The 71,100-nt window shown below is 40.4% G+C and overlaps 1 protein-coding gene across 1 annotated transcript; it reads left to right on the forward strand.

Annotated features, from left to right (window-relative positions):
* The first annotated feature begins 29,524 nt into the window (after positions 1 to 29,524).
* Positions 29,525 to 44,703, forward strand: psmd10 (proteasome 26S subunit, non-ATPase 10). Its single transcript, XM_036523188.1, has 5 exons — positions 29,525 to 29,651; positions 30,069 to 30,167; positions 30,896 to 31,042; positions 31,265 to 31,431; positions 44,028 to 44,703. The coding sequence occupies exons 1-5, from the start codon at positions 29,538 to 29,540 to the stop codon at positions 44,179 to 44,181; spliced, it is 681 nt and encodes a 226-aa protein (XP_036379081.1). The 5' UTR covers positions 29,525 to 29,537; the 3' UTR covers positions 44,182 to 44,703.
* The last annotated feature ends 26,397 nt before the right edge of the window (positions 44,704 to 71,100 follow it).

The raw sequence follows: 71,100 nt of genomic DNA on the forward strand, positions 1-71,100 counted from the left end.
AAATATATCTGTAATGTCAAATGTTTCTACATATAGGCCATAGGGTGCTAGGGACCAACAAATCAAATTTTAAGGATAAAAGATTAATACTCGCAGTAACATTTTCCCTGAGAAAAACACAAAGTTCAAGGGTAAGTAAAATTTGGTTATCAAAGTTGTGAAGACCATCTTTCCACTCTTGGTACCTATACACCATGTTGCCCTGTGGACATGTCCTATGGTATGTTGAAATGTCTGTAAAAAAAAAATCACATTTATTTCAACACAGAATATCAGCTATCATTTCTCATGATTGCTCATTATGTTAGTCATACTTCTAGGACTTACTGTCAATCAGGCCCATTATGCTGACAATCCGAGCTATCTTGGTAACTAGTACAGCTTCTTTAAGTGCTGGATGTCCAGTGCATAACTGGCACTTCGTCTCAAGAGGAAAGAACTGCTTTGGGTATTCCATTTTCATTCTTGGTGATGTAACTTCTTTTGGCAGTGCCTCTGGAATTTTATTCTCTTTGAAAATGTACCGCACACTTCGCTCCACACCAGTGGTGTCCAGAAGACTGGAAACCTCTGAGCTTGGCATGGTGGGCACCTTTGACATGAACAGCTTTCTTTGTGTTTGGAAAAGATGCCACTTGGAGATATTTATGTGAGGACAAGATGTTCGTGGCTTTGTGCAGAGACAATGCCAGGTGTTCCTTTGAGTGTTATAAGTCACCATTATCCTCCCAAGACGGCTAAAGCTGTGTATGTCAGGCTCATGAATGGACAAGCATATTTGTGATGGAGGCCCACCAAAGTCCACAGGCACACAAAGAGGAGCATGCGCTGCACAGGCAGCCTTTTGCCTCTTCACACATATTGCTGCCTTTGCCTCTCCAAAAAAATTTAAGTTGATCATTTCCCTCAGGATGTCTTCTCTGAGAAATGTCTCTGCAACCGTCTCTCTACAGTAGTCTACAGAGCGAATGTGAGCACATAAACTATAGTTTACCCCACTCCGCCGAGCCAACAACTGATATTGCACACATTCCTCTAGCTCACACCTAACCTGATGAATTTTTCCCCATGTTTTTCTCTGGATATGGACTGGCATTTCAAAGTCCAGACTTGATACAGTTTTGGATTCTCTTTAATTGTAATGACGAGCTTAGTTGGGTCGAATGGCCTGTTCTCGTTATAATATGTACTTATGTTCTTATGAATCATCACAATATGTACTTGGTCATCAAGCAGTGATCAGTAGTTCTAGTTCAGTTCAGCTCTAATGCACTTGCAAATAATACCCTTCTCCTTCCCACAAGTAAGTGTGTGATGTGACATGAACACTAGACTAGAACGCTAGACTTCCTCGCTCACTTCCTGAGCACAGCTCATTTCTGCAGGAGACATGTTAGTTGACCAGCCAACATGACTTATTTTGACTTTTGACTGCATTTTGACCACATTTTTCTGGAACAGAGATAATGTGTGTGTGTGTTTTTTTTTTTATTATTTCTTTATTTTTCATTTTTCAGGGGGAAAATACATGGCATAGGCACACGCATACATGTAAGGGTGTAATACATTTATATATATATATATATATATATATATATATATATATATATATAAATAAAACTGTAACCCAAGGTTCAGAGTAGCCCACTTGTATAATATGTTATCCACTCATCCATAGATACTGTACCTTACACCTCCAAAACTTAAGGCCTAATTAGCCATACAAAAAGTAAACTGTCTCTTTATTTTACATTTTCACCAGAAACGTATGGCCCATGCAGTCCTGTCTGCTCATTCACAATGTCAATCCAGTTATTCCTCACTGGAGAATTAGGTAGAAGCCATTGCCTTGTTAAACTTTTTTTTACTTGCAGCTAACAAAATTCCCAATAAATACTTATCATCCTTTCCCAAGCCAGGATCTAAATTGCCAAAATACATTACATCAAATTTAAATGGTAAATCAGCTCTGAATATATCTTTAAGTGACTCATGTATATCTGTCCAGAAGGGCCTTATTTTAGGACAATCCCAAAATATATGCCAGTGGTTGGCTTCTTGGGTTCCACACAATCTCCAACATTTAGAATTTTCCCCACTGTGATGTACTCTTTGACTCAGAGTAGTGAAGAACCTGATAATATTCTTCCAGCAAACCCTCCATACATATGAGTTAATACTTTTCCACTGAAATTCACAAATTTTAAACCAGTCTTCATTTGAAAATGTCCACATTACCCTCTTTCACCCATCTGTCTTTAATATATATATTGTAGAATGCCCCTTCTTTTCCATGAACCCCTTTTACAATCTAGATACAATACCCCTACTAGGTTCTGATCGATAGGCCCCAATAAATATTTTCAGCACTGCATCATTAATAGTCTCTGAGTCTACATCCTTAATAGTGTGTTCATAAAAATCACAGAGTTGGAGGTACCTATAAAGTGCTAATAAAACACGCGCTGTGAATCCAACCCATCCTGTCTGCCTGTGATTCCTGCGAGAGCGGGAACGAGGGGTTACAGCTGCACACAGAAATTATTGGCAATAACATTTGTATATTTATTTCTTCTCTATATTATTTAGGCTTACAAAGAAAAAAACACAGTATAACAAACACTCCTGCTTACATACTCCCGCTCGATTTACCAAATTTAGACCAATTTGACAGATAACACCCCAAATCTCATCAGTCCTAACTTCTTTATAGTTTAGTAAAGCTCTGCAGATCTAAGGTCACATAGTTTGTAATGTAGGATAGTAGGGTACACATTAATGTTGCTTTTAAGAATCATTCCTTGGTACCATAGAACACAATTCTTTCTGTTAATATTGCTCCATTAGATCATTATTTGCTTCTACATTCATTTTAGTATAATACTGAAATTATAATTATGTAGAAATTATGTTTCTTTTGAGGATAATTGTGAAGCACCTGTGTGGTTGTATTTTTATTTTAGTGCTGTTATTAACCTTGATGTCTACTGAGTGTATTTAATATATCGTAATATTGGCCTTGTGAGTCATTAGGGACCTGAGTGTTTGCCAAATAAACAAACAGCATAGAAAGATAGGTCACTGGCATTGTATTTTAGTCAGGAGCAATATAGAAGTGCTATATGTAATTCAAAATCTTTACGTTAACAGGTAGGAAAAAAAAACAAGATTTTCCAGAGATTTAAGAAAAGTTTCCCTTTTAGGGGGAAAGATAGCAACAGTTACATAGCAGGTTCTCTGATCAACAAACTGATTAAGAAACTGTCAATGAGCCCATATGCATATAATATGTGAATAGAGCTATGACACTGCTGAAATGTGGCGTAGATGCTCTGTAGGACACGCTAGTGTCTGTGTTACATGTTCAGGGGTTATGATCTTCAGATATATAAGCCTGTGACTCCAGCAAAATGTCTTCCATTTGAATAACCCTTGGACAAAGAGACAAAGAGTCTTTATACCTTCAGTTCAGTGCTGTGATGAACGGTTTTTGAGGTATAAGCCTAATTATTTGTGGACTGCAGCCACCACTCTAAGTCACGTCACCACATTGCCTTGTCTCAGGCTGCACAGCAGCGTCAGACAAAGAGGGAGGGGGGATTAGCCATAAGACAAACAGATACAAAAGCTTTGGACACTTGCTCACACACATACATGCAAATGTGCACATATATGTACAGTTAGAGAGATAAGAAGGCAGACAGCAACTCCAACAGTGATATTAAGAGTAGTAGTAATGCACACACATACATAATGCAAACATGCAACCACGCACTGCATTTTCTTCAGGAAATGCACAGAAATGTAGTTGTCATTAGTGCCAAACTTGTAACTATCTAAAAAACAGAAGTACCAGCGATAATAGAAAGGGAAAAACATATTGAAAGATACATACATAAGGGAAAAACTAACACATAAGCTTAGAATACAGTGATGAATTTGTTGGTGGATGAACTTCCCTCTTAGAAACTGAGAACTGGTAACCCTGTAACCATTTAAATTTGTATGAAGTGTACTGGGTTGAAAAAAAATTATACATTTATGTATAATTATTACTTTCTTGCATCTTGTAATACATCTATAGAACCGGGTCCAAACAATGGTCCTTGGGTGTTATAGGATACATCAGGGGCGTCGAAAGTCCAGCCCATGGGCCAAATGCGGCCTGGGGACAGATTTTGAAAGGCCGTGGCCTCTCTCTCAAAGTATACTGCAAGTGGCCCGCCATGGTGCCAGCACTACAGTACAATATTAGGCTATGTGGTAAAGACATGAAATGTGCTGTTCAAGTGGCCCACCACATGATGGCAGCACTAACTACAGTTTGTAGACCTGCAAAATATTGAAGAAGAAATTAAACTTGTCCCTTAATAACAAACTGATTGGTTGATCAGTCAGTAGCCTACCAGTCATTTGCTATGGCTGCAAAGAAGCGCAAAGTTGATAGCGAGGACCACCACTTTCAAGACAGATGGAAAACAGAGTACTTTTTCACTGAAAGCTGAAATAATTGTGCCTGTCTCATTTTCCAAGAGACTGTCACTGTAGAAAAGGGCCACATGTTTCTGTTTCTGTCTTTGTCTTTGTTTGCGCACAACCCCCACCTCTCACAGGCACTTGTTTACAACTCAGTTGAAACCTGCCCAAACCGGTCCTGCTGCTCCCCTTATCAGCAGGACCCCCACAGGTAACCTGAGGCACAGGCGCACCCCCAAGGACGGCCCCCAGGTCACCATTTGCCCTTGGACCTGCCCGTATCCTTTGGCCACCAATCAGGGCCTCAATAGGGCCAAGGATACGGGACAATATAAAGGTGGTGGTGACCTCCCCTGCCCCCTCAGTTTCAGTGGTCCTTTGAGCCGGATTGGTGCTGTTGCAGTGGAAATGTCAGGTGCACCGGGTTCAGCTCCCCCATCCGTAAGCCGTTCTCACCGTGAGACCCGTCGCCCAGCCCACCACAAGAGCTACGAGGTCCAGTATGTGGGGAAAAGCACCCACAGACCCGCGGATGTCCACGCCAGTGAGCAGGAGGGACAGGCAGAGATGACCCCCCTCAGGACGCCAGAGAGGATTCCCCCAGTTCAGCAGAGCCCATCATCCATGACCCCACAGAGTCGTGATAAAGTGGTGTAGCAACTCCTGGACACCATGAGGCGGCAGAGTGAGCTCGTGGAGGATGCCGTGAGGCGACAGAGCGAGCTCATGGGGGACACCGTGAGGCAACAGAGCGAGCTCATGGAGCGCATGCTGCAGTGCTCTGCCGCCTCCACTCCCTTCAGTGCCAGGTCCTCACGCCGGAGCTCAAGGCAGCCATCACCCCAGACGGCCTGCACCCACCCTGTGCAGTCAGGAACACACCCAGCCCTCGTCCAGGAGCTGACAGAGCACCTCCATCGGATGCAGCTGCCACCATCCCCCCCGACGCCGCCACCAGCCAGCCACTCCTCGACGTCCATCTCCAGTGCCCTGTACCACCTGCCGCCTGGGCAGGAGGGCACTCTGACAGACAGTGCCACACCCAGCCAAGTGTTGCCATGGCAACCAGCTCCTCCACAGCAGCACCCCCTGCTGCCACTGCAGGTGCACCCAACCCACCAGGGGGAGCACCCACAGGGCCAGCTCCCTCAGCTGCCCTACAGCCTGCCTCAGCCTCAGCCAAGTTTTCCCCCTGCCATGCAGGCTGTAACTCCAGACCAGAACCCAGTCCTCCTGCAGCCCACTCAGTATCTGCCGCAGGGACCAGTAATGGGAGTGCCTTCATACCTGACGCCCTACCCACAGCCGGTTGCCACCCTTCCCTCCCATTGGCCGATGCAGCACCCTGGAGCAGTGACAATGGCTCCACCACAGACAGCAGGAACAGTGTCCCCTGCTGTGCGAAGACGGTCCTACAGGAGGGTGTAAGGTCCAACCTTCCCGGACCTGACCAAGGAGGATGAGACCGAGTACACCATGCTCCAGATGGCCCTTGACAACCTGCTCGATCCAGAAGAGACCGAGCAGTACAAGTACCACATTCTCCTGGACCATCTGAAGGTCGACCAGGCCTAGCAGCTGGCACTCGCATTCTCCAAGGCCCCAGACCCTTTCACGAGGGCAGTGAAGGTGCTGGATGACCGATACGGGAAACCATGCCAGCTGGCATCCCAGGGGATAAGGCTATCATAGCCTTACCTCCAATCCGGCCAGGGGATGGGCAGGCCTTCGGTGACTTCGCCCTCCGCATCCACGCCCTGGTGGGACTCCTTCAGACTCTGGGGGGGCAGGGCCAAGCTGAGCTAGCCTGCGGCTCACACGTGGAGCGCCTCCTGGAGAAGCTCCCATCTCAGCAGTTCAGCAGGTTCAAAAGGTACATCAGCCGACTCAGGCCCGAGTCCATGATTTACACCCTGCTGGACTTTGCAACCTGGCTCCAGCTAGAGGCCCGCTGCCAGCCAAGGAGAGAGCGCCCCCCAGCTGGACAGAAGGAGCAGCGGCCTGCACCAGAGCCCACCAGGCGGAGGGCCAACATCCTGCACGGAGCCAACCAGGCCACCAGCACCGCAGCCCCAAAGTCATCGCCAGCAGCACCACCTGCTGGGAACCCCGGGGGGAGGAAAAATGCGTATTTTGTTTTGTCCGGACCAAAGAGGACCTACTGGGTACGGAATGCCTTCACCGCTGACCACCTGGCCTTGTCGGAGCATTCCTATCCAGTGGCAAAGCTGCAGAAGAGGTATGCACACCTCAGAGGCCTCCCGATGCAGACCCTCAACTGGGTGTGCCCCCTGCTGCTGATCGGGGCGGATTACAACCACCTGATCACCCCCATCGTGCCAGTGCGTCTGGGCCCACCAGGGGGCCCAGCGGCAATCAAGACACGGTTGGGCTGGACTCTCCAAGGGCCGGCACAGCGCCTTCAGCGCCGCACCTCTCCCCCCAAATGTCTGCTGACCTCAGTCAGCAAACTCAGAGAGGACACCACCCACAGCAAGCCCTGGTTGGGGTTGGCTGAACTCAGCCGACAGGGTCAGCATGCTGCATTACCCTACCAAAGAGCAAATAAGGGACCCGCGAGACAAGGTGGAGCAGAATTGGAGGATGCTGCAAAGCAGCAGGAACCCAGCTTCTGTGGGCTAGTGTCAAGGAACACAAACCCCTCCCTCCTAGAAGGCAGCCCAGTCAGTGGCTCCCAAGAGCTACCGGAAGGGACTGCACTGTCCCTTCACGGAGGCAGCTGATCAGGCCAGTGAGCCCTCAGCCACCAAGCACCCAAAGGCAGAGGCCCAGCTACTCAAGAGAGTTCAGCGAGGCAGCTGTCCGGAAGAGCTCACTGGGTTGGAAGCAGGCAAGCCAGTGCCCTTCAGCAGCCACTTGACAACCCTGTCACCCAGGTTGGGTGGCTTCAGCCTTGTACGTAAGTCCTGGACTCCAGGCCAGGAAGGGGGTCCAGTCAACGGGACCAACACAGCAGCGTGAAATGGAAGCGGCGGCGAGCTAAGCCAGTGGTCCTAAAAGGCGATGGACCTCCCCCCTGCTTGCCTACAACCCTCCGACTCAACCAACATGGCCTGCCCTCCACCGTGTGAGAGGACGTGTTGTCGCCATTGGAGCTGGTAGAGACGGATAGGTTCGGAATGCAAAAGTACAGGTCGAGGACCAGACCTACACCCTGACAACACAACCGGGCGCCCTTAATGTGTATGATGTGGCCCCTTGTAATGAACAAATTTCCACAAGAAATTTGGGGGCGGCTGTAGAAAAGGGCCACACGTTTCTGTTTGTCTTTGTCTTTGTTTGTGCATAACCCCCACCTCTCACAGGCACTTGTTTACAACTCAGTTGAAACCTGCCCAAACCGGTCCTGCTGCTCTCCTTATCAGCAGGACTCCCACCGGTAACCTGAGGCACAGGCGCACCCCCAAGGACGGCCCCAGGTCACCATTTGCCCTCGGACCTGCCCGTATCCTTTGGCCACCAATCAGGGCCTCAATAGGGCCAAGGATACGGGACAATATAAAGGTGGTGGTGACCTTCCCCACCTCAGTACTGCAACAATACTTGGGAGGTGAAGAACTGGGGAGACCAAGCCTTTGGAGGCCAAGCATTGTGCTGTTGTTGTGTGCGTCTGTGCCAAAGAAACCACACACACATACAACACAAACTTTCACATCCACCCATTCTAAATCCCCAATAAACAACTGAACCCGGAACCTGACTCCTGTGTCCTGACCGACACCCCACTGTGACAGCAAATTAGCCTGAACCTAGTTACGGGTGAAACTGCCCCCTCAGTTTCAGTCACTGTTATGAAAGAATTCAATGTGAAGAGACTAAGCATAGCTTGTACCAGAAACTGCCCACCTGTGAAAGGACTAACAAAGTGAAGCAACTGGAAGCTGCCATTTGTCCTGAGAAAAAGCAGTTTTCCAATGTTTGCCTGGTTCGAAATACAATACCATGACACGGAGAATAGAAGAATTATCTCAGACATTGTGAGACAAGTGAGAGAGAAGGGGGCACGGTTTGACTTTTTTTCACTAGCTTGCGATGAGAACACTGACCAAACCAATACAGCTCAGCTACTTATTTTTTTGAGGGGAGTTTACTTAAGAATTACTTGACCTTCAGAGGGGGGAGGATTTGTTTACATTTACATTTATTTATTTAGCAGATGTTTTTATCCAAAGCGACTTACAAAAGTGCATACAGTAAGTATAGCGACAGTACGGGGACAGGATGTGTACAGTTCCACAATGAGACAGTTCTCAGCTGAGAGCAAGGTCTGTTTGAGGACACAGTACTATCAGATTTGTACAATTACTGCATATAGGGCAACTAATACGATACACCTTCAAACAGCAAACTTCAACAACTTCAAATGGCTCAATGAGCATCAGGGTAAAGGCGACAACAAGAAACAATTTAAAAAGCACAGCAATTTACGACAGCACTGATTTGGGGGGGGGGGGGGGGGAGGGGGGGGGGGGCGCAATTGTGTGCCAGGTCAGTCCAGGTAGAGTCTGAAGAGGTGCGTCTTCAGGCCCCATCTGAAGGAATGGGGTGAAGGAGCTGTCCGTAGCAGGACAGGGAGTTCGTTCCACCACTGGGGAGCGATGTAGATGTAGGTTTCAGTCCATGTCTAAAGTAGTCAATAACAAAAATGCCATGGACGAAAATGAGCGGAACTGCTAGTGATGGTGCGCCTTCTATGCTAGGTGAAAGGAGTAGATTAGCTGCGCTGATACAGAACAGAGAACGTGAGCATGGGGGCGATGCCATTAACATTCACTGCATCATTCAACAACAAGTGCTGTGCGTGAAATTTCTTAAATTTGAGCACGTTGTGAAGCCAGTGGTTAAAACCATTAACCTCATTCATGCAAAAGCGCTGTACCACCACCACTTCCAGCAGTTCCTCCTCGATATGGAGGCAGAATATGGAGATGTGATCTACCACAATGACGTCAGGTGGCTCAGCCAGGAGTCTGCGTTGCAACGTTTCTTTTCTCTCAGGGAGGAGATAGCGCAGTTTTTGGAGAAAATAGGACAGAAAATGAAAGAAGTTAAGAACTGTCAGATCCTGGCTGTTTGGCAGATTTTGCATTTTGACTGACATCACAAAGCATTTGAAAGTGCTAAACACCAGCCTGGAAGGCAAAGACGCGGTGATCAGTCAACTGCGTGTGCACGGAAAGTCCTTCGCTACGAAACTCATGCTGTTCAAGAAACATCTGTCACAAAGCGAGCCCAATACCTCACGTTTCCCAACACTGCAAGGGGTCTAGACTGGTGGACTAGTAGAAACATATGCAACAATGCAACAATGCAATAAAATGCAAATTAATTATTTAAAAATCATACACTGTGATTTTCTGGAGTTTTGTTTTAGATTCCGTCACTCACAGTTTAAGAGTACCTATGATAAAAATTACAGACCTCTACATGCTTTGTAAGTGGGAAAACCTGCAAAATTGGCAGTGTATCAAATACTTGTTCTCCCCACTGTATGTGATTGGAAAAAATCATTGTGTTACTCATAAGATTAAAATGAATAATACATAAATAAACCAAATACATGATAAGTCTACAAATAATACATACAATTACCTTATTAAACACCTGCAACAGTAGGCCTAGCCTGCAAACACATCTATAGTTAGTGAATCATCAGCCAAATTTATTTGTATTTTGAAATGTGTTGTATTGCAATGATGTCTTATTAGGCCTGTTTTATGTTCATATTTCATTTATACCAGTCCAGAATTAACTTTGCTTAAAACTAAAGGCACTAAAAACAAATAAAATGTCTTAAAGACTTGTTTAAGTATAGTAGGCACCTACATACACTACTATAAATTAACGGATTTGAATAAAACCTAATTGATTTGTATTTTGAAGATTTTACATAATGAATATTTTGAATATAATACAATATAAATAACATTTAAAATGTGTTGTTTTCATTGCTATCTTACTGTTTCATAACTCATTAAAAACTGCACAATGCATTTTGAATTTTACTAAGAAATCAGTGTAAAAAGATGTGCAGGCAAGGCTTACTATGTTATTGATTACAGCCCATTTAATTGTTGATTTATTATTACACTGAAAATAAAAGCTTTTAGAATGCATATGTAAACTTAAAAACAAGGAGCTGCCCCTCAGGTATCTTCACAAGATCTAATCTGGCCCCCGTTGAAAAAAGTCTGGACACCCCTGGGATACATTGTCCACATTGTTGGTTATCTTCTGTAGTTCTTGGATGTTGATGTTGCTTGGAATCCTATTGATGAAATTTTCCAAGCCTTTTTTGATGAGTACTAGAGCTTCTATAACCACTGGGTAATCTCTGTGGACATTCCCCACATCCTTTAGATCTAAATTTCAAGATCCTTGTTAGGGGCCAAGCACCAAAGGTGCAAGCCACCTATTGTAATTGTTAGAATTTTTCAGTGTTATTATTATTATTATACTTTCGGTCATATGAGTCTATAGCAGCCCATATATTGTACTGTAATCCAGCTCTCTCGCCCTATCTAGTCTGTATCTTCCCCACTACCCGGCTTTGGTGAGCACACTATCTCTCTATAGGGCATACTAATCAGTTTCTGGAACTCTAACAATTCAGGATTACTGTGGAGTCCAGCTAGTTGGGCCTTGAGATCAAGAATCTTGTTCTCCAAGTGTTCAACAAGTCGGCAACGGTGGCAGATGAACTCATCCTGGAGGTCTCCCTCCAGAAATCCGATCATCCGGCAAATCTTGCACAGTTTTGGCCACATTTTTTTCCCCTAACTCAACATGCTTACCCTAAATAAAGATTTACTGCTGAGACAGAATTACCAGCTAAAAAGTGCTAAAAGCACTGAGGTGACTCAGAACAGCCAAAGACAGAAATTAAACACAAGAAATGTCACTTAGCCTGGACACAATAAACTACGCTTACAGTTCAGCAAAAGCAGGTGCGCTAACACAACCAGAATCAGGATATCCTAAAAGCAAATGCAGAAAATGGTAAAAACAAAGTAAACAAGCAAACTGGCTGGCTAGCTAAACTACCCGACTAGCTAGCTAAAGTATGCTACCTAGAGCTAGCTCGTTGTCCAATGCTTCGATGGAGGAAAAAAGTGGAAAATTCCCTCTCTGTCCCCTAATGGCCACAAAAGATTCAACTTTAGAAGCAGACCAGACCTACCCTTATTTAATAGCTAGGTGAAAGAAAAACTAAGAAACGGAGAAAACGGATTTGCCTCAAATTATTTTTTGTCAGATATTATTTAAAGCTAACGATACTATGATTGCCTGGTGCAGAGCTGCTGTTGGTGTTTTTTCTAAGGCAAATTTTGTATGATGTAACATTGATGTAAACCAAATGTAGACTGATACCATTCAAACAAAATTTGCAATTCAATGAAGAAGAAAGTGCTGAAAATGAACCTGAAATCCAGAGTACATGACGAAACGATTGGTTGTGCATTTAATGTGTCGTGACACCACTGTGTTCCTTTTTACACTCTGCATATATTTTAGTATTTGCAATTCAGACTAATTTAACAAAGTATTATTTCAAAGCTGCCTAGCTGTATATGTATATGTATCGCTTGTATATATATATCGCTTGTGTATGGTGGGCTGTACATTTTATGTCACATGAGCTGTCCTAGCCATCATTGCTTTTTCAGATAGGCCTCCATTCTTTTGTCAGAAATATGAAACTTGAACAGCCTGAGTCAGGTACTAATTCACATACAAAACACCATGCCTTGCCTGATGGTAAATATGCGTTCGTTTGTCCCATTTGACTGAGTCAAACCGGGTGGCATCTCATCTCATTTTTTTAAGAAACCATAGAATGCACATGGATAGTTAATTATAGTGCATTTTCATCTTGATTTAAGGGGTGAGATGTCTGTCCTATGTGAGGCTTGTAACCAAAAAAGGTAGTACTATTTTATTTAGTTGTACAGACAAGAAAGGTCAGGGTTTTGGAGAGAAACAGGAAGGTTGCATTCCAATCACATATGCAAAGTCAGTTGTTTTGTGGAATCTCACTTGTGTGCTAGCAGAGCAGAAATAAAACAGTACCAACATTTATATATTCCTTACACATTCTTTATATAGCCATGTTTACTCATAAATAGTAACTTCCACTTGATTTTATTCACAATATATATAATAATATGGGACATGTGTCTTTTCTCTTGATATAACTCCAAAATGAAGTTTGGCTAAAATCTGAAGTTTGGCTGAAAACCCATGTGATGGGTTTATGACGTATAGCCGATAAAGACCGCAAAAAAGACAGGGTGAAAGGAATGATCACGCTGTAATTTGTTTTCACTAATAATATGTTTGCTCCATCCCCTCTAAAATGTATTAGTACAATTGTACAATTACAATCTATGATTGTAATGCTCATTTAAATATTTCAGTGTAAACAAGATCAGCATTGCAGAGGAGTAAGGACCCCGCAATACGTATTTGGTGCATGGCCTACCAGTTTGTGGACATGCCCCGGCCCTATACCAATCCCTACCCCAGCTATAGGTCAAATAGTGCTGCTGCCTTGCAGCTCAACCCAGTCAAGGTCAAAGGCTAGGGGACTAGCCCCGACAGAAAAGGGTAGCTGAAGGGGTTGCGCCCTGTTTCACACAGCAAATCGACAAGATATGAAGTCACAGCGAAGCAGCACCAGGGTTAAAGCCACTGACTTGTCCAAGCCGACTAAGTCACCTTTGGCTTTAGCCAGTGAGAATGATGGGCTGGTTCTCAGGCCTTCAGGACAGTCTGGTCCTGATGTTGACAAGAAAGGTTTGGAGAAATTGAATGAATTTAATTCATCCACCGCAACCTCCCTTTTACGGTAAGCACTTTCAACAACCACACTTTGCTAACGATCCCTAAGCTGTCTGAGATGGCACATCTCACAGAACACCACCAGTAGTATATATCCTACACTTCCTGTCAAAATGATTTATGGCCCCCATCTTTGCCGGCTTGATTGACAGGTCGGTTTGATTGACAGGTCAGCTGTTTGCTATCTATCTACATTTACGAGCGTCCTTGTACTGATTGACGTGTGTGTGTGTGTCACGGTTTAGATTTATGATTTAAGATTTTATTACAAAAGAAAAAAGAAAAAGAATGTGATTGTAGGGGTAGCTGTGGGAATGGTCAACGAAAACCTGTCCTGATGGCTATAAAATGTGTTTGACCGGGGATTTGTATTCTGTTATTCTGTGCGTTTTCGTTGTGCGACTAAGTCTAACTAGTTAGCTGTTTAAAAATGTCTGCATCTACAGGAACAAAGAGTGTTGAGAAGGTACCTCTCACTACTATTTCCGCCGATATTATGGACGACAAAATGACTTTGCGCCAAAAAGGAGGAAATCTGGTGTGTCCCGGTTTAGATTTACGACTCATGGGTTTTATTACAAAAAGAAAAAAAGAAAAAAAGGTGTAATTGTAGGCGACGTGTTGTCCCGGGGATGTCGCGTCATGTGTTGACCTGTCCTGATGGCTATAAATGCGTTTGACCAGGGGGGTGGTATAAAGTCGGCCGTGAATCCACGGAGGTCAACATTTTGTTTATCGAGTCAGCCGTTTGACGAAGAGACTCTTGAGAAGACTACAATGGATCCCTTTACTCTGAGTAAGTTGGTTTATTTGTGCCTACAGAATTTTGCTTTTAGATTTTTACATGTTGCGTTACCGTCGTTTCTTGAGTGATATTGTTGCTTTGTTTTGTTTAACGGGTATTTATTTGGTCTAGGTACCGCAGAACGCGAGAGTATCAAAGCCATCAGCGAGATTCAAGGACTCTCGCAGCTTGGTTAGTGTCTATAAATAAAACCTATTTATTTGTCTCTATGAAAAAAAATAAAAATTTTGACCATTGCTATCATTTCCATTAATTAAATGTTGTCATTACACCCTTTTAGTGTCAGGCGATATTCTTACAATGACAGCGTCGTATGGGCATAGCGCATCTGAGCAACCTATTAGTAAAAACATTATATATAGCTACAGTTCTCTTACCTTTTTTCAAGAATGGCCATTTCGGTAATAAACTATATTAATAACACTGTTGAATACCTTCTGTAGCGGCTTTGCAAGATCTGGTCTGAACCATTGTGTCAATCACACCGCTGTGGTTTGAGTCGCCGCGGTGGAGCGGTTCAAGAAACTTTCCATACAATTTGTTGGAAAGCCCTACGTTTGTCGGCGGTGGAGCGTGCGACGAGAGCTCTAAACGTAAAGACCGCGAGGACGACGCTACAGATGTAGAGGTCTGTGTTGGGACAAAACGTTAAAATTCGTGGGAGGATAATGTCATTGGTAAGAACACATTTAATCTAATTTCTAAACACATTTAATCTTACCCTGTTTTAGTGACAAACTGTTTGAAAAAGAAAAAATCTAGCTCAGTAGCACGGCTAACAACAATGTTTATTACACCGAATTGCAGACCTTTATACGACAGCGGATACGGCGCTAGGAGATCAGCGCTTGTCTGAGGGGGAAGAACCGTCAATCCAAACTGCAGACTCAAATTTGGATTACGTCCGAGACTGGACGTTCTCGCAAATTAAAGATTGGGACGACGCTGACCCCGGAGATGTGGAAACGACCTCAAGGGATAACACTGATATAGTGGTACCTACTGACGTGGGGAGTCGGTCTACAGAAAGTCCATCGCGGGTTAAAAACTTTCAAGACGTTGTGGATGATTTCGAAGCCGGTATATGCAGCAACCAGGAACACAACGAACAATGTCTACCGCGGAGGTATGGGCGCATGTGTTTGGGCATAATCGAGGATTGTAATACAATTATTTGTGAACTCTGACAGTTGTCGGAACGATTTGACAGACACGCATGTGCTTTTGAGAGGCACTGTCAGACTGTTGAAAAGTTAGCGGGAAATGTTGTTGGGGTAAAGGACGTGTTGCAGATGTTGGTTAATGCCAATGAGAAATGGGAACGTAGATATGAGGAACTGACTAGAACATTGAACATCCAGGCGAGGGTTATCCAGGAGGTTTTCACCTTGTGTAAAGTGGACTGGGGTGCCTTGTCAAATGTGTTAGTACGACTTTCAAACATTTCCCGTAGCTGATGTTTGCAATGCTGATCTCTTTTCACCAACTAGTGTTAATATAGGTGTGTTTGTTTTTATTTTCTTCTATGAAATCATTTTGTCAGACGCAATTAATTTCATTAAATAGCCTAAGTAAAAGTACAGTGGCCGAGACGGCTCAATGCACTGCAACTTCGGGAAACGCATGCAAATAGACACAACACCAGCAAATTAAAAAAAAAAAAAAACATCTTCATCAATTTGACAACACATGCACTGCAAATACTCACAACACGAGCAAATAATGAAACACATTTACACAAACTAGTGTCATGCTAAATTGGAAAGAAAACTATCTACAATGGTTCACAATTAGCCATTTTCATCAATTTTTACTTGTAGGCATTTTGTTAAAGTCAATACAACTGGCAATTATTGACAATATGTATATATCATTAATTAACACACGGAATCATGCACAAATAAGATATTTGATTGAAGCACTGTCATCAGAGATTACCATTCTGTAGAAGGGGTACCAAATTATGAATGTTATTGCCACAGGACCCACAAAAACATCCAATATGGCCAGTGAGTTGGACTCCACAATACGGACATGACATGACCTAGAGAAGAGGAACAATGTAACTGAAAAGAGTTGCAAAAAGATATTAACATGTAACTAAACAGACGAATGCCTATAACTTGGCTAGAAAACGCAAGTTTAAAAGAAGCCACACGTTGTTTAACTTGCTTGTCCTCTGTTAACGCGCAGTTCTGAAAGTAACTATTACCATTACTGCCAGCTAACAAAGTTAGCACAACGTTTCACAATCATTTGAATTTGCTAATAAGCTAAGGCACTATGCGATAGTGATGGGACGTTTGACACAGAGGTACTGAAGCTCGCTTCACTTTCGCAAAGCATACTGGTTTGATACAGTGTGTTGAATTTAATTGCCATTTCCACGTGACTGATGATGTCCGAAGCTTCGTACATCACTGAACGATTCGAAGTTTTGGCACTATCCCATACCCCATTAGCTATAAAAACAATGGAGAGAGAACCGGCAGGTTTTCGGTGTTTCATAGTGAGCCGAGATAAATTGATACGTAAAATATGGAGATGACAAGTGGAAAGCGTCGATCGCAAGTGTGGGAACATTTCGACCTGTTATCCATTAATTGTAATGTTCAGACATTGTAGCCACAATCATATTATTAACTGACATGATATTACATACCTGAAGAGACCACTGTCAAGGTCGTTTAATGAATACTTTGGGATTTTTCCTTTCCCTTCTTGCCCCTCAAAGAGCCTGTTTGCTATTCCAGAAACCATCTCTAAAACACAGTTTAACAAGACATTCGAATACCTAACAACTGAATTTGCAGAAATGAGCAATTGTTATTACTAATAATATGACATTGCTGCATTGTTTAAACTCAATTGAATTCATAGTTCCTACCTGTCAGGAACTCAACACACAGGGCCCCAGTGTCAATCCCAGACTCACCAAGAAAGGTAATTTTAAAGGGATCGATAGGGGAGCTTCTCTTTTGTTGTTTCCACAGCATTATACCCCGTTCCACCAACTGGTCTCGTGCAACACATATGCTGAACTCTTTTGTGTGGTCAATTTGTGCAGCAAGCCAACGTAGAACATCCTCTTCGTTGTTCAGAAATTTAAATGAGTTATCAGAAACTGTGCTGGCTGCAGTGTTAAGTTCAAGACTGCTGTCAGACCTATGGATATTATGAAAACTTTATCCTTGTGTTTGGGGTAAACCTAAATTACAATACATTTAATCAACGCAAGAACAATGTGTAAAGTATCTATGAAAAAAGGGGCACCTTCCTCTACAGTAACTGGCATGCAGGGGTAACTCAGTAGATGGGAACTTTTCATGGCATATAGGGCATTCTGCATTGTCGACCTAAAAGCATTTTACAAACAGTTGCTAAATTTGTTTCAATGATATGTCAGATCCTATAGATGTCAGATATGGAATCCCTGATAACCTTACCTCTTCATGCTCAGACAAACTTAACGTAATTTTGCATGGGCCTACATGGAGAGCAAGCACTTGCAGTGGAAATGCCTTATGGCAAGTTTTGCAAGCTGCTTTCGCATCTTTTCAACTTCTTTTGCATCGGGAGGTAGAGGGTTGATGTCGAGTTCAGCAGTGGAACTATGTACAGGGTGACTTTACCAGTAAGTGAGGCAATCTTAATTTGTGCCCCTGTATAGCCCTCATAATCTGGAGAGATAAGAATCAATCGTCTTTTTCCATTACCACCTAAAATAGAAACAGGTAGAAATAAGGTTCTCTGCCATTAAAAGCATTGCAGCTTAGTATATGGATGTGTGAGCATGTGAAAGAGGAGAATAAGTGTGTTAAACAATCTCAGTGTTATTATAAAAATGCATTGTTAAGCACAGCATACACCACCTGATGCCTTATGAAGCAGCCATCCACCTGTTAATGCCTCCAGTTTTGGAAGTGCTGGAAATTGGAATTTGGAAATCTAGAGCAAACAAAAAGCATCACTACACTGCTTTTTTAAATTAATTTTCATGAACACAAATAAAAAACAGTGTGATATATAGTACATGTTACTCTTTACTACCTCAATAGTATACTTGTAATATGACTGTACCTCACCTCCTCTGAAGGGGAAGGGGTGTAATCTGAACTTGAATTCAGCAAGCAGAAGTTGCACAAATAAGGTTTCACTAATTTGGTCATCTTGCATATTTTTGAGGCACTTGGAAAACGTCTTTTTCCAGCCATGTGTTGCCTCTGGAAGAGAGCTGGAAAAGACCTGAAAGAGAAGATGAGTCATTGTGCATGATAATAAGAAATACACAAGAAAATGCACAAACACTTCCTAATTATATTTTCTGTTTTCACCAGTATTCCAACATTTCTCCTGAATTATGAACTTTACTGAACTTATTTTATTTTGAAACAATAACTTGATATGTATAAAGGCACTAACTTTCAACTATAATAGTTGAATACTAACTGACTCTGACCCTATCCGTGACCAATTTGTTGTGGTGTTTGGCCTTGGTGCACAGTTGCCGTCTGTTGCTGTACTACTGGTCTGTGTCCCTGGCCCATTCCCTGTGGTGTTTGGCTCTGCTGTAGATTTTGCTGAAGTGCAGACACCAGGGTCTGCGCAGCAGACAGTATCTCAGAATATCCATTCTGGTGAACAGCAAAGAAGGTCAATTTAGAACTTGCATCGATGACAACACAACAAATAACCATTAATAAACAGTAATGGTAGTATTTGATCATTTTATTCTATAACCATACCACACTAAACTATGCAGTCAGCGATCACATGATCGTATCTTAATCTAGACATCTATCACACTCCATGGAAGGCTATGGAATCAAAGACCATGTTGTTTCCCCGAAATAACTGCCTGGAGCGCGTTACCAACATGGCCGCCGAGTGCCGAGACTTGCCTAGGACTTTGCATAGGCCTACTACTGATTATTCGGATGCAATGAAAGTCCATATGGTTAAAACCAGTGATTGATTCCACAGCCTTCCACTGAACAGAAAAAAACAAGACGCAAAAAGTCAATGCATACTGCAGTATAAAGGTAATTTAACCTATTTGACTTATATGAGCTAGCAAGATGGTTAAGTGACCTGGCAAAACTAGCGCCGACCCAAATGCATAATGGTAAAGAAACATATCCTACTTGCGTTACATACTTTGTTGATTTTTCTTATTACTGAAGCAGTTCATCTTGTGAACCTAATATCTGCTGGTTATATTGTGTGCCAAATTGAGAATATATGATAAAGAAGGGACAGACATATACACAACTTACCTGCCCTTGCTGGTTCGCCATTACTACGAAAGGCAAGTCTGGCGCACTGATGCTGATGTAAAGTGCTGTGTCATTCAGTAGCCAATGAGCTACTAGATCCCGTCCCCAGCATCCGGCAATGTGTCCTGCCTCCCCCCGCTGTCAAATTGATGCCAAAACTCAAGTGAGAATCTTTTTAGAACTGAAAGCGAGAGAGAGAAAAGCGTAACAGAGAAAGACCATTCAAAAAGCGAAAGTGGTTAACGGATCTAGAAAACATAACATCACAAGGCTCTCGTTTACAGAGTTTGATTTCTTGGTTATGGATTCTGGGTTTTGCTTCTCTCATTCTGGGTTTTGGTTCTCAGATTCTGGGTTTTGCTTCTCAGATTTTGGATTTTGCTTCTAAATATATCTGGCGTTGTTTTGACGCTATAATCCCCAGTTGTAATTGTGAAGAAATCTGATGGGGAGCCACGCTTTTGTGTTGATTATCGGAGGCTGAACGGCATCACAATCAAAGATTCCTTACTGCTTCCTCGGATCGACGAGATGCTTGACTTTCTGTCTAGAGGGAGGTTCATTTCAACATTTGACCTGTCGAGAGGTTATTGGTAGGTTGCAGTGGCTCAGGCATCTTGCCCCAAGACAGCGTTCTTCTCACGCTGTGGGCTATATCAGTTTAAGGTCCTTCCCTTTAGCCTCTGCAATGCACCAGCCATATTTCAGAGGCTTATGCGGTCTGTTCTAGCAGGCCTAGTACATAAGATCTGCGCAGTCTACCTAGATGACATCATGGTTGTCTCACCGTGTTTTGACAAACACCTGAGGGACCTTCTTGCAGTGTTTATTTGCCTATGCGATGCTGGCCTCCAAGTCAAGCTTGACAAGTGCCAGTTTCTCAGTGAGGAGTTGCTTTACCTTGGCTACATGGTGTCACCAGATGCTCTGTGCCCCAACCCAGAAAAGGTCAGGGCCATCGCAGAGTACCCTGTCCTCAGCTGTGTCACTGAAGTGTGTCAGTTTTTATGCCTGGCTGGATATTACAGGAGATTTATAAGTGGTTTTTCCAGCATTGCAGAGCCTTTCAATCTCACTGACTTGTGAAGATGCAGACTTTCTGTGGGACAAGCCCTGCCAGAGAGCAATGGATGAGTTGAAGATGAGGCTTACCTCTTCCCCTGTTCTAGTTTTCCCAGATTTCAACAGACTTTTCTTCCTCCATGCTGACATGTGTAATACTGGTCTTGGAGCGGCCTTGATGCAGCGTGACTGTGAAGGTAGAGAAATGGCCATTGCTTTTGCTAGCCGAACACTACACAGGGCAAAGCGGAAATATTCAACCTCTAAGAAGGAATGCTTTGCAGTGGCGTGGGCTTTAGAGCATTTCCGACCCTGTGTGGAAGGGTCCCACTTTACTGTCTTTTCTGACCACAACAGCCTTCAATGATGAAAAAAATGGAAAAAAATGTTAGTGAGAATTTTGATGATTTTGATCAATGATGATGATCCCCAGTCAAAGTTCTACGGTCATGACGGCTGCTGTTTTATCGGGACCTCAAAGGCTGGTGCCGGCTGCATCCACTGAAAAGTCTCCACTTGTACATACCAGCTCCCAGCTCAACTTCGTCCCTCACTCTTAGCTTATTCTTAGCCTATTCTTACTCTTAGCCACTCAATACCGGGCCATTTAGGAATTTCCAAGACACTCCACCACTTACAGACACATGTATTCTGGCCTGAAATGAGAAGGGATGTAAAAGCCTATGTGATGTCATGCATGGAGTGCCAGCTTGTTAAGCCCAGCCAGCAGAAGCCATCTCTTAGTGCCCATCATCGCCACACACCCATGGGAGTACAAGGTCCCTTGCCACGCACTTCACATGGTAATGCCCACATTTTTGTTTTTGTAGACTACGTCACAAAGTGGGTTGAAATAAGCACAGTTTGGGAGGCTACAGCAGCCATTGCTGCAGAGGTGTCCATGAAGGATATCATGGCTCGTCATGGCACCCCAAAGTACTTAATTTCAGACAGAGGCACCCCCTTTATTAGTGAAGTGTTTGATTCTCTGGTGCGCAAGCTTGGAGCTGAACACTGGCTTACGACAGCATACCATCCGCAAACCAATATGACAGAGAGAGTGAACTGCACCCTGAAGACTGCCATTCGAGCATTTGTTGGCAGTCTGCACAGATCATGGGATAAGTACATCTTTCATTTGCACTCCGTACAGCACCCCATGCTTGCACTGGTGACACCCTTGCCTTTTTGCTTTATGGTGGGGACCTGCATACCCCTCTTGACTTGTCTCTGAATACAGATGAGGTCCCATGTAGCATGCAAGAATACAGTGATGATTTGGTGAGGGTCCTTAGTGATGCCCATGACCATGCAAGGGCGTGCCTTTCTAAGAGTCATGCCTCGCAAAAGGAGAAGTACAACTGCCGCCGCCAGTTTGTCTCCTTTAAAGTGAATAATCTGCTGAGGGTGCGCAACTACCCGCACTCTGACAGTGTGTTGGGCTTTGCAGCAAAGTTAGTGCCAGTCTTCAGTGGTCCATTCCGTGTGGTGCAACAGTTGTCAGAGGTGAACTACCGGCTGGTGTCTGTGGATGATGGAAGAGATGCGGGAGTGCTTCATGTGGCCAACATTTGTCCCTTTTTCACATGGGAGTCAGCTACAACCAATAACCCCAAGCCTTCAGCCTCCGTCGATGCCCCCTTCTCTCCTCAGGACACAGAGCAATTCCCCAGTACAGCCCAACCTGCAGATGCAACCGCCATGCCTGTTCTCCCATTTTCAATTATGGAGGATGAGAATGTTCCAGGGACACAGAGTGACAGTCTGCCTGAATTCGAGGCTACCCCCTTTGATGCTGAGGTACCCACTCTCCTAGGTCCCCAGGACTCTGGATGCTTGCCTCAAAACCCCTTGGAAGATGGTTTCATGCCCGAGCCTGAGGACGCTGTATCACAAAGCCCAAGTGGAGACTTGCAAGTAACGGTACACCGAGATCCATTAGGAGATGACTCTCTTACCCCTACCCCGGGTGAACCCTGTCTCTATAACCTATGGCTGAGGAAAATTCCCAGGATTACTACACAATGGGCTTCCACTCACTGGACTGACCCATTCCATTCTGAGCGGCTTGACTTTAATGCCAGACGTTACGTTATGCTGATACAGACATGGTGACATTCTACTGGAAGAAAATTTTGCTGTTCTTTGTTTTTTTTTGTCATATCAACTTATGTTAGGTCTTTTTTTATTGAGGAAATATTTGCAAATGTTTTCTGTTAAAAAAAAAATGGGGAAAATTTTCTGGTTCTATGTTGTAGGCTGTGACAACGTGCTCTTGGGTGCTCTCTGGTAGGTAGGACAGTGTGGGCATGTATGCATTCGTTGACTTAGTCACTGTAGGTGTCGCTCATATCATGCTCCCCTTTTATATGTAATGAGTTATTATGATAGGGCACATCTCCATGTATGGTATCTGTGTGTGCGCTGTTTGTTTTTTTTTCTTTTATGGAATGTTGTTTATGGCATTTGTATAGGAGGTATTTCCATGTATGGATTATGTTGAACCTCCTCTGCCTGCCCATTCCATTATGTGTGCTTGGTACTACTTGGCCATGTATGGTGAGTTAAATGTATTGGAGCACTTAAGTTAGCTTCATCATAGTAGCCCGTTTCTCCATTTAACACTAATGGTGTCATTTCCTTCTGCTGGAAAAAAATGTTGATGAGAATTTTCTTTAAAATAAATGCATCCCTTATTGAAGCAGAAAAGGAGACAGCCAGGAAATAAGAGTAACCAATGGATGAATTTTATTTTGGGTATTTAGCATAATGTATTGAATGTGTTAAACTCTGTAACAAAAAGTAACTGTAACAAAGTGCCAAGTTAATTGCAACACAACTCATGAGCCACAGAAATATAAGCTCATTCCACTTATGTCAGCTGCATGTACGTGAAAGAAAATGTAGAAAATAGGTAATACCTATACACTTTACCTCCACACACCAGAAAGAAAAGTATGCCTTTGAGGATTGAAAGATCTGTCTGTTTTGTACCAGTATTAGTTTTTGGGAATCTGTTTTATTGTTATTGTTAATATCATTGTCATTATGGCTGTGTTTTTGTCTTTGTTTATTTTAGTGGCAAAATTTGGAATCCAAGCTGGGATCTTGTAGCCATCCTGGGTTTTGTTGTTTACTTTTTATCCCTCTTTCTCTCAAACTCACATACACTCACACTCTCTCTCTCTCTCACACACACACACACACTCACACACACACACACACACACACACACACACACACACACACACACACACACACACACAGACATTCATCAACACCATCTTTCTTGTTCTCTTTTGTCTCTTTCAAAGCTTTTCAATCACACACTTCCTGTTTCACTGTCTTCTCTTTCCTGAAGCTGAACATCTAGTTTTAAAGTATTTTATTAATAAAAATAGAGATTTTTTTCTTTATATTAAATTTTTAGCTGATGAATTTAGCTTGATCTCTGTCCTGTCTTTTTTGTAAATTATTAGGAAAATAAATCTACATTTACAAAGGCATATAATAACTATTTTGGGCAGCAGTGTAGCATAGTGGTTAAGGAGCAGGACTCTTACCTGAAAGGTTGCTGGTTTAATCCCCACTGGGACACTGCTGCTGTACCCTTGGGCAAGGTACTTAACCCACAATTGCCTCAGTAAATATCCAGCTGTATGAATGAATAACATTGTAAGTCGGCTTGGATAAGGGCGTCTGATAAATGCCAATAATGTGATGTAATATTTTGCACATTAGGCCCGAAAAGGAGGTTCAAAGTCTGGAGTTCTTATGCATCTTATGTTCAGTATATTTCCATAGCTAGACTGTACTGTAACTGTACCTGTAACTTTGCGCTGGCATGCTTGAGTGTGTTTTGCTTATGAGAATTCTTCTTATGCCATATGCTAATTTGGGACTAATTTTTGGGAGGAATTTTGGCTAATTTTGTTACTTGTCAATAAAGAACATGTGCAGTGTTGTTTAGAGGAAAACAATATGGTTCATGATACTACCTGACACTGCCTTTCAATCATTATTGTTTCATTTAAATTACAATGTTTTGTGACCAAATGAACAGAAAATTTAATTATTTCAAATAACTTCACTCATAACCCTCTGATTCTTTGATAGGTTAATAAAACTCAAAAGGTATAAGTTCTGTTCTTTCCCACAGGTTACACTGAACAATGTCAGTCCAATCTCATGGGCAGTGTTGGGCTTTCTATTTTGTTGCAATTCCGTAACTGGCGTGACACTATTGCTTAGCTTGATTTGCACAGCATTTTTTGCCTATGAAAATGAAATAATGATACACTTATATAATGTATATTCATTTTCTAATTCTTTATTTCTAGTTATCAATTTGTGTCATTTGTAAACTATGGTAAATATGTAAAAAAAAAACACTTTGTATTGAATGAATAGGCTACCCCTCTGCTGTAAATAAAATTCACTTGGTTCAAATCTCTGAGAATAGATGTTGCACAGGTTGATATTTCACTTAGTATATTATACTAAAAATAACAATGCAATTTTGTAAGCACTGTTCTTATTCTTGTTCTTATTATATAGCTGACGGAACATCACACCGTGAGAAAAAGATTATGATATGTGTTTGTGTATTTGCCTGTGCCATGTTAATCTGAAAAGTTCAAACTGTCTTATGTAATTAAAAACATTCATTGCCTTCATAAGGCCATTACTCATCTGTACCCAGAAAAGGCCTAACAGCACATTTAAATCTTTATGTGCAATCTATAGATAGAATACAGTGTTGTAAGCACTTAGCTAAACCTAGCAAAAAATAAATCAAGCCCAGTAATGCATTAATGATTGAGAAATTCTCACCACTGCTTTGCATTGTAGTAACTGATTAGTGCCCTTTTTTGAGCTTACTTTGTCAACATTTGGTATGAAATTAAACAAAATTATTTATGTTGTAATTTGTGTTGTTTGTGTTATTGTCTTGCTTATTGATTTATTTGTTAGATGTCCAGGGGGGAGTGGGGGCACTACAGCTTAAAGGCTTGGAAGAATCTCTCAGGGAGATTGTTGGAAGGAGAAAGACTTGTGTTTGTTGTATGTCTAGGGCCCAAGACATAGCCTATAGCTAGTTCTTGTTTTGTTTTAGTCAGACCTTCAGCAGTTGCTCCCCACAACGACCAGCAGGCGTCATCGTGACAGCCTGTCTGGGTTTTTTTGCCTGCTGCTTCCCTGGACTTCCACCAGAGTTCCCGTCTTCCTGTTTGGGCTTTATCTAATCTAGTTGATCAGTTTCACTTTTGTTTTATTAGGCTGGTCACAGTGTACTATATAAGCCCTGCTTGTTCATTGGTTCCTTGTTCTGTCTGGAACTGTTATACCCTTGTGCGCTCAGCCTGGTTTTTGTAAGCCTTTAATAAATGCTACATTGTTTTTCTATAACTCATCTGTGCGCTCTGACTGCCATGCCAAAGAGCCTGGCTCTTTGATGTTGTGGTCAAGCTGCAGGTTTGGTATCCCATAGACCCAGGTTCAAGGCCTGGTGGGGTAGTTGCTCTCGTCCTTCGCTACAAGCTCAATAGGTCTGTGTCATACATACTGTAGAATGTGTGGTCCCTGCACTTTGTTTTGACCCTCACAAGGAAGAAAATCTCAGGGGTAGGGGATTGTCATTGATCAGAGAACATTTAGTCCTACCTGTGCAGGTTGCTGAAAACATAAAAGTTACCTGTAGTCTTTAAATGCTAATGCATTATTTGGATGAAAGACAATAGCACATGGGTAAGCAGACCAGTTCTCTTGAAACATGAGGTGCTGTCTGACAAAATATCAAAATGTTATACATTTTATTAAGGTGCCCCAGCCTTTTAACCCTTAACTGCCCACTAGACACCATGCACCAATTGATATTGGGATAAGAAACTACATAATTTTTGTGCTCTCCCACCCCCAGTCCTTAATTGGCATACTCGAAGGGAGAGACACTGAAATAACTCAATTGCATCAAACTGGTGCATACTAGATCACTAAGAACACTACAATACTGTAGCACTCTTTTGCTCTATTCTAAACTGGTTGTACAATTACATAATAAGGGGACAGTTCTTTGTCAGTTCATTTACATTTACATTTATTCATTTAGCAGATGCTTTTGGTCAGTCATCCGAATACTTTTGTCCATATAGTGTATATCAAATACAGTCACTGGGACAAAAACTACTATACTACCACTATGCTACCTAGGCAAAAACATGCTACAAATACAAGATCAGAGATAGTGGTACAAGTATAAACCAAGAATCTAAGATTTACAAAGTCAAATGGCAAGGGTGTCAGTCCAGGTAGAGTCTGAAGAGGTGTGCCTTCAGCCCACGTCTGAAGGGTTGGAGTAAAGGAGTTGCTCTCATTCCACCACTGGGGGGCAATGACGGAAAAGCGAAATTACGAGAAGCGTGGGCCTTTTGTTCTGTTGGTAGGAGGAGCGAGGCGTCCAGATGTAGCAGAGCAAAGTTGTCGAGTAGGTGCATAGGGTCGGATGAGGTCCTGGAAGTAGGTCGGGGCAGTCTTTTTTTGCAGCAGTACAGGCGACTGTATAAAAAACGTATTACTCATGGTCGTTCCCAGTGTGCGAAATACCCGGTGGCAATCGGGGGGCCCCACCTACCCATACCTGCCAACAGCTGCCAACATTTAGGTTTCAAAATTCGGGAGGTTTTTTTTTTTGGGGGGGGGGGGGGGGGGGGGGTGGTGGTGGTTGTGGATAGTAAATAAATAAGTAAATAAATAATTGTATGTAGTGTGATTGTGTTTCATAGACGATCTGGCAACTTGGGTAACGTCAGACAAACACACAAAACTTCATTGCAATGAAAAGCAAATACATTATTTTGTGTTTATTTCTCATACAAAGTGGGTTGTAATATCAGCCCTATGTTGGAGACAATGCAGAAATTTGCTGTGATTTCAAAACCAGATTACTTGATAACTAGTATCATCGGAAAGAGTAAGTTCTGCTGTTTATTTTGATTTGCGGTACGTTAGGGATAGGGACTTCGTGACTTATTCAACTGAGAAGCAGGAGTGTGAAAATGGGTGAAGAAATTAGTAAAGATATTACTTTGCAGAAGTTTGATCTGTCTTCATAACATGATTACTTTGGTATGTACAAATATGTGACTAGCATCATTACAAAGCTCCGGTTCTGCTCTTTCTTGTGATCCATATCTATGCAATGAGGAGTTCATGAGTAATTCAAACAAGCGTAATGGGTGTGGAGATAGATGCAGAGTTGTATGCAGATTGTAACTATGATTAAATTTGATGTAAATTCAAAATTATTTTTCTCAACAACACTGCGTCGCATAGACAAGCAACTAGCATCGTTAGCGATGAATCCTTCTTGAGCAATTCAACCGAGAAGGGATGTGAATTTGGACGCAGGCTGCATCTGTCAGGCTTTAAGGGTTAAAAGGCATTTTTACTGACAATTGCAAGTAACAAATAATTTTATAAAGATTTTTCCAGAGACCCCCCCAAAATTTTGCTGTTGAGGCTTTCAGGGGGTCTCAAGTGTCAATTAAGGGGTCTTGGACCCCCCGAGACCCCCTGCATTTCGCACCCTGGTTGTTCCACAAGGATCTATTCTTGATCCTATTTTTTTCATTGTACTGCTACAGGAATTTTAACCAAAACCAGACAGAGAGACCATATTACTCCTGTTCTGGCTACATGTCCCTGGCTCCCAGTGTCTTTTAGAATTGATTTTGAGGTTCTTTTATTTTTTGTAAAGCTACTTAATATCCCAAAGGTCAAGCATAGAAAAAATGGTAAGTCAGCTTTCTGTTTTCATGCACTGTAACTATGGAGCACATTGCCTCAAGAAATCAGCCATTGTGACTCAATGTGCAGTTTTAAAAGGAAGCTTGTAACATAAACATAACAAAAATATATATTTTTTACCTTGGCATTTTATTAGAACTTTGTTATTTTATAATTTTTTATTATTCTTCATGTTATCTTCATTTTTAACCATCCTTATATTATTTTAATTATTTCAGCATGTTTTAATTTTTTTTTTACTAGGCCATTGCTGCACTATTTGCAAATGGATGATCCCCACTCACAGCTTTCCTGAGGCCACCTTGTCATTCCCCAGTGGCATAGTTAGGTCCGATCATTCGGGGCCATAGCTCCGAATATTTTAAGCCTAGCCCCGAATATTTTCGCCCTTAAAAAGGAGGTGTTTATGGCAAAAAAAAAAAAAACAACAACAACAACAGATGGACTGAATAACAGAACGGAACTTGACTTGCAACATCCGAGGGTGTGATAATATTTCTTTATTATAAAGGTAGATATAACCTCCCCAACCTACCGATGCCGGTCTCCCTTAAAAAAAAAAGACTAGCCCCATGCAAACTTGACTTGTCCCGGATCTTTTCATAAGCTAGAAACATCCCTGTCATTCCCTGCCCGCCTCCCTGTCCAAACAATGGACCTGTTGAGATTAACTGTTGCCTTTTATATGTATCCCTGTGTTCACATTTCCACTGTTTTCCAGGGGTATCTTCACTGCCGTTTCATGTGGTCAGGGAATAATTTTCCCGGCCTGAGTTTTTTTTTCCCCACTATGCTGCTTGTAACAAACTGAATTGTAAAATGCTCTACAACAAACTTGACTTGACTTTCGAATTTTATTAGAAATGTGTAATTATATAATTGTATTATATTTTATTCTTAATTTATCTTCCTTTTAGCCATGAAACTACAGGGTCTCTGCTTTCAATTTCACCTCCCTTTCATGGCGTGACGTGAAATCGTGACGTTTCAGACCAGTTTTCACATTTTGCAGAATTATTCTGAATTGTTTGTGATTTAAGTTTTGTCCATTCGCCTCTTATATTGTGTTAATATTTCTTGTTAGTTAAACTAATTATTGGTTTGATTATTTAAGTAGGCCTAGTAATTATTACGATAAAAGTGATCTCTTAGCAGAATTATCAACGTAACCATTACTTTTATTTTGAAACACAGGAACCGGAAGCTGAGCTGATGTTACTTTAACGGATAACAAGACAAGTCAGCTAGCGATGGAAGGTACTGTGTCCAATCTGGAGGTGTGCAATTTAGCATACGCTGGGAACTTTGACCAGTTGAAAAAATGTATTTCATCTGATAAATCGCTGGCTTCCAAAACTGACCAGGTAAGAAAATCCACAAATTAGCTAACGTTACCTAGTGTAGTTTGCTAGCTAGCGAGATCAAGAGCAGCTAGCAAACTTGACGTGATTGTTAGCATTTTAACTACCTCTACCTGCTTAGCTTGGTAGCTTACTAAGTAATATGACAGGTATCCGTTTAGGTGTCTGACCAATCTCACACACATGTTAGTATATGTATGTTATATTTTTGTACGCTGTATTTTTGGACATTTCTTTTTTCACATCGAATACACTACAGGTATGAATACCTTTTCCTAAATAGCTTCGTAGCAAGTATGCTAGCTGTCCCAGTTCGCTCCCTTTCTACAGTATCGATGTGCTATTGACAGACACTTCTATAGAGGCCATTATGGCAAGCAACATAAAGTTTTTAGTAAACTCGTTCACTGTCTTTTTCAGGATCGCAGAACAGCCCTTCATTGGGCCTGCTCAGCAGGCCACACAGACATAGTGGAATTTCTGTTGGACCTTGACGTTGAGGTTAATCTGAAAGATGATGTGAGTTTGTTCACTTTGAACTCATTCAAATATTAATTTATTTTTTGGTGGATGCCCTTATCCAGAATGAATTACAACACCATTTACCATTCAATAGTGGTAGGCAATTACCAGATGTTGAATCATTCAACATCTTGAATCAATCACCCTTGAATTGTAGTGTAATTGGGGGAAACATTGTCACAATTGGAGTTAGTGTTGTCATAGGGCATACAATATTAAATTATTGCAAGCAATGGCGAGTCACTGTTTGTATCGAGCTGAGTTGGCAGTAAGTAATGGGAAGATTTTGCTGTCCTGTTGTTAGTGGAATAAGAGAGATCATGTAGTCAGTGTGACTTCGCTGGCATGTAGGGAAGTTTAGTTTGGGAGAGATTGAACTTGATTTTTTCACACACCATCCAATGGATACATTATTGAGGCAGGCTTTGATGAGTAAGAGAAAGCCTTGATGTGGTAGGCTCACCCAATAGTAATGGTGTTTCTGATGGTTGTTAAGATATTTGCAACATAGGGTTACAGATGATGAATCAAACGGATAGACAGCAAGCAAGATTTACGAATTAGAAACACAGTAAATAAATGGTGATGCATTATTTTTGTATATTCAGAGGTACATAAGCTATTAAGGAAATCTGTTTGGTCTTAACTGTTTGGTCCTGATTTGGTCATTTTGCTTGTATTCTGCATATGGGTGTATTTTGTTTTGATTTTATTTTGTTATGAAGGCATCCTGGAGCCCACTTCACATTGCAGCATCTGCAGGGAGAGAGGAGATTGTTAAAGCCTTGATTACCAAGGGAGCCCAGCTTAATGCTGTGAATCAGAATGGCTGCACTCCTCTGCATTATGCTGCTTCTAAGGACAGATACGAGGTACCAAGATCTAACTGCCGATATATTCCCCTCACCTTCAACACCTGTTTTGACATCAACTATACAAAGATACAAAGATATACTTCATTATAAATCAAAGGCCTTATCTTCTTTGATAACTTTGGTCTCCTCCAAAAATAAACAAGGCCTTTATGACAGTTTTGTCACATATTGTTGTATGTAGAAGATTTGGCAGAGGACCTGACATTTTCCACCCGGCAGATTGCCCAGATGTTGCTGGAAAATGGAGCAGACCCCAACATCACGGATAAATTGGAGTCCACTCCCTTGCACAGAGCTTCCGCGAAGGGGAACTTCCGATTGATTCAGCTTCTCCTCAGACAAAGTGCTTCCACTAATATCCAGGATTCAGAGGGAAACACAGCACTGTGAGTTTGAACACTTATTCACAAAACCTTTTACAAATTTAGTACCAGTACCATTGTACATGGCTTCAGGAAGGCTCAGATATGTCCTGATTGGTAATGTTTCTGTACCAGTGATTATGGGTATTTAATGGTGGCATCATTCCATAAAATAATATTATTGTGATGTATACATAACACCAGTACAGATACGATGAGTCCGTTTTGTGAGTGCGCTTACTTCATGATCAGTAAGTTTTGTACTGTACAATTGTAAGTTAACCATCTGAGCTCCCGGGCCTCATTTATTCAACGTACTGTTCATAGCGCGGCTGATTCAGACTTGAGTTGCAAATGTGCAAACCCTGCTTAAGTGTTTCCACTGAGCGTTGCACATCTCTGTTACTGCTAAGCAAATTCTGACATGAGATGTTTAAGCGCCTATGTGGAGATGTGCATTTGGGGCAGAGAATACCCAAAATGTGGGCATTTTGCTCAAAATGAGGTGTGTCTCATTATTTTCCAAGTGGAGTCTGACGTGACACTCTTAGTTTGTTTTCTCTCCGAACAGGAAAAGGTCAAGTATGTAGGCCACTGTGACCATCGTGTGTAACAACATTGTTGGTAACTAGACAGGCAAAGTCCAGTGAAAACCAAGCTTACATTTTCAGTTCAATCCAGTTTTATTTATATAGCGCTTTTTATAACATGAGTTGTCACAAAGCAACTTTACATTGGTATTCCAGGCCTGATACCCCCTCAGAGCACGCCAAAGGCAACAGTGGCAAGGAAAAATTTTACATGAATTTTTTTATTTGAGTGGATTCACCCCATTTGATAATCCTACATAATTAGCTTATCAATGAAATGTTCAGTGTTTGCTTTCTTCCACTTTTGACACTCTGAGGTCTGAGTGGAAACACAGACTCCATTGATTAGTGAAAGTTTGATAAATAATTTTAAATAAATTTTTAATAATTTTTTCCATTAGTACCTCCTCATACTCTTTCAGGAATGTCAAATCAGTAGGGCGGCATTATTGAAACTCCCAGACATTCACAAAATTTCATAAGCTGTGCATCTGGGAGGGATGCTGTCTTCTGAATTGTCTAAAATTCTGAATTCCATCTTGTCATCAATTTAATTTTTCCAGTTTTTCCACTAGCACTGCTGCCAAAGCTGATGTGTGAGCTTTGTCCCACAAAACAGAACACTTAGCCATGGCACTGTGATATATTTTGTGTGTTGTTCCCTGTGACCCAGCTTACTCCAAATCTTTAGGGGCTATGACATTTAATGATGCACAATGGTGGTGTGGTGGCAGAAAGAACTGCATCACCTCAACGCTTTGCTTTTTCAAGTATGATACCCAAAATCTAATCTAGTAGGTTCTGTTATCAGTGACTGTGTTTTTGTATGCTGCATGAACCTCATGGATCTTCAATGTGATGAATCGTATGTGTGATGACCCTTAATCCCTGCAGCACAAACAAGAGCTGCAGACCTCCTTTGCATATCATTTTTTTAAATCCAGTCCAAAGCTGTGATTGTGCTTGATGTGATTGATTTTTTTGTCCCATGACCGTTTTCCCACCACTTTTACCCATAATCAGTCTCTGAAAGGCAGGCTGCTCCTAAAAAGGAAAGGGCTGGACATCTTCGTTTAAAAAAAAAAAAATCGAAGATGAGAGCGTTCACTTTTTTGTGAGCTGTGATACGTTTTCCAGACCATCTGAGGTGCCAGCAATTGGACCAGCAATTTGAACTCATTTGGGTGGAATCTTTTCAAATAGTCCAACATGTTTTGTCTGCAGTGCAATGAAAACTACTCATCCTACTACTCATCAAACAAGATAATATTGTAATGTATTCATTCGACAAAATATTGATTTACATTTACATTTACATTACATTTAAAGTAAACTATTAGACCTAATAATCATGTTTCACAAAACAAACAAAAGGCTACATCTGAAATTACCTTGTTAATTTCATGTTTATTCAGGGTTGGAAAAGTGACCAGAAGTGATACTTCAGTAAAAGTACAACTTCAGTATAGGTACTAAAGGATCTGCTGTAGAGTGTAGTTTAGGTACCAAAAGTGAACACTGCATTTAAAACTCAGGTTATTCTCCAGTACCCAAATGATTTGATGTGTGTAGTACAATGGTTCAGTAAACGCTAGGGCTGGGTATTGGCACAAATGCCCCGATTCGCTTCGATTCCGAATCACAAGGTAACGATTCGATTCAATCTGATTCGATTCGATTCCGTTCGGTATCGATTCGATAGGAAAGAGATATGAAATACTATAGCAGCTTTCCATATTTGGAGAGATGTTTGGATGCTGCTGCTTAGAGCTTTTTAATCTCGTGCCTATTCCATATAGGTTTGCTATGTATATAGTATGGTGTTCACACAACATCCAAATCACAGAACGTATCATGGACGTTAAGCGACGCATGGCTGTATAGCAAAATCTTTTTATTTGAGGAACACATGGGTATAGTTCCTTAAAAACAAAAACGTGCATCATTGCCTACTTATTAATGACCGAAGCAACAATGTGTTTGCATTAGTTTAGCACAGGGAAAGCTGGTTTGTAAGGTAGCTACAATGACTGACAAAACGTAGGTGACCGGCAGTAGCAGCTTTGTAATTTTGAACGTTTTCTTGCTAGCCTAATATGAACAACTAGCTAGCTAGCTAGCTAGCTAGCAAACGAACATGAACAACTACGTTTCTCTTGAGTTGCGCTAAATTACACTGCATTCGTGAGCAAGTGCTGCTGTTCAGTTTAGCTAGCTAGCTAGGTAGTGGTTGTGCACTGTATTAAAGTTAAAGCTAAAAAGCTGTGACTGCAGTGCAAATATATATGAATTTGCATACCAGGTATCTCCACGATTTTAAACACCCTTCTCCATGCATCATTTTTTATTTATATCTCTGTATGTATCAAGAGACAAATTGTACATTATGGTGAAACCCGACACTGCCACCATAAGCTTCTCCTCCATGTTTGACTGGAACCAAAATGTTGTATCATTCGTTTCAGCAACTTGTGTCACGCTGCCTTCGCCGTGTCGCATCACTCAGTATTTGCATAAAACAGAACTCGAGTCTAGTCTATTTTAGCCCCACCTAGTTGCAAAGCCAAAGGCCACTTGTGTCTTGTCGCTGTAAATCGCCAACTCTCATTGAAAATGAATGGCAGTTGGTCGCTTTGTCTCTCTCCTGTGTCGTCTGTGTGACTGTAGGGTTAGCCATGGTGGACACTGAGAGGTCGCATTACACTTTAAAAAATTTATATAACAGGTTTTCCTCTATGTGTTTGCAGGTCGTTAAACGTTAAAAGTTAAACGAGAGAGTGACATCTAATGAGGGGGGGACTAGTAATTGCCTTTAATACAACAGTTGTCAGAGCCCGTCTGTTTAATTCTCTGGCTATGTTTAACCATTTCGGAAATTAATCTAGAAAACCGGAAAAAATGCATATTGGCCTAGGGATCGATCCATAAATTTTACAGATCGATATCGAATCGGACAAATTTTAAAAAACGGTTAATCAAAAAAACAATATTTTTGCACGCCCCTACTATACACCCTTATGAAATTGCAGGTTTTTGAAATGTAAAGACAGAAATAACAACATAAATGTCAGACTCTTTCCATCTGTAATGTGATCTTCCAACAAACAAAAATCCAGAGAAAAAACAAATAGTTAATTATTAGGAACATTTTAAATTAAAAAAACAAACTACAACACCCTGATTGCATAAGTCTGCACACCCTTACATGCTTTTGTTCGTGTTCAGCAACAACGACCTATATATCTTTAACTTCCTGACTACAGTGGCCGGTGTATATCACCTTTTAGAACAATGTGATTCCCAACTAACTACAGTGACCGGCACATACGATCTTTTAGAATGGCCCCAATACATAACACAACATATCGTAGATTTTTAATTGATTATTCTTATGAATCTGAATTTGACAAAACAAGAGGTGTTTCATTTTGGCACATTAAGATTAGGGCTGTGCGATATGACCAAAATTTCATATCCTGCTATAGGTCATTTCATATCCTGATAACGATACATACCACAATATAGCACATTTTCTGTAAATTTAATGAATAAATAGTTTATATAAAATGACCACATGGAAAGGCCTATTTCTTATTACATTTTGAATTATATACTCAACAAATAAAAGGTACTTACTCATATTTGATTATTTTTCTCCTTTTATTTAGAACCTTTGTGCAAATTTTCAGTTAACCCTTTCGTGTGTACAGTCACATCGGTGTGATTAGTCATTTAGCGCGTATGCTAAAACCGGTGCAGTTAAATTGGAAAAATTCTAGCTAATTTTAGCTTTGAGGAAACACCGACTTAACATTAAAAAATATCACAAATGCTAACTGGAAACTATGAGAAGCTTAATAATGCTAATAAAAATATAACGAACCATGTAAGGTCACACGTGCGCTACATAGCATAAAGTTACCCTTAAAGTTACATGCGAAAGGGTTAAGCATGTAACAAAATATAAAATATTAATGTATAAAATATAAAAAGGTAGAAAACACTTGTCAACTATAGTTCTGTGTCACGTTCACTTTCCTGCCTGCATCCGTGCTGTGTGGAAGAATGCAAAGCGTTGTCCAAATGATGAAAAATATTGCCATAAAGTGTGTGTGATTTGCGACACAACAAAATAAGCGATAGAGCATAATATGAAACAATAGACATTTGTCTATAATCACATGATACATATCGTCATATCGCACAGCCATAATTGATTGTCAAAGTTTTTTTTTTAATGTAGGACTCTTTACTTCTTTGACTACATCCTAAACAATAGCATGCGTTATCATGGAGATTTGTAAATAAATCAGTCTCGCAAGCAAAAAATACATAAGGTTCATTGTCCTATGTCACAACATACCACCTGCTGATGAGGTCTTCTGTGACATCATTGACTGTGTGTAGAGTTCCTTGTGTTGCCATGTTTATCATAGATGGATGGAAATGGGGACAGATGGCTTCCTTATTGCAGACACATCTGAGCTGTCTATGATGAATCATGCCTTGTGTAGTTAAAACCACTTGATGGATGCCCAATGTACATTTGATTGTGGGAAGCTGTTTTGGAAGGAGTACGCTTACTGTCGCCATATCTTACCAGTGTCATGCTGTTCTATTTTGAGGAGTAAGTGGAAGGAGTGTATCATCGACACATTTAGCTGCTGATAAGTCAATACTCCTAGCAACCTGTGAGTCTTCAGTTCTCTTGATGGTGGCTGCAACTCCATCAGCAGGCCCTTTGCCATGGCTAGCCCCCACTAGGAAACTCTGGTTTCAGCAGTGAACTGCATCTGGAATGGAGTGGTGTGTTCTTTCTTCCTTACTGTATTGTTGGGCCATCAGTAATTAACAACAGATAATTACAACAGTGATGTTGTAATTAACATCATTGGATGATTGTCCTGTAGTAACTGAAAAACAGGTTATTTGCAGAGACATGTCTCCATGTTGCTTATGTTTGGTAGGTTGGTGTTGGATTTTATTTTAATTTTAAAAGTAAACGAACCAGACTTGGCAGCACACTTGGAGAAAAAGCTTTATTTGGTGGAGATGGAATCCAGCAGCATTTCTGCCTGTTAAGCTTTAACTCAGAGAACCGTTACCGTGATCTGCCTTTTATACAATGAAACAAAATGGCAACAGACATCAACCTATGCTCCCAATGCAAATCAGAAACTTTTGATGCTGAAGGCCCCTTTGTCTGGTGGTGGTTGCCAATTGCCCACTCCCGGTTGTATTCTACAATTGATGGCTGTCGCCTGCCTTAATCAATTGCTCTCGGCTCCAGCTGCAACGTGGCTCCAGAGGTGTGAAGCTTCCTCCACACCTTAACTATGATAATAAAGCCGTCAGGTTCAACAGTTCTCTTATTCTGAACCATGTCTGGTCAGAAGTTACTATAATCTTACATTGGGCATCTCCAGCATCAGCTTGTGGTGGAGATTAATCATCGAGTCAGAAATACCTTTTCTGCCTTTTTTTGATGGTTTTGGTGTTGGTTTCTCTTTTGCTAGCTAATGCCTGGCTGGTGTCATCTCTGGTAAGGAATGTTACTACAGCATCTTGGGTCTATCTAATTTGGACATTACCGGCCCTCCAGTAAGTGAACCAAGGTAGAGGTTTGTTCCCATTTTTTTTAAGTGTTTGGAGATCCCAACTGCCTCTTCGACCACAGAGCCCAGCCTGGCATTCTTTAGTTTTAAAGTTTTTAGCCAGTCCACGTGTCTGTCTCTGAAGCTTTTTGTCTTGTAATTGTCCTTTAAATGATGCATGAGTGAAGGAAGTGTGTGCGTGTGTCTGAACCAAGGTTATAATAGTTTTACATTTTCAAATTTGTTTTTATTTTGATAATATGTTTGTATTCAGTCTGAATTTCTGTTTAGTTTTAGTTAGTTTCACCAGTGTTTTCATTAGTTTCAGTTTAGTTTTTATTTCATGGACTCATTTCTATTTTGTTTCAGTTTATTATAGTTTCAGTTTTAGTAATTTTAGTTAAGGAGAAAAAATTGTCTAAGATTAGTGCAGCGTGAAAAATAATCTGCTTATCATTGAATATATCAACATTTCAAGACTAAACTTAACTAACATATGCGATACAATTGTTTCAGACTACACAGAATTTTGGAAGTGTGACCAGTGGCGGCTCCTGCCAAATCTCTTGGGGGGAGGGGGCAATTGTTGCGATGGTGGCTAAGCGGTGACCTGTTCAATGGGTAAATTAACAGCTAGCTAACTTGACATTGTCACATTGAATTGAGCAGGGGTAGCAGAACAAAACGTTACCTACTTCGCAGCCTGCTAGTCACTTTTCCCGCTCATACCAGCTCCGCGAAAATCCCCAGTTATATGATTACCCCCCCTTTGTAGGTACTTGCTTGATGTTTAAATTTGGTCTGGGTGGTCCTAGTTCTTTAGTTGCCAATTTATCCTTCTTAATACGACGACTGAACGGTATTTTTTTTAATGCCATGATCGAGTTGCTTTCAGTTGAGGTAACATTAGCCATGTTGACCTTGAATGTGACAAGATTCAAGGTCTGCCCCAGCGATCCCTACACCAGGTTCCGTATGACGAAAGCACATTAGTGCAAGCCCACCCAGAACCCATACAGATTGCATTGCAGCGCCTGCAGTTTGAAAAAATTGCCTTAACATGAGAGTCTATCAAAGCGATCTGTGCGATTTTCAAACAGACTAAAATCGCCCGAAAGGGGCGGTACTCCACAGAACACAACTTGACACTGATTGCACTATGATATTCAGAGGCAGGACAAACTGTCTAGAACAGTCACAGCTAGCGTAGCACTGTGGTAGGATGTGTGATATGGAAAAATTCCCTCCCTTTCCTCCTTTGGTGGTGCGTCGCCCGATCGCCCTAAGGAACATTAGGGCGATCGGGTCCCCCATTACTATTGTCTCACCCTCCTGACATGCTAGTTTAACATTAAACTAGCATGTCAGGAGGGTGAGACAATAGTAATGGGGGACTTCAATTACCCTTCAATTAATTGGGAAGCTGTGTCAGGTCAAGGTAAATGTGAGGAAGAGTTTTTGGATGTTGTAAATGACTGTTTTTTGATACAGTCTGTTACTCAACCCACGAGAGAGAACACAATCCTAGATCTGGTTCTGTGTAATAATCCTGATAGAATCGGCAGTATTGAGGTAGGGGAACCACTCAGTACAAGTGACCATAGTTCAATTACATTTGAAGCTTTTTAGCAAGTTAAGTCTGCATTCTCCAATGCTAGAGTATTCAACTTTAGGCAAGCTGACTTTATTAAGATGCGTGATTATACAAGGAATATAAACTGGGTACCTAGGTGGTAAAACTGTCAAAGAAATGTGGTGCATATTTAAAACGATTATTCTGGATGTACAGCGTAAATTCATTCCGCAAGTGAGAAAAGGAAAACTGAAAAAGAAGCATCCACAGTGGATGAATAAGTCACTGCGGAACAGTTTAACACAAAAAAGGAAATTATTTAGAAAATATAAGTTGGAGAGCTCAGATAGAAATAAGATTGAATACAGTAATATTATTATATAAAAAATAAATATAAAAAATAAGAGAAGCTAAAACGTGTTTTGAAAGACAGATTGCACTAGATGCAAAGAGCAACTCTAAACGCTTTTTTCAATATTATGGTCAAAAAAGGATAGTTAAGGATGAAATAAGAGGTATAAAAAATAAGGATGGAGTTATGGTTTATGATAACAAAATTATTGCTGATACACTAAACAGTTACTTTGTGGAGAGTTTCACTAGTGAAGTGTTTTTGCATATGCCTTCAGGTGCAGTCAGTTCTCAGAGACTTTGGAGGAAATTGATTTAAATGATGCAGAAGTACTAGATAAACTTCAAAAACTTAAAACAAATAAGGCAGCAGGCCCTGATGGAATATATCCAAGAGTTCTCACAGTACTAGCAGAGGTGGTTTATAAGCCTCTGACAGTTATTTTTAAGCAATCCCTTAAAACTGGAGAAATACCAGATGACTGGAAACATGGCAGTGTAGTACCTATCTACAAGAAAGGAGACCAGACTGAACCAGGAAATTATAGGCCTGTCAGTTTAACTTGTATCGCATGCAAAATACTGGAATCCATCATTAGGGATAATTTGGAATTATTCCTGGAACGAAATGGTGTTCTAAATGATAGCCAACACGGTTTTCGAAGAGGGAGGTTGTGCTTAACAAACCTCCTGGACTTCTTTGAGGAAGCTACAGCATGTCTGGACTCAAACCAGGCTTATGATATTATCTATTTGGACTTTCAAAAGGCATTTGACAAAGTTCCGCACGAGAGACTCATATTGAAAATGACATCTGCGGGAATTACAGGAGCTATCACCGAGTGGGTTTGAAGTTGGCTGTCTAATAGAAAGCAGACTGTAACTGTGGGAGGAATTGTATCAGAGCAGGGTCCTGTACGAAGTGGAGTCCCGCAGGGATCGGTGTTGGGGCCTTTGCTATTTCTTATATACATAAATGATCTTGATGCAGAGGTTAGAAGTAAAATAGTAAAATTTGCAGATGACACAAAACTAGGGGGTCTAGCCAACAGTATAGAATCAACTAAAATAATACAGGAAGACCTAAACAGCATCCAAAAGTGGGCAGATACCTGGCAGATGACTTTCAATTTAGATAAATGTAAAATCTTGCATGTAGGAAATAAGAATCTTAGACAAGACTACTTAATGGGTGGAAAAAGACTAGAATGTGCTCAATTTGAAAAGGACTTGGGAGTAATGGTTGACCCAAGCTTAACAGGATCTAGGCAGTGTGCTGTAGCAGTAAAAAAGGCCAACAGGATGCTGGGATATATAGCCAAAAGTATTGAGTATAAATCTAAAGAGGTTATATTGAAATTATACAATGCCTTAGTCAGACCGCACCTGGAATACTGTGTGCAGTTCTGGGCACCGCACTATAAAAAAGATACCGAAGCTTTAGAAAAGGTTCAAAGAAGGGCAACTAAATTAGTTCCTGGCATGAAATATAAATGCTATGAGGGAAGACTCAAGTTACTTAACCTATTTAGATTAAGCAAGAGGAGGCTTAGGGGTGATTTAATTGAGGTATTTAAATTTATAAAAGGAATCAATAAGGTTAACTATAATAGATTCTTTAGGGTGAGTTTAGTCTGTAAAACAAGAGGACATAAATGGAAACTAGTTAAGAGTAAGTTCCACACTGATGTAAGGAAAGAGTTATCAATACATGGAATAGGTTGCCAGGTCATGTAGTTGAGGCAGAGACCCTTGCTGTGTTCAAGTCTAGACTTGATGCAGTTTTGGATACTCTTTAATTAAGAAATGGCATGCTTAGTTGGGCCGAATGGCCTGTTCTCGTCATCATATGTTCTTATGTTCTTATGAACATACCGCCCCTGAGTGTGACACCTGCCGCCTTGAATGGATACGACCTCTGCCGTCTTGAAACGATAACGAGAATTATTTTTTGTCTTTTCTTATTTTATTTTTATTAGTTTTTTTAGCAATCATTATTAGTTTTGTTTAGTTTTAGTTTTACATTTTCTTCAGGCAAATTATTTTATTTCAGTTTACGAAAATGTCAAAACACCATTACTTTTCGTTTTAAAAGTAGTTCAAAAAGTAATTCAAACAAGAGTAATGGGTGTGGAGATGGACGCAGAGCTGTATGCAAATTGTAACTATGAATAAATTTGATGTAAATTCAAAATTATTTTTCTCGCCAACACTTCATCGCATAGACAAGCAACTACTATTGTCAGCGATGAATACTTTGTGAGCAATTCAACCGGGAAGAAGGGATGGGAATTTGGACACAGGCTGCGTCTGTCAGAGACCCCCCCCCCCCCCCCCCAAAATATTGCTGTTGAGGCTTTCAGGGGGTCTCAAGTGTCAATCAAGGGGTCTCGGACTCCCTGAGACCCCCCATATTTCGCATCCTGGCTGTGGGGGATTGTAGGGGTGGATAAGATATGCTAAAGATTTTTTTCTAAAGGTTCAAGGCAAGGGAGAATGATGCAGTAAATGTTAAATTCATAAAAAATTGACCCAAAATACAGAGGACACCATGGATCAGCATTGGGGCTACAACAGACCTTTAGTGGTAGTATCATGTGTTGTTGTTTCACTTACTGTACTTTCTTCGGGCAAATTATTTTATTTCAGTTTACGAAAATGTCAAAACACCATTACTTTTCGTTTTAGTTTTAGTTTTAGTATACGATAATAACCCTGGTCTGAACTTCATTCTGGGTCTTTGTTTTTGGGAATATTTTTGATTGGTTTTCTGCCCTTAACTTCTGGTACCTTTTATGTATTTGAGTTTCTTTCTGAACTCTATTCTTCTGTAGTCTTGTGATCTAGAACTTCCTACTTTTCTTTCTGCTATAGATCCGTACTCTGGTGTCTGGTCTTGCTAGATATGGCTGTCGGTGTAGAAGCTCTGAGAAGGCTTTGCAAATCTTTCTGCCTTTTCACTTTTGCCCTATGTTCTCTCTGCCTTTGCCTCCATCTTGAGTGGGTTCATCTTTGCTGTCCATGAGTTAAATCTTGAATACCTTTAATCTGTCCCTCATGCTTTTGTTTATTTCTTTCCATTTCCCATTTCAGATACTCTGGGTATCGCACAGGGTCATCTCTTATCCTTTGGCGTATTCTCTCAGTCTCTCTGCTCTCTTTGGCATGCTGGCTTCCTGTGTGTTTTGCTATACTCTCCCTGTGCAGTTCTGCAAGTAGTAGTAAAGCTTTTGTTCTGTATTTGAAGTACAACTATTCACTACATCACAGTGATAGGGAGGTATACACACACTCATGTGCACATACACATACAATCTCCATACACACATAGGGATGTAGCTTTCTGTTACTGCACAACTGCACTAATAGTAATAGAATTTATCATATGTTTGAACAACATAATTTTGCTACATTCTTAAAAAGATATGTGAATTGATGATATCCCTATTTATTGTTTTAGAAAATAAGAATTAACACCACCAATGTCATCAATGAAAGTGTTTTGGATGTGATATGATCATTACCATTTGCTTCGGTTGTGATCATTTTGGCTGTGATTATCTTAGATTGTGGGCACAAATCAAAAACATTAACAAGGACATGATTAGCAACCACTGCTCTGGACAGATGCATCTTTTGTTAAACCAGATCTACTGTTTTGAAAACCAATTTTGTTAATTCATGTGAAAATTGGGTGTTTGATAGTGCCGTCTCTTAAAACCACAGACAGATTTTCAGACTTCGGGGGAGATTTACATCAAAATGGTAAAACTACTCACCATGTGGCCATGATGTACAGAGATGTAGTCTCATTTCCTGATCAAAAATGTGGGGGTGTGGCTAAAAGGTTACAGTGTTCAACAGAGTGATTTTCAGTTGTGACTGGAACAGGGACAGGGACATTTTTTTCCCATTTTTTAATTTTATTCATTTTTTTAAATTAAATTATTTTTTAAATTCATATCATCTTCCTTTTGGAAGATATCAATATGCTGTTTTGAATGAGACATAACAAAATTGGCAAAAATATTTTAGGTATAAACAGTTTAAACAGTGTAGTGTACTCCATGTTCATTTTGACAATTAGCCACACAATTAGCCAAAATATTTGTAGTTAAATCTCGGACATAAACGTGGACTTGAGGTGCAGTGTCAAAGTCACCAAAGTTCAAATCCAAGTCAGGTCACAAGTTGTAAAAATCATAACTCTACTACAAGTCCCTGAGTTGAGTACTGCAACGCTGGGGACTTTGACAAAGAGTCTCTTTGCTGTGTGTGTGTGTGTGTGTGTGTGTGTGTGTGTGTGTGTGTGTGTGTTTTGAAGGATTGTATTAGCCTCTTCCTGCATGTGTGTAATTGCAGAACCTGTTGCAGTGAGGTAGTGTAAATTACTGTACAAGTACTGAACATAAAAGGTGTGAAAAGAAGAAAAATTTTTTTTAAATCTTGTGGAGTGATAAGATATTTTATTATGTATAATGTTGTGTGCTGTGTGTGTGCATATTCCCTTAGCCACCTGGCCTGTGATGAGGAGCGTGTGGAAGTGGCTAAGCTTCTGGTGGAGCATGGCGCTAGTATCTACATAGAGAACAAGGAGGAGAAGACACCCCTCCAGATTGCTAAAGGGGGCCTTGCATCCCTATTGAGGAGGATGGTGGAAGGCTGAACTGCAGAGCATATTAAAATATGGCTGCATTGCCATAGCATACAGTGCTGCTGTAACCTGCTTTTTAAGGACTAGCCGTTATGATTCTGGTCTAGGTTTGTGTTGGAATATGTGACACCTTTGAAAGGGGGCTCCACTAAACTCCACTGAACTTAAACGACTCAATTTGTGGGTATAGAGATAAATCAAAGAGCAAACAGACACAGGCTGCAATGGCAGAAAAGCTCATACCATACAACAAAGTTAGCAACCTTGGCAAATAAGCAAGGATTCCTATCTGTTATTAAACACATCTTATCAATGAATGTGTGTGATCAGTGCTCAAAACCGTCAGATAAACAAACATCATGTGTACATAATCCTCCAAGTCCAAGTTGCTGACTTACAAATTGGTTGTCTATTAATCTGTTTGAAGCATTGAGATGTTTTGTGCCACGTAGTAAAAAAAAAAAAAATCCCAGAGCCCGATCATTTGTGACGATTCATCAAGGTTACTCTCTGCCTCACGATTTGAGAACTCCCATCACCATGTTTCTCATAAATGAATATTGTTTGTAAGATTTTTATGTCTAGTGAATACATATTTGTGAAAGTGTGGTATCCAAATTTTAAAAGGTAAAAGTTTATTTAGCAAAGCTCACTGAATATTTAAGCATGTAATTATTCAAAGCTTAATGTGGGTTGTACTATACTTCCAAAGTTGCTTCATTCACCAACTAATTTAAATGGTATTCAAATCGCCTTAATTAATTTCACAAAACCAAAATATATTTCACACTTTCTGGTTGTTGTAGACCTCAGTGTAGTGTTTTATACAGTTAACTGTTACTTATGTATGTTAAGTTTTGTTATATGTAAACCCATGTACTTGAATGAACTGACCTATTAACCATATTGCGACTCTAATTATTTAATTTACATGTATTTCATAAAGCTCCAATTCAAGTGAACATGAAATAAAATATCATTCAATGTCATTCATGTGGCAGTTTTTAATGACCTGTTTTGTTTCTCTTGTGTGATAGCATGACAGACATATTTAGTACACATGAAGAAATAAATCAATATTAAGTAGTATGATAAAGAAAACACATCTCAAAATATCAGCCACTTGGCTTTCAAATTCCTAGCAATCTTAGTTTTTTATAATCATTTTCACGTGTCTCAATACCATGTCCACTTTTTCAAAACACTTAATACATTCACCATATCAGTAGACAATGTGAACTAAACTGTGTATACTTTTGCATTGCTTTGATACAAAATGCATTCAATCACCACTTCTTCCGAAATTCATGAATACCTCTCTCAGTCAGTCACCAGCAAAACTCTGTACAACTAAAGCAAATTTTGCAGACATTTAGATACTGTGTTCAAAACCGTTAACAAAATGTAGATCACTAGATGGAAATATCCTGCATTTTGACAGACACATGAAACTATATGCTTGAAATAAACAGATTATTCTGATTTTATCAGAAAGTTTATTCAGTTTTTTTGTTTGCAGCCTTGTTACCCCTTCTGTAAGTGGTCATATTTGCATTGAAATTTGCATGTATATAGGCAAAAAGTGGGATGTACTGAAAGCCCTATGTTGGAGACAATGCAGAGATTTGCTGTGATTTCAAAACCGGATTACTCAACAACGCTTTGTCGCACAGAGAAACCGCTAGTATCATTGGAAAGGGTAAGTTCTGCTGTTTATTTGGGTATGTGTTGTGAAGTGATAAGGACTTTGTGACTTATTCAACCAAGAAGCAGGAGTGTGAAAATGGGTGAAGAAATTAGTAAAGATATTACTTTGCAGAAGTTTGATCTGTCTTCATAACGTGATTACTTTGGTATGTACAAATATGTGACTAGCATCATTACAAAGCTCCGTTCTGCTCTTTCTTGTGATATCTATGCAATAACGAGTTCATGAGTAATTCAAACAAGAGTAATGGGTGTGGAGATGGACGCAGAGCTGTATGCAAATTGTAACTATGAATAAATTTGATGTAAATTCAAAATTATTTTTCTCGCCAACACTTCATCGCATAGACAAGCAACTACTATTGTCAGCGATGAATACTTTGTGAGCAATTCAACCGGGAAGAAGGGATGGGAATTTGGACACAGGCTGCGTCTGTCAGAGACCCCCCCCCCCCCCCCCCCCCAAAATATTGCTGTTGAGGCTTTCAGGGGGTCTCAAGTGTCAATCAAGGGGTCTCGGACTCCCTGAGACCCCCCATATTTCGCATCCTGGCTGTGGGGGATTGTAGGGGTGGATAAGATATGCTAAAGATTTTTTTCTAAAGGTTCAAGGCAAGGGAGAATGATGCAGTAAATGTTAAATTCATAAAAAATTGACCCAAAATACAGAGGACACCATGGATCAGCATTGGGGCTACAACAGACCTTTAGTGGTAGTATCATGTGTTGTTGTTTCACTTACTGTACTAGAAATGAAAAGTATCTCCAGACTTTTTGTTGTACTATAGTATACCTCAGAAATTGTAGCACAGAGCTGTCATGAGGCATATTACAGTATTTCAGATTTATTTGTTTGGTATTACAATATGTACTGTAAACTTTACTTTCCTTTTTTGCAATGCAGCATTAATTTATGCAAAAACAGGATACAGCAACACATAATATATGCATTTTGCAATGCTTCAAGTTGTTTCTGTTTTTTAGTCCATTGTATTTTGAGTGACACAGTCTTGCTGGGAGAGAGCATTTGCTATAGTTATGGCAGTGTTTTGGTGGTTGTATTGCATTTTGCACGAAAGATTAACTGATGTGCTCATATGCATGGTTGTTAAGCACACTGTGTTAAGAGTTTTGAAAAACTGGCCATGGTATTGACCACAAACCTGAAACCTTGATATTAAACTTCTGTACTGTGTTGATAGACAAAGTAAAAAAGTATGTGCGATTCACACAGATTCTTGAGCTTAGCACAAAAATATACCGTTTTTTTTTTTTTTTTTTTTTTGCTTGAGAGGAAAATGGTAAAATTAGGAAAGGGATCCAATACGTTTTGTGTAAAGCAAGTTGTGGCCTCTTTACAGGACTCAAGCAGCTGCATCAAAGTTGCTATTTGTCACATTGCTCTTGTTAGTGCTTGCACTAAACGGATGTGACAGCGTGTGACCATTGGTTTAGATTAGAACAAACGCTCATTGCAGTATTAAATGATCCCAAACTACTTTTGCTGAATGGAGCTTGTACCAGTTCATAATGTAAAAAATGTGCATAATGTAATTAAAAAAAAAACAGTACAACCTAATAATGTAGTAATAATTCTGAATGCATTGTGTAAAACTTTCTGTGCATAATGTAATAAGTTAATATGTTATATTGTTACCAGGTTATGGTTAAAATATAGTTTATTACATTAGCAGGTATTAGATTTCTGACACATTTAAATGAAATATTTTTACATGTTGAGGACTTATTACATTGTCTGGCAATTACTACATTATTATTTGTTAATGTGTTCCTGTTAATGATGATAAAGGTTCACCAAAGGTTGGTGTACCAAAGTACTTGGAAAAACTTTTAAAAAGTGTTTGATACAGATATTTTTCATGAGAAATATTGTTTAAAGAGTTTCCTTGCAGAGGATTGTTTTTTATTTTTAAGAGTTAACTTCAACTGAATTGTGTTAACATGTACCACTTGTGTGTGTGTATGCAAGTATGTTAGGCAGAGGATGTGTAAAAGGTGTGTAAGAGGGTGTGAACAGCTTATAAATAGTTTAACCATCAAATATAACACCTGAAATGTGATAAAACATTTGCTATAGTGCTTTTTACTGTACTGTTACATTATTCATTAAAAAGTGCTACTCAATTTATACACTAGTTATTACATTATAATGTAATAAGTTACTGTCAGCAGATTATATGATGTTTTATTACATTATGAGCAGGTATACATTATGCACAGTTGTTGCATTATGAGTTGTAAGTTGTATTTGCCTCAAAAACACTATAACAAACTGAAATTTATAACCAAGGGGTGATATGGGTAATTCTTTGCTATAGTCCAGTACGTATATGGAATTTTCCTATATAAAACATTATACCTTTGCAGCTAAATGGGCCACAGTTCTTTACCCTTTCTTTGTTGTAGAAAGACTTCTTAATCCACATGAGTACCTTTGAACTTGTCTTCTTTTCATTAATGTCTGTTTTTTTTTTGTTACAGCCCAATTTTCCTATGTGCATAATGGTACCTCTGCACCCAGCTGGGCTGCAGTTAAAGCCCTGTAACAATTTATAAGACAAACCTTTCAGTTCAGACTCTTGTGATGGTTAGAGCGTGTTGTCCAGAATAAATTGAACACAACTTTCCTCAATGCACTTTCTTCTGTTGTTTTGCTTCATGTCAATATGTATGTGCAAAATGGTGCTTACACAGCTATCATGGCTGCAGTTAGAGCCCAGCAACACTTTTTAATGGAATTCTATCAGTGCCTTCTTATGGCACTCACTTCTTATGCTTTGAGGGCTTACTGCTCAGTACATTGACCACAACTTTCATTAATATATTTTCTTCAGAGTTGCAGAGCGATTTGAGCATTGAGTTGGAGACAGGGTTGGCCCTTGGAATAGGCAGTATAGGCGAATGCTAGGGGCACTGTCCACCCATAGGGGTGCTCCAAATGAGGGAAGAAAAAGAAAAATCACAATTTGTAACTTTTTCTGTTTTTTACTAATACTATTTTAATACTATTATTTCGAAATATTAAAAAGCCCACAACAACTACTTAGGCTTTTTTCTAGGTTGCCTGCAGCATCACCCCGGCGTATCCCCAACCCCCCCCCCCCCCCCCCCCCACTCCACGTAACGTCAGTTACTCCCACCTTAAATTCGTAGGGAAAGTTGGAAAGACTATTCAGGTGTTTGGGGAATAACCTACAACATAATTTTGAGAAATACACTTTTTCTTTTAAGTGTGCTGTACGAGCCATGCACTGTCTGCCTCAAGAAACCAGGCATACATTTTTATTGACATCTTAGTCTAGTTAGCAAACATTAGCCCTGCTTGTAATAGTCAATTAAAATGCTTTTCCTTTTCCATCCCCTTTTGTAATTACCAATAATTATCACAATATAATTTTCCTTGATAGAAATATAACAAATATTCAATAAATGTTCAATATAATTAATTTCCATTAGATAGCATGCACAGAAATGAATCACGAACTGCCAAACATGTTGCAGGAATAGAGGTTTGCATTGAGCAAGCTAGGTTTGCACGGTGAGAGGTATAAATTCAGGGCAGCACGTGGTATTGTTTACAGACACAGTGGCTGACAGGCTTGTAGTTGGAGCAGAATAAGCAAAACAAGTGAAATGAGAAAAAGTGGTGCCCATGACCAGCTCAAAGGACGAAGACATCATCAACAAGAAAGGTCACTCAACTAAAGTAGTTTGGAGATATTTTGGCTATTTACAATTCGATGAAAAACAGAGCAGTGTGCACTGCAAACTGTCCCGAAGACACGTGCCATCAAAGACAGGCAATACCACAAACCTGTTTCATCATTTGAAACAATATCACCCGTTAGAACACGCAGAAAGTAAGAAATTACAGTCCCAAACGAGTGTTGTTAGTCGAGCCTTGACAAACACCAGGCCAGCAGTACCACGTGCGACTACCCAGCAGCAAACAATCGTATCAGCATTTTCCAGCACCATGCCTTACGAAAAAAGAAAACGAAAAGACACAAAGACATCACAAATGCAATTGCATATTGCATTGCAAAAGACATGCTTCCCATTAGCACTGCCGAAAATGAGGGATTCAAGAAGCTTATCAGCTGTCACAGGGCAGCTTTAAAACCTGAGACTGTAGACAGACTTGTCTTTCTTGCCCGTAACTTGTAGAGTAATGGCTTTGCTTGTTTAAAACTTGTACAGAAGATACTGACCACTGAGATTTTTCTTTTGCCTATTTATTTTGTTTACATTGTCAGCTAAAACACTTACAAAATGTTTCATCCCGTCTATACAAAGGGTTTAGCATGCTGACCAGAATTAAGATTTCTTTTTCTATTTATTGTTTTATTTTTTGATATCCTTTAAAACACTTTGTAGTCTGAGTCATCTTACATGTGTGCTGTATCACACTGCAGCACTTAATTTTTCTATTCAGATGTTTATTTTGTTGAGGAAAAAGGACTGAAAAAGGATTTTAATTTTACTCATGCATATTTTGATGTTGAAAATAGATTTTATCATTATAATTGTTTTGAATGTTCTACCTCAGATTTGTGAAATGTTCCTCTGTTTGGCAAGTGTTTGTCATGTTCTGACCATAAAGAATGGTTTAAAACCATAATTAACCGTGGTGGTCAACTGTGGTGGAAATTGGATGCGATGCAAGGGGCATCAGCTAAAATCTTGTCTAGGGCACCAAATTGGTCAGGGCCGGCTCTGGTTGGAGAACAACCTGCTCAATGGCATTAAGAGCTTTAACAGCAGTTGAAAGATCCTTGCATTGTATGCAGCACTTCACAGAGTAAGTTTTGTGGTCAATGTTATTAAAAGATTTAACAGTGCGTTGTAATGTATGTGAAACTTCAGTAGGGGTGATGTGGTCAATGCCATTAAGACTATTTAAAAGCAGTTAAAAGACTTAATGTAGTGATTCATAGGGCAAGTTTATGTGTTCAGTGTCATCAAGAACTGCAGTATGCAGTACTTCACAGGGAACCAGTGCAGTTGACACAGGTAGGGGTGATGTGCTCAGTACCATTACATGCTTTAAAAGCAGTTAAAAGAACCTTGCAATGTATGTTGTACCAGGGTAAGGCTGATGTGGTCAATGGCAACAAGTCCTTTAATCACAGTTGCAGTAATAGGGGCAGCGTATAAGGACACAGCTGGACATTCCAATTTGGCAAGAAAAATTATTGAGAATTCCACATTAAAAAGGGTGATTGCTGTGATGCAAACAAGATAGAGGACCACTATGATAGCTTTCTTCATAAATCACTTCAAGGGTCTTCTTTACAAAATGATAACTGGAATTAAACATTTTCCTTGAACGCTTAAAACGCAATAAACAAGGGGTAATTATCAATTAACAGAAACCAAGGGGAAATATTTGCAAGTAAGAATGCTGTCACATCATGAATGACAGCACATGCTGCTATACTCTTTTTCTTAACATTCCTTCCCTTTTGTTCTCTTTATAGGTCATATAATTTGGTTTTTAAGAACCACACTAGTTTTATAGTAGGTCACAGGCCCGGTGCCAGGATGAAGTTACTGAGGGGGCAGTTAAAAATGGCGAGGGGGCAAATCTTTTTATATAGTAAAACAGTAGATCATCATCTTGCTATGCCTCTTCCTGCATTTTTTTCATCCTGTGGGTGGCAATATAGTGGCGTTTTGACTAGATGCAAACAATTTCCTACCTTATGTAACGCAGTGAGACAAAATGCATTGCAGACAATGTAGTGTTGAATAATTTAAGGTTTGGTACAGTTCACAATTACATATTGGAACTACTTAGTTCAAATTTTTTTAGCATAGGGAATTTGGTAATTGATAAGCAACTAAGTATAGCTTATGTGCGTGTGTCACAGAGATACTCATTTGGGTCATTAACGGGAATTCTGGGAGGTTACGATGATATGTGTTTCAATTTAAATTGAAATATTACTTCTTAAGTAATGATTTCATGTTATGTGAGTGTGTAAAACATTGTGTTTCTGTTATTTTGATGTAAAATATAATTTTATTTTATTATTTGCATAGTTTTATACATGGTGAGGTGAAAGGTCAGAGGTCAAGTGTGGGGGAAGAGAGCAGCTGAGGGGAGACAGTGTCAGATTAACGCGTTTCTCAAGCTAACAAAAAAAATATAACGTGAAAAACGTTATATGTCAGAAATTACCCTTTTAGTTTGTAGAGAATTCGGACGGAATATCTACAATTAAACTGGATGGTAATAAAGTGCAGTTTTTGTGTAAAAGTTATTGAAGTCGACGGAGCCTTGGTGGTTAGCTTTCATGCTAGGGGCTTTCGCGGAGGACTTCTGTTACCGTTCGCAGATAACCTGCGTTGCCTCTGTGAAACCTGCTGTCGCGGCATTGAGATTCCGACCTCCACCTGCATGAAGATTTGATTCCTGGCCTTGCTGCATGGAACCACCATGGAACTTTTGTCGGTGCAGTAAACCACTCACGACCATACTGGATTAAGGTACTGTGCGATTTTTTTTTTTTTTTTGCTCTTCAGTGAGCGAAGCGGCCATTTGTTTTGGGCCACTCCGAACTCTAGCCCCGCTCCAGGCCTGCAAGGTTTAGTTTTGTTCATTTGCCGGCTTAGGTATAGGTTGTGAGAGTGTGTGTGTGCCCATTGTTGCATTATAGAATCCACTGTTGTGTTAATGCTAAATGTATTAATAGTACCCTGTGGAGAGATTTATGTGATTTATTAGTAGAGGAGAACTGAGATATGTGAATTCACTTATATTTTGTTGATAAGGTATTGACTAATATTTTATTTCATACTGAAAGGATTTTATGTAATATTTCTGTAATACAAAATTTGAATTTTTTTTATTTTTATTTTTGATACTTTTTGGTTGGCTTAACTCATACAATCTTAAATAAGTAAATCATTCTATATTTAAATTTACCCTTTTGTGTTTATGAACTGATTACTAAGACATAAGTGTAGAGAAAGAGTTTGTGTTAGAAGGGTGTCATTTATTACTAGTATTTCATGTGTTTAAAGCCATAGATATATACATATTTACACATTTGCGGCGGATATAATGTAGTTCGTGTTATGTACGTATAGAAAGGCCTAGGACACCATACAGACAGCAAACAGCCAGATTTAAATTAATTTATTGGGTTAATGAAAGAACCCAGGACACCCTTGTAATACCAGGTATATGGTATGCCATGCAGCTCTCTCGCTCTCTCTCGTTGACTGAAACTTCACTTCCCTGTGTTGTTTCTAATGAGTATTCCAACGTTTCCAAAATTTGTTGTTGTTTTTGCTATTTTTCTATAGGGTACATAAAAGTTAAACTGGGTGGGGCAAAGCCCCCTCTTGCCCCCTCGTGGCGCTGGGTGCGGTAGGTCAGCTCAGCTCACCCGAAAGACAGATTTACTTCTCAGCCTGAAGGGTAATCCTTCTGTGGCCTACTGGATTTTTTTTATTTAACATGTATGAATTCTGTCTTGCTTGCTATGACATTGTAATTAACCTAAACACTCACCTCTCTGATTTGAGATGCATTCTGTTTCTGTATCTTAAGTCTGTGAATTACTCTTCAGTGGCAGAGAGCATTGTAGACTATTCAAATGCATTTGAGGTCAATTTAAAAAAATGGCTGCGTTCATGTTATACAATATAAACTACAAGTAAAAAAATTACAATGGCATCCTTTGATTCTTGCAGCCAGAATGATGTCAGAAACCACAAAAGCTACAATACAGTGGGGCTTACAGATGAATACTGACCGTTAGCAAAGAAATGCACTGCACAGACAAACAAAAAATATGCTGCAAATGTGTTCCGGCATTTAATGAAGCCGCAGAAATGTTAACAGCATATTACAACCCCAATAAACCTGAAAACACATTTCGGTCATACAGCTCACAAATTTCTTGGGGCTGTCAGGATTTTTACCCTTAACAAATTTGCAGTTTGGCTAGTTAAGTTAAGTGATGTAACTGGAAATAATTACATGGTGTTACACAGAAGCAGTAAGTAATCACTGGTAACAGAAGTAATAATATCATTAAGATACAAATTAATTAACTAATTAGTTAAATTTTACCCGTTGAAGTGATTATCTGTAATTATCTACAACATGCTATAAGAAAAAAAGAGTGTGTTCTGTGTCCATGATATGTTTTTACCATGTTTTCATGAATTCAAACTCAGTGACACATGGTGGTGATCTTTGATTGCCATGTCAAATGCTGGTTTAAAAAAAAAAAAAGACCAGTGTTTTTAATGACAAGAATGATAAGAATGCGTGTTGATATGAAAGTCTTTAATTCACTAGAAAACAGTATTGAAGCATGCGAAAAACACAGACTTCGGGTTCAGCGGTGTCTAATTCCCACATACACAGTTTAGGTTGTTCTTCATGTAAATGAACTGGACCTGTGGCCTGTATGATAATGAAATCGGAATGACGTTTTTTTAGGTTACACTCTTGATGTGAGTGAACCGAACCTGTGTTGGTTCGGTTCACTCAGCTTCAACAGCTTCCTTTGTTGTTGCTGTTTGCAAAATGAATAGCTGTGACCTGTCAGGGTTTCTTAATGCTGGTGCTTCAATCAACGCCACCTTCAGTTTTTCAAAAGCTGTCTGATGTTCTGGGCCCCAATCTAAAGACTCATTCTTTTTCTTTTTTCCTGAGAGGAGAGAATACAAAGGTTTAGCATGTCTGCAAAGCCTTCAATGAATTCACGACAGAATCCCACTATGCCTAGGAAGGATCTCAAAGCTGTTACTGATGCCAGAACTGGAAGTCTCTGAATGATCTCCACCATGTGTGGGTCTGGGGTGCGCCCCCCTTTGCTGACCTTGATACCCAGATAAGACACCTCTGCTTTAAGAATCTGGGCTTTCTTTGGGTTAAGTTTAAGTCCTACCTCTCCGAGCAACTGAAGTAACTTGAGCAAAGTAAGTGAGCAAAGTGAGCAAAGTAATGTGTTCCTCCCTGGTGGAGGTCTGTAACAGCACATCATCTACGTACTGTATGATACACTCAGACCTAGAGAAAGGTAGCAGTATTTTAGCCAGACACTGGTAAAACAAAGTTGGGTAGTGTTAGGATATTTTGCCCGTCTCCATGGAGCTCAATGCAGGACGATGAAGAACACGCTGACGACTTCTCTTAAGAGAACTGAAGTTTAATTCAATGCGCAAAGGAGAGATAAACTCAGGACATTCGGGCTGTCTGTACCGAGAGAGTCTCCAAAGACTCAAGTTGTGTGGTGTGTTGATATACAGTCCATGGTCATACAAATCAAAGGATTGAGTTAAGTGGCAGACCGGACACAAATGGTCTTGTGCCATGGGAACCTTGGCAGAGCCATTCAGCAAGGATGTGTGACATCCTTGCTGCAGACACTACAGAGGTGTTATACAGAGACATACAAATTACAGACATAGTAGCAGTAGAACAGGAGACACAATACACTACATGTAAGATATATATACATGGTGCTACATAAAACTGGGAACTTATCAGTAGAGAGCAAAACCTTGTGGCAAAACATTCCATGTATACTACATGTTTTTGAATTTAAAGGCAAATTTGTACTGATACTCACGGTGTAATGGTATTGACCAAAAACCATTAGAAATGTCCAATGGTAGATGTGACGCATAAACTTGTAAAGCGCTTTGAGTACTCAGATGAGTAGAAAAGTGCAATATAAATGCAGTCCATGCAGAGTAATAATTTGCATCAGGTAGCAGAGATGCTAATACATCTGGGCTTGAGGCTACTACTAGAGCGCAGGTGGGAGTGCATTTATTGAGTTCACAGTAATCAATGCAAAGCCTCCAGGAATTATCTGGTCTGAAATTAATGACGAAGGGGTGGAGGGTCACGGCCTTGTATATTAACTTCCATTATTACTGCCCATGATCTAGTGATGTGTTGGCCGCGAACAAATCGGCTCCTTTACGTGAACGATGGGAGTCGGCTCCCGTCTGAGAGCCGATTTCTCTTTTTTTTTTTTTGTTAATTAATACAAGACAGAATAATAGGATGATCTTTTCACCACACTGCTTGGCCACAGGTACTCCATGCACTGACTGAATGTTAGAAATGTAACATACATTTATGCACGAGGACCAGATGCCCTGTGTTTAGTGTTTGTAGTGAAACGCTAATTTACAACATTCAATATAAATAAAACATTCAATACACGTGTAATAGTGTTTGATGTTTTTACATTAATGTTTTTATACCAAACATAATGTAAAATAATGGTATTCTGGAAATAATAAAGTTTAGTATAATTACGTTGTATAATTTAAGGTCAAAACATTGGTAAATTTGGCTGAATTATAAAAGCCAGAAGTGGTACCAAATGAAGAGCCGTTTGGGAACCGAAAGAGCCGGCTCTTGTTGCTGAGCTGAGCCAAATGATCCGGCTCACTAAAAAGAGCCGGAATTCCCTTCAGTACCACAATCATGTTTACTCCTTGCAAAAACACCTCTGTTTTCCTAACACCTCCTGCAAGTTCTCACTGTCACCTCTCAACAATGTGTCTAAGTCGTATTCCTCCGCTTTCTTAATGGAATGCACTGCATGGGAGTCTGAGATTTCTACAGTTTTCCTGACCCTCCTCACCACGCCAAAGACAGTTGTTGCCATAATCAATGATGTAACCCTGTTTCTTCATGATATCTGATCCCATAATGTTGCGCTTATCACCAGTATAACTGAGCAAAGCCTTATCTTTGAACTTATCTGTTCCTATTTCAAATGGTAAATTATCTGATTGGGATGTTAACGATGCAGTGCCATCAAAACCCTCTAATGTAATTGTATTCTTGCTGTTGCTAGGGGCTGACTGAGTGAATTATTGAAAGTGAGGCACCAGTATCAACCAACCAATCATTGCTTTGGCCTCCAACAGCAACTTTTACAATTGATCGGCCCCATATATCACGGGATTAGGGTGCCACGTGTGAGACAGAGGCCTGTGATCCCTAAAATGAGAGTGAAGGAGCCTGCTGATTTTCTGTTTTAATTTTGGTAAATTCTGCCTGGATTAGGTCACTGATCATTTACCCTACATCCCTTTTCTTCTGGTGTAGTTTCTGATGCACTCCAAACAATTGATCCTAGGAAATCAACTGGAGAGGATAAATTAGATCCTCTCTTTCTTCGACTGTCCTCTCCATTAATCACAGAGCAAATAACATATATTTTTAACCTTTCTGTTTTATCTGCTATAGTTCTTTGTGTATGGAAGTCTGCTCATGTTTTTCCATTGTATAAGGGAGAAGATAGGTCAATAATTGTTGACATTACTTCTATCTCAGAACTGAGTTGTCCGGCCAGAATCCTAGAATCTTTGGTAAATAATCAATTATAGGAATTTCTTTCTAGGTATGCAGTCCTAAACCCGTACCAATCTGGCTTCAGGGCGGAGCATAGCACCATCACAGCTTTGGTTGTGAACAATATTGTGTCTGGCATAGACAGGAGAAAACACTGTGCTGCTATTTTCGCTGATCTGTCGAAGGCATTCGATACAGTCAATCACTCACTATTATTACAAAGATTACATAGTTTTGGTTTTGACTCTACAGCTTGTGGATGGTTTCAGAATTACTTATCTGGGAGACATCAATGTGTAAAAATGGGGAATGTCCAATCTGAGTTTTTGTCGATAACGAAACGTGTGCTCCATATTGGGTCCAGCTTTGTTCTCTACCTATATTAATGACATAACCTCATCCTTAACTGGCTGTCATGTCCACCTTTATGTGGATGATACTACTGTGTATTGTTTTGCAGACTCTTTTCAAGCAGCTGTTACAAACCTGCAGATTTCCTTTGTGGTATAAGGTGTGCTTATAGATCTAAAATTAGTTTTGAATGCACATACGACAAAGTTTATGTTGTTTTCTAGAGCCAGTAATATAGACAACAGTAACCTACATATTTCCATTGTAGATGGATTCAGAAATGAATTACAGAATAAAAATATCTTGGCATCTGGCTAGATGATAAGCTTACATTTAAATATCATCCAGACAATCCTGTGACTAAACTACGACATAAGATCAGTTTCCTGTATAAAAATAGAGCCAAGTTCCCTCTGTTTTGCAGAAAAACGATTATTGAAGAAGTATTCCTGTCAGTTTTAGATTATGGGGATGTGATTTATAGGTATGCATGTGTATTATTCTGCCCTCCGCTTTATTACTGGTGATGTTTATGGTACCCATCATTGCACTCTGTTTGAGAAGGTTGGCTGGTCCTATCTTTCAGAGAGACGTGATAGGCACTGCTATTTATTTATTTACAAAGCCCTTATTGGCAAATTACCGTCTTATATTACATCTCTTCTGGACAGATCAGTAGGGACTTACCAAACTCGGGCACATTATTGGCTCACACTTCATGTACCTAAAGTTAATTCTGAACTTGGAAAGACCGCATTTAGATTTTACACTCCAGACACATGGAATAAGCTGCAGAGCACTTTAAGTTATCAACAGTTTAGAAGCCAGATTTTAACCCTTCCCAAAACAGAATGAAATTGTTTTTCAATTGTTTTAATTGATGTGTTTTTATGGTCTTATTTTCATTAGATAAATGGCTGGTGCATTTAATTTTATGCGTTTTAAATTTCTTTTATGTGTTACTTAAATGACAATAGAAAAATACAATATTGTAATAATTAATTAAATTGTACTGTTAATTCTTTTTAGATTATTTGTTCGTTTATTTTGTTTAATTTTATTTTATATACTTCTCTCTATCTCTAGCTTACCTAACATCATCTGGCACATACTGTATCCCTCATTTTTCCAGGAGACCGATTTATGCAGAGAACCATGGCGTGATGTCTCCCCCTTAATTGCGGCTACGGGCTGCCTTCTTTTAGCAGTGTTATTAGTTGAGTTGGAGTTAAACACTTGTGTCATTTTAGCAACTATGTCCGAATATGGCGTATTTGAATCTATGTGCAGGGCAAGGGCATTGCATGTATGAGTCACACTGCATGATCAAAGCAGATTTAAACATTGGGTCTTGTTGCGTTAAATTTGCTACCCCACTTCCCACAACCTAGCCGCATACACCGCCCGATGTCCACCTGGTGCCATTGCACCCTCTCTGATTTGTCCCCAGCCCAGCCCTCCTAACAAAGCTGTTTTCTGGTCCTGTCTGCCTGCATTCCTATTGTGTATGGCATGAGGAAGTGCACTCGCTGCTGCAGGGGGTAAACAAACAGTTAAAATCACACAGGCATCGGCGTCTGTTAGCGGGTGTAGGTTGACCATACATTCTAAATTGGCTAAAAATTCTATGGGATCTCGCTTTGCGGGTTCAAATGTACCGATATTTTTTACTATAGCTTTGATTTCACTAGGTGACAGAGGTTAGATGGTGGTGGTAGTCATCACTCGGTCCTCACCCTCCCCACGTACAAGTGTAGTTGTCTGATGGATTGGAGCTACAGGGAATTTCATGGTGCAATCAGAGTAAATATCACTCGCAGTGTATGTGTCGTGTTTACCTGATCTGTTCCACAAATCGCTGACGCTATCGTCTGCTTTTCCTATGCTGTTCTTCATGGTCTCCTTACATTTCTCAGACAGATAATCGTACATGGTTTGCAGTCTTCTTATTTCAGCCTGGGCTTTCTCTAATTCTGATTGTAACTCTGTATTACTGTACCTCAACTGAGACCCAGCCTGTGGCATAGGTGGTATAGGTAAATACTAGCATGAGGGAAATGAGGGAAGAAAAAAATTCAAAATTTTTAACTTTTACTATTTTTTTACTAATTATTTTAATACTATTATTTTGAAATATTACCAAAAAAGCCCACAACATAACTGCATAGCCTATTAAATAGGCCCTATTTTCTGGGTTGCCTGCAGCATCACCCTGGTGCATCACGTATAGCAAACAGCATGCATCATGTGAGAGAAGTGTTCATTGAATACATGTTTTGTGCATGAATGCTACACTATACGGACAAAAGTATTTGGCCACACCTGTTTTTCAGGGTTTGGGCTAGGCCCATTATCTCCAGTGAAGGGCAATCTTAATGCTTCAGCATACCAAGACATTTTGGACAATGCTATGCTTCCAACTTTGTGGCAACAGTTTGGGGAAGGCCCTTTTCTATTCCAACATGACTGTGCCCCAGTGCACAAAGCAAGGACTATAAAGACATGGTTTGATGAGTTTGGTGTGGAAGAATTTGATTGGCCCGCACAGACCCCTGATCTCAACCCCATCGAGCACTTGTGGGATGAACTGGAACAGAGATTGCGAACCAGGCCTTCTCATCCAACATCAGTGCCTGACCTCATAAATGCTCCACAGAATGAATGGGCACAAATTCCCACAGAAACACTCCAAAATCTTGTGGAAAGCCTTCCAAGAAGAGTGTAAGCTGTTATAGCTGCAAAAGGGGGACCAACTCCATATTAAAGTATATGTATTTGAATACAACGTCAATACAATCTCTGTTGGTGTAATGGTCAGGTGTCCGAATACTTTTGTCCATATAGTGTAGGTGTAATTACTCTTGCTGTTTGTGTTTAGAATGTTATAGGCTATAATGTGGCTGATGTGCTGGTTTTCACTATCAGCAGCTTTTTTATTAATATGATGTAACACCCAATGGTCACATATACTCCTCTCTTCAGATGCACTTTTGAAATGTTTTAATCCCACCCTTGCAAATCCTGGGCCACATGCTGACACCTTCTCCACCTCAGCACAGCCCATTGATGTAGCATCAGGCATCTACAAAAAGGCTGCGCCAGTAGATCCTACTGATTGGCCATCTGTTTTAACTGATAAGGTAAGAAAGAGTTCTCAGAGGACCATATCAAATCAAAAACAGTTTCATGTTTCCGAAACAAAAAGACGGGAGAAGGTGTCAGCATGACTTTCAATAGAGTCTTAGTCAATGGAGAAAAAAATCAAATGAAGTTGGCTAATGTACTCAAAAAAGAATGATGGTTTATACTGCTTCTGCTGCAAAATGTTTTCTCTGAGAGATTTCAAATTGAATAGAGAAGGATTAAGGGATTGGAAAAATGCAAGCCACTTGCTCAAGGCCCGTGAGTATAGCCAGGAGCACAATACACACATGGCAACATGGAAGGTAATGGAGGTCCATCTTGCAAAGAGGCTAACAATAGATAAGCAAGAGATGGTGTAACGGGTGGTCTCTTGCGTTGTGTTTTAATGTGATGTTACGTGGGTCGGCGAGCGAGCGAGTTTCGAACCGAGGTTCTTACTGCTCGCTGCCAACCCCTTAAAGCCAGCGTCGTTGCCAGTTGAGCTAAAGGCAAATTGCCGTTAGCCTGTCGGCGACAACGCTATTTAACCAGGTCTCAGTGGGAGTGACGTAGCCGCTGCAACCACTCGGCTACCTGCTACCCGCTACCTAAGGCTTTACGCAGGACTCACACGAGCTAATCACTTCAGCTCCGCTACACTCACCCCCCTTTGACCTCCTCTGACTCCTCAGCGACCACTGGCGGCCAAGCTGTGCTTTAGCCAGTGATCCGAGTCACGGCACCAATGTAACGGGTGGTCTCTTGCGTTGTGTTTTAATGTGATGTTACGTGGGTCGGCGAGCGAGCGAGTTTCGAACCGAGGTTCTTACTGCTCGCTGCCAACCCCTTAAAGCCAGCGTCGTTGCCAGTTGAGCTAAAGGCAAATTGCCGTTAGCCTGTCGGCGACAACGCTACTTAACCAGGTCTCAGTGGGAGTGACGTAGCCGCTGCAACCACTCGGCTACCTGCTACCCGCTACCTAAGGCTTTACGCAGGACTCACACGAGCTAATCACTTCAGCTCCGCTACAATGGCACTCGCTGGGGCTGAGAGAAACAGGTGGTGTGAAGTTCTTACTAGATTGGTGGCAATAATTCAGTCCTTAGATGAAAGAAACATGGCTTTAAGGGGGTCCACAGACACATTAAACAAACCAGACGATGGCAATTTTCTAAAAGAGGTGGAGCTTATGGCCAAATTTGATCCAATTAGACTCCATCAGTGCAAAAATACTGGAAAAAATAGTGGAAGAGATCAATACTCGCAATTTTAGATTGCACCCCTGATCTGAGTCATAAGGAACAGCTCTCTGTCCTTGTCAGGATTGTGTTACTAGAAAACATACCACAAATTAAAGAACATTTCATGGGTTTTCTTGTGGCAGAGGAGTCAACAGGGGTAAGTTTGTCATCTCGCATCCTCGAAAGGCTGGATCTTAACATCCCCTTTGAGATCTGCAGAGGACAGTCCTATGACAACGGCGCCAACATGAAGGGAAAGAATAAAGGTGTTCAGGCTAGGCTGCTTCAGTAGAACTCAAGATCCTTTTTTGTTCCATGTGGTGCCCACACTTCTGGTGGTAGTTGATGCTGCTAAGAGCTCACCAGATGCCATTGGCTACTTTGGATATTTAATGAAATTATTCAAACTCTTCTCAGCCTCCTTTCATAGATGGGATATCCTCCTGAAACATGTCAAAGCCACCCTGAAATCATGGTCAGAGACCAGGTGGGAAAGCAGGATCAAAAGCATTCAGGCAGTAAGGTACCAGCCTGGGCAAGTCCGAGAGGCTCTTCTGGAGGTGAGGGAAACTACTGCAGACCCTGTGGTGAAAGTTGAAGTCCAGTCTTTGGCTGAGGAGATTGTATTCTACTATTTGCACAGTCATATGGTATGATATCCTCAACAAGATCCAGCATGTGAGTAAACTGATGCAGTCACCCTCCATGCAACTAGATGTGGCTGTCGACTTGCTGAAGAAAACCAGAGATTCCCTCACCTACTACAGAAACACTGGATTTTCCGACGCACAGACAAGTGCAAAGAAGATGTATGAGTAGATGAACTGGAGGCTGTACTCAAACAAAAGCAGTTGAGAACCACAAAAAGGCACTTTGGTTATGAGGCTCCAGATGAGCTTATTGGTGATGTGCTTTGAAAAATGGAAACCACATTTTTTGGATTTGGAGTGCTCCCCAACTTCCCCAACATGTCAAAAGAGTTGCTAGAGCACTGCTCTAACCCATGACGGACAGCCAGATATTGATAGCAGGGAACTTGCTGTGAAAATGCAAAATTTTCCACATTTGCCATCAAAAAACATGACAAACATGGAACACTTGAGAACTCCTTCATGAGAAAAAGCTGACAGAAATTTACCCCAATATGTGGGTAGCTCTGAGAATCTCTGCCACTCTTATTGTTACAGTGGGTAAGGAGCTGCTCTAAGCTCAAACTCATTAAAATCTACCTGAGATCCACTATGGTGCAAGAAAGTCTCAGTGGACTTTCCATCATTAGTATAAATAGACCAGCAAGATCCAGTTACTTTAGGATCACGAATATAGAACCACTGCTCCAGTGCTTTGGGCTTAGAAAATTCCTACAGTCCATTTACTTTAGAACTGTTTAACCAAACACTTAAACTTAAACTAAAATCACTGCCTCAGTACTTTGAGCACAGTAGATTAACAAGATCCAGTTACTTTAGGATCTTCACCTAATTTCAGTACTTCCGAATTCTCCTGGACCATTTTCTGTGTTGCATCCACACCTTCTGCTTGGATATAACACTGAAAATTTGGAGATGCTTATATTAGTTTACAGAATACAGAATTCAGATACAGAATTCTTCCTTGTCATCACACAGATTGAAGTGTGCTTCAGTTATGCCAGGTTGAATTTAAGTGACATATAATCTACCTTCCTATGACACCAGTTTAAATGGTAGGCACTGATTTTTCCAAAAGGTTGGGCAAGCCGCAAGAGAGAAAGATCCAAGTACTTCTGAAGTGGAAACATACTAATATACATGGACCCTCTTTCACTAGGACCCTATATAAATAATATCAGTGTCAAAGATGGATGACAAGCAAGACAGTTCATCTGAATGCATCCAACCAAAGATTAAAACAATACTCCACAAAAGGTTAAAAATTGTTGAACATTTCCTTACTTTGAACTTTACTATTAATGAAGGGACTTTTGTATAACACTTAAATACTTCATTTTATTTGACCAACCCATGCATTCCCAAAATATATCCTCTCTGGTGAACCTGGATCTTAGTTAGTCCACTTTGCATTCAGAAAGATTTTACTCTTGCAAGTAAAGTTTTTTTTAAGCTTTGTGGAAGTACAAGGAGAATTTGTGTATATGTCCTTCTACAGAGATCATAAATGATTCATAAGAGTAATACAGTAGCTTTCACAACATCGTACTCTAAGCTTTGCTCCAGAGACAAAGCGGAGCACACTTCCTGCGCTTTCCCAGTGAGTTTAATCTGAAGGAGTAAAGACCATACAGCTTTTGGCTAACGTAAAGTTGCGGCAATTCGTTCGAACACTGAGAAGTAGGTATCCACCTCACTTTCCCGGAACAGAGGTACCAGTCGAATGTGTTTAGTCATGTCAAAGTCAGGGGAGTCAGTAGAAGCACCACCGGACACAGGCACAGGAGAAGAGGCGCTGATAGGCACAGGTGCAGCAGGAGAGGCAGGTATCGGAGAGGGTGCAGACACTGCAGGGGCAGCTGTCGACAGAGATGTGCCGGTCTTTGAACATTGCGGCAAAGGAGTAGGAGCGGGACGAGGTCTGTCCTCGATTGCCAACTCCAGCTCTTTAAGCTTGATTTCCCGGTCAGTTTCAAGCTCAAATGCCCGAAGTTGCAGAAGCCGGTTCTGGTACTCCTGCCTACACAACTGCAATTCAAGCTCCTTCATGCGCAGCGCAAACATTTGATCACCCCGAGGCGAGTGTGGATCACCGGGATCTATGTGGGCGGGTGCTTCGGCTTCAGCTGTTGCCGCAGCCTGTAGCGTTCGGGCCTGAGAAGCAACACCCGAGACCTCATCTCCCTCAGGGAGGATCTGCTGCAACACCAGCTCCCCGTACAGCGCGGCCTTAATCTCCCACTTCCTCGCAGTACGAGGCACCGAAATATCAAAGAAGTCCACTACTAGGAGCAAATCCTCTTTACAAAACAGTTCGAATTGTTCCAGGGAAGGACAAAGAGTAAACTGTTCAAAGTTAAATCTTAAGGCCATCACCACAAGCCAACTGTAAGCCACAGTCCAACAAATACAAGCACCAACACCCCCCCACCACAAGAACAAGCGCGGGGAAAAAAAAAAACGGACGAGCCCCCAAATCTGTTACAGCCCGTTCTAGGGTCAGACCGTAACGGGGAAAAAAGGGGAGACCACGGTCGCGAACATTGGGAAACATGTAACAGAATTTATTACACTAACATTAAAGACATATAACATAAATAAAGTGGGTAACAGGGAACACAAACTCAGGAGTCGACAAGCCAAAATAACAAACAAAACACACTCTAACTAACGAGAGAGGGAAACTAACTGACCTAACACAAAATAAATCTCAAAACAAAAGATACAGTAAAACTTCCCTTTCTCCCTTCCTAACGAAACCAACGTGAAAAAAGAGATGGAAAAGAAAATGGCATCGACTCCCTACTTCCCACACCCAACCACAGTTTCACGAAGACCAAAAGCAATACTCACAAATACACATGGACGAGGACCTAAGCATACGCACAACAATGTACAACTAGCAATCACAAATACATAAATGACAAGTGGTCTCTTCCCTTGCGCGGACTGAGTCTCTTTGAAGGGAGTGGGCCGGCCAGGAAATGATGGAAGGCTCCAATCATGGGCGAGGGGAGGAGACACCCAGCAAAGGACACACCTCGGGGAAGGGATGAGATGGACCTGGGGAAAACGTAAAACGACGCAACGCACGCAGCCGGAGCAAAAACACATACATCGGGAAAACGAACAAACACAAACACAAACAGTAACGACCATGGTCGTAACAGGGTACCTCAGGGATCTGTGCTTGGCCCCCTCCTCTTCTCTCTATACACAACCGCACTGGGTCCAAATATTCCAGGCACATTGCTTTTCCTACCACTATGCTGATGACATCCAGCTCTACCTCTCGTTCCAACCTGATGACTTCATGGTCTCAGCACGGATCTCTGTCTGTCTCTCAGACATCTCAGCCTGAATAAAGGAGCGCCACCTTCAACTCAACATATCCAAAACTCAGCTCCTAGTCATCCCAGCCAGTCTGTCGATCCAGCACATCACCACCGTTCAGCTAGGCTCAATGACATTAACTCTGTCCAGGTCTGCAAGGAACCTGGGCGTAGTGATTGATGACCAGGGTTGGGAGGGTTGCTTTTAATATGTATTCCGCTACAGATTACAGAATACTTGCTCTAAAATGTAATTTGTAACATATTCTGTTAGATTACTCAAGGTAAGTAACGTAATCTAAATACTTTGGATTACTTTCTGAACACTGTTTTTAATTTTTAAAAGTATGTAAGTAAAAGTGTGAATGTGGCATATACTGGTTGGGTGATTCTCACAAACTATTTCCAAGTGATGTCAAAATCTAAATAGCTAAATTTGAGTGTTTTTTTAGTGCAATACATAAAATACAGTCTATATTTTTTAATTGATAACATTTCACATGAAAAAAAACATTTAAAGCATAAGCATTAAAAACATTCTTAACGGCTTTTTAAAGAATGCTCATCCAACAAAGGTTCTGGTTATTTTTAGAATGTTCACTTAGCATTGTTGTGGCTAACATTTTGGCACCCCCATGTTAAGTCTATGGGCATTTCATCGCAGTTTCTTCAGAACTGTAAATGTTCATTCAAAAACTGTACATTACACAAAATGAATTAGAAAAGGCACAAGCCACCCTAAATACATTGTGAGTGAGAAAGGAGTAGCTTAACAGCTTAATATACGTATAATATGTGTAGCTAGTTAAGCTACACTTGTCTGGCCAACCATTTAAACATGGTCATTCAGCACTTCTAATATTGTCGACTCCTTATGGTTTTTTGTTTGTGTTGTACGCTACCTCACTTGTAGGTCGCTTTGGATAAAAGCCTCTGCCAAACGAATAAACGTAAATGTAAACAAAAACTTTCTCGGGCATGTCTAGCATCCCCCCTCCCCCCCACCTGACTCAGTTTCACACATGATTTCAAAAGAATTAAAATCAATATTTCTTGCAGAAGAGCATTGTTTTCTCACTGGGAATGGAGTCAGGGGTGGGGTCATAATGATAGTGCTGCAGCCAGGGCAGGCAAAAGGAATGTCAATTCTGCCCCCCAAAGAAGGACTATAAAATACAATGTGCTGCAAATGTGAGAAATACATCTGTAAAGCCCATGCTTGCAGACTTGCATACTGTCACACATGTGCTAAATAAATACACAGCCATGTGCTTGGTGCTCATAGTTCAATAAAGTGAAACCATGTTTCCTAGAAAGTGGAAGAATGTTATTGCTGTATTTTATTTCAGTAAAATGCATTGAAATCTTCATAGTTGTCATGTGCTAATTTCTTAGGCTTGTGCCCTTGCAAAAAAAAGGAATGCAATCAATTTTTATACTTATGCAGGACCTTTAGCAATAATAATACATCAATTACAGCAAAAAAGTCCATTATTGTGTGTAATTTGTAGTAAAAACAAGTGGTGTACACTGAACAAATACGGTCTCTCTGCACTGTGAAGAAGGAAAACACATTTATTCACCTAGTTTATGAGTGACAGGTTGTTACTTTATGGGTTCAAAATTCAATTTGGAGGATTTATTATAGGGGTGGGGTGAAGGTGGGTCATTTTTGATCCAAATGACAAAGGGGGGGGGGGGGGGGTTTGCAGAATATTGAAATTACACAAGGGTTAAGATATCTGTAATTCCATTATGAGTAGTCATATTCTAAAGATAAACTTACCAACAAGCATAAGACGGTCCACCAGGCTCCAGAAATTCTTCACCTCCCTTTTCTCTTTATTGCTATATCCAACTGAAAACTCAAAAACAATCTGGCCCAGTGTAATATTGGGATAGAAGGGCTTCAGTGCATGCAAATTTCACTTAAGGGATGCAACCATCAGAAAATACTTTGCACCCCCAATTTGTAAGCATGAACAGGAGATAAAACACACCTGGAATTTGTCATCATTTGTCTTTTCATTTGTATAGGAATTAAGGGGTCCATTTAGGTAATGTGTTTACTAAATACATTCTATGTTGGTAACTCCTGTTGCAATAACTCCTGTTGCAATTATTTTTACAATATTTTTATTAATGTAATAATTATAGAGTGGTTAAGGGATATTTATATTTAACCATCAGAAATGATTTTGTCATATTATAATCTCTGATATAAAATAATCTACCATGACAACCCTTATGACTCATACATATATAAGTGGTATAAATGAAAGGGGGGGATAAAAGGGATAAATGAAAGGGGGAAGGGGTTTGTTTTTGTGATGAGATCATCACTGTTCCTGGTAATTGCTGACCACCACCAAGCACCTTTTTGAGCTTTTTTCGCATTGTGGACAAGAAATGATTATGCCAAGGCTACATCAGTAGCGTAAATCGACCCCCCCTTAATCAACTGATCCATTCAGAAATCTTCAATTCTGTGTAATAGTAGGCTACTTTTCTTGTGCTCTCTTGATGGGCCTAAGGAGGATGAACAGAATACATCTAGCCTAATTATTTGTATGTCTACTACATTGCACTTTTTTCCTGTAATGTTCATTGTCACATTCCCAGAGACCACTGAGAGTAGGTTAACAAGGTTTAAACCACTGTTAGAGGTGAGACGGTTTGTTCATATCATGAGAGGATTTGCGCGCATCCTGTTTGGGGGGGTGCTTCTGCCGGGGTGGGAGGTGTATTATTGTGTGATCTTGGGGGGTTGGAGGGATTGTATGTTTGTAACTTTTTTTTTTGTTCTTTCTTCCCCCTTGCTCTGCTTCGCTTTGGTGGCTGCATTTTGTTGTATATGCTCATGCTGCACAATACTTTTAATACAGGAATATGACTCAGTCTAATGTAATTGCCCCCAATGGGGGAGACATTAAATTCACTAGTCTTAATTGCAAAGGTCTTAACAACCCAATAAAACGCAGTAAGATATTTCATTATTTACACCATTTGGAAGCAAATATAATTTATTTGCAAGAAACCCATCTCAAAGTTTCAGACCAGTTAAAACTGAAAAAGGGTTGGGTGGGTCAGGTCTACTCCTCCTCTTTTTCTACTAAGTCGAGGGAGGTGGCTATTCTATTACATAAATTGGATCCTTTTGTTTATACAAAAATTGTTTCAGATCCTAACGGTAGATTTATTATAGTTACAGGACGGATTTACAATACCAATGTAATCTTGGCCAATGTCTACGCCCCGAACTGGGACGATGATACCTTTTTTGAGACTTTAAGAGTTTGCTGTCTCCGACCCTTGGCGCTTTCTTAATCCATTGAAAAGAGAGTATTCTTTTTTCTCACATGTTCATCACACCTCCACACTTATTGATTTCTTTTTAATTGATGATAGGCTCCTTTCTTTAATATCTGCGTGTAAATATGATGCAATTGTTATGTCTGACCATGCTTCAATTTCTATGAATGTCCATTTTCAATATTCGGTCAATGTGCGCATGCCTTGGCGTCTTAATACAAGTTTACTTTTAAATGAGGATTTCGTTAATTTTGTATCACAGCAAATCGACTTCTTTATAAGTTTAAATAAAACACAGGTGTTTTGGCTTCAGTTCTGTGGGAGACTTTTAAAGCTTACATTAGGGGGGAAATAATCTCTTACACTGCATATGAGAAAAAAACTTGAACACTGAATATGACGTTCTTTTGTCATATCATGCCACGGAACTTTTGCTTCAATCTAGATCCAAATACTATGAACAAGGTGGCGAGTAAACTACTGGCATAGCAGCTACGTCAAGTTTCTTCATCCCATCTTATCCCTCAGATTCAAACAAATTTAGGTACAACAACTGATCCTTTGGAAATCAATGAGGCATTTAAAGAATTTTATGTTTCACTTTATTCATCTGAACAGTTTTTTACTCTTACTGATTTCAATAATTTCTTTGACAAAATTGAAATTCCCTCCATTGGACAGTCTGGTGTAGAGGAATTGGAGAAACAAATCACAACCGCAGAACTTACTGCAGCTGCAAAGCCACTACAAAGTAGCAAAGTAGTAAATCCCCTGGGTGGAATGGTTATCCATCCGAGTTTTATAAAAACGTTTTACATAAGCTAGCCCCCTTGTTGTTAGATCTGTTAAATGATTGTTTTAATTCAGGTTGTCTCCCCCAGACTTTAACTCAAGCCTTGATCTCCCTCCTTCTAAAAAAAAGGTAAAGACCTTTTAGTTTGCGTGTCATATCGCCCAATAAGCCTGCTGAATGTCAATCTCAAAATTTTGTCAAAGCTGTTGACCTGTCACATGGAACCTATTCTCCCGTCCATTATTTCTCCTGTTCAGACAGGATTTAGTCGTAACAGGCATTCTTTCTTTAATATTAGGCATGTGTTTAATGATATCTATAATTCATCCTCTTCTAGCCTCCCAGAGGCTTTGATATCTTTACATGCTGAGAAAGCATTTGACAGAGTGAAGTGGGACCTCCTTTTTTATACATTGAGGGAATTTGGTTTTGGGGAAAAATTTTAACACTGGATTAAATTGCTTTACTCCTCCCCACAAGCCTCTGTTAGGACAAATAACATAAATTCCAAGTATTTTCGCCTCTATCGGTCCACTAGACAGGATTGTCCTTTAAGTCCACTATTATTTGCCATAGCCGTTGAGCCTCTCTCAATTGCGCTACGATCCAATCCTGATATTGCCAGTATAGTTATAAACGGTGTAGAACTGAGGGTCTCACTCTAAGGTGATGATCTCCTTTAGCTTGTTACTAATTTTTCCACCTCCATTCCCGCTGTATTAACAACGCTTCGGTCTTTCGGTAGGATATCTGGTTATAAATTGAATTTAAACAAAAGTGAGATATTCCCCATTAATAAAGCTGTTCAGAAGTATCCCTTACATAACTTCCCCTTTAAAATTGCTCGACAGGGTTTTACATATCTTGGGAGTCCATATTACAAATAAATTTGCAAACCTTTTTATAAAGAAAGCTTTGCCCCTTTACGATCTCGGCTTCATGATGATTTTGAACGTTTGTCCTTACTTATCAACAGCTGCAAGAATCAGTGCAGTTAAGATGAACGTTCTTCCAAGGTTTTCCTACCTATTGCAATGCGTACAAATTTTTTTTAAAG

The sequence above is a fragment of the Megalops cyprinoides genome, chromosome 3 (genome assembly GCF_013368585.1).
Source record: "Megalops cyprinoides isolate fMegCyp1 chromosome 3, fMegCyp1.pri, whole genome shotgun sequence".
Classification (NCBI taxonomy): Eukaryota; Metazoa; Chordata; class Actinopteri; order Elopiformes; family Megalopidae; genus Megalops; species Megalops cyprinoides.

Bases quoted from the DNA above. Each gene is read 5' to 3' on its own strand.
- psmd10 (XM_036523188.1), top strand. From the start codon at position 29,538: ATGGAAGGTACTGTGTCCAATCTGGAGGTGTGCAATTTAGCATACGCT. The intron at 29,652-30,068 runs GTAAGAAAATCC...TGTCTTTTTCAG, and splicing joins TGGCTTCCAAAACTGACCAG to GATCGCAGAACAGCCCTTCA. The intron at 30,168-30,895 runs GTGAGTTTGTTC...TTTGTTATGAAG, and splicing joins AGGTTAATCTGAAAGATGAT to GCATCCTGGAGCCCACTTCA.